At 43.2% G+C, this 72,089-nt stretch overlaps 6 protein-coding genes across 32 annotated transcripts; 5 read left to right on the plus strand and 1 right to left on the minus strand.

The window, feature by feature from the left end:
- LOC8055587 (hepatoma-derived growth factor-related protein 2) lies at positions 13,188–14,212 on the plus strand. The gene has a single exon (XM_002460080.2). The coding sequence runs from the start codon at positions 13,344–13,346 to the stop codon at positions 13,962–13,964; it is 621 nt and encodes a 206-aa protein (XP_002460125.1). The 5' UTR covers positions 13,188–13,343; the 3' UTR covers positions 13,965–14,212.
- LOC8055588 lies at positions 32,340–33,221 on the plus strand (the record flags this gene model as incomplete). Its single annotated transcript, XM_021453523.1, has 1 exon — positions 32,340–33,221. A coding segment is annotated over one exon (783 nt), but the record flags the coding sequence as incomplete, so codon positions are not given.
- LOC8055589 lies at positions 38,182–40,944 on the minus strand. 27 transcript variants are annotated; one of them, XR_002449853.1, is made up of 9 exons: positions 40,377–40,935; positions 39,775–39,850; positions 39,609–39,639; positions 39,412–39,480; positions 39,078–39,281; positions 38,870–38,983; positions 38,673–38,732; positions 38,561–38,593; positions 38,182–38,463 (listed from the first exon to the last, which is right to left on the minus strand). XR_002449853.1 is itself a non-coding variant. In XM_021452747.1 (7 exons), the coding sequence occupies exons 4-7, from the start codon at positions 39,419–39,421 to the stop codon at positions 38,354–38,356; spliced, it is 498 nt and encodes a 165-aa protein (XP_021308422.1). In that variant the 5' UTR covers positions 39,422–39,639; positions 39,782–39,850; positions 40,377–40,419; positions 40,863–40,942; the 3' UTR covers positions 38,237–38,353. The 27 variants fall into 27 exon arrangements, 17 of the variants coding, with proteins under 17 accessions (XP_021308422.1, XP_021308431.1, XP_021308425.1 ...); XR_002449854.1 differs by having other exon boundaries at positions 39,412–39,475; positions 39,782–39,850; positions 40,377–40,934; XR_002449852.1 differs by having other exon boundaries at positions 39,782–39,850; positions 40,377–40,934.
- Positions 46,815–47,779, plus strand: LOC8056169. Its single transcript, XM_002460082.2, has one exon. The coding sequence runs from the start codon at positions 46,942–46,944 to the stop codon at positions 47,527–47,529; it is 588 nt and encodes a 195-aa protein (XP_002460127.1). The 5' UTR covers positions 46,815–46,941; the 3' UTR covers positions 47,530–47,779.
- Positions 50,375–51,457, plus strand: LOC8055590. The gene has a single exon (XM_002460083.2). It carries the CDS (start codon positions 50,525–50,527, stop codon positions 51,179–51,181), a length of 657 nt encoding a protein of 218 aa, XP_002460128.1. The 5' UTR covers positions 50,375–50,524; the 3' UTR covers positions 51,182–51,457.
- Positions 57,977–61,157, plus strand: LOC8055591 (GTP-binding protein BRASSINAZOLE INSENSITIVE PALE GREEN 2, chloroplastic). The gene is made up of 3 exons (XM_002460084.2): positions 57,977–59,544; positions 59,946–60,113; positions 60,202–61,157. Exons 1-3 carry the CDS (start codon positions 58,309–58,311, stop codon positions 60,589–60,591), a joined length of 1,794 nt encoding a protein of 597 aa, XP_002460129.1. The 5' UTR covers positions 57,977–58,308; the 3' UTR covers positions 60,592–61,157.

A 72,089-nucleotide genomic window follows, 5' to 3' on the forward strand; every position in this document is an offset into this window, starting at 1 on the left:
TTGTCCTATTGTTTTTTTATTGCTCTATGCTTGAACTTCAATATGTGTATGTATGTGTGTGCTGTGCGCCTGTGCCTGTGCTGTGCTGTTGGCCTGCTGCCCAGGGACGACAGGGAGTGTTGGAGTTAGTGTTGGCTGTTGCACAGTGGTGAATTGTTGGTGAATTATTGCTTGTTTTCCTTTGAATTTGAGAGAACAATAACATATATGTTGTCATGGGCATAAAGAGGGGCGCCGTAGGGCGCAAGTGTCCTAGTTGGGCCTTAAGCCCATTAGTGTTAATTAGTGTTTCTCTTAGTTATTTGTCTATAGGAATAGTACCATATTGTCTAGACACAAGAGGTGTTAGTCCTATGTACCTTTTATATTCAGCCCATGGGGCACAATGGAAAGCAAGCAATGAATTATGAAGAAACAATTCTAGTCTCCCTCAATCTCTCAAGCTCTTGGCAAAGCACTCAAGCTCTTGGCAAAGCATAAGGCCTAGTTATCCCAAAGCTCTTGGCAAAGCATAAGGCCTAGTTATCTCCCAAAATATCCACGTTCATAATGAAAGAGCATCTAGGCCCCTAGTGATTTCGGTGATTAATGACAAAGTTAATTACTATGACTAACGTGTGTTTTGCAGAGGCAAAGTCATAGGTAAGATCATGGTAATAGGTACTCGATGGACAGGGACGTACATGCCTACTTAATAGTGAAAATTGTTTTCGGTCTACAAAGGATGTTTGGACATCGTCAAGACTAGACTAGGTCTAAGTGTCATATGGTGAAGAAGGGCACTTAGAGTAGTTTAGGACTTTGTTTTCCTTTGGCCGTACTATTAAGAGGGGCTTTGATCTAGTAGCTTGACTTAGGCAAGACTTTAGGTTTAGGTGTGGTGCACACTTGGTAAACCTAGCACTAGGCAGCTCATTGATAGTCCTTAGATCGAGAGGAACCAACTTCGTTTTGGAGCGATCACGCTTCGACGAAGTTAGGGTGCCCAAGGGGGCACCGGACGCTGCACCGGACGCTTTGTGAGTGCGTTCGGTGAGATCCTTAGCCGTTGGAACAGTGTGGTGCTTAGGGTTAAGCACTGAACGCTGGCACCGGTCGCACCGGGCAGCGTCTGGTCCCATACCCAGGGAGGTTGTAAACCTTCCCCGAGCACCGGACGCTAGCACCACACGCACCGGGTAGCGTCCGGTCCCATGCGCAGGGAGCATGTAAAACTCCCCGGAGCACCGGACGGTGCCACCGGACGCTGAGAGTTAGCGTCGGGTGACCTGTTAGACGCAGGTATAGTTAGCCGTTATGGAGCACCTGTCGCTCGGTGCAGAGCGTCCGGTGCAACATTAAGAGCGTCCGGTGACCCCGTTTTCAGTGGAAAACGGTTGGCTGACCTTTGGACTTCGTGGGTAGTATTTATACTCCTCCACCTCGTCCATGAGAGGTCTCTTGCCCATTTGAACATCTGAGAAACTTGTTGTGGAGCAAGAGAGTAGCAAGAGCCTAGAGAGGATTATGAATTGAGTGATTTCTTGAGAGAATCCTTCTCTAGTGAATTCCAAGAGTCAAGTGTGCATCCACCACTCTCTAGAGCCTTGTTTGGGTCAAGTGAGAGTTCTTTGCTTGTTACTCTTAGTGATCGCCATCACCTAGACGGTTCGGTGGTGATTGGAGGCACGAAGACCGCCCGAAGTTCTTGTGGGTGGCTCGTGTCAAGCTTGTGAGCAGTTTTGGGCAATTCACCACGACGGAGTGCCAAAGAATCAGCCCGTAGAGAGCACTTGGTCCTTGCGCGGACCAAGGGGGAGCAAGACCCTTGCGCGGGTGCTCCAACGAGGACTAGTGGAGAGTGGCGACTCTCCGATACCTCGGCAAAACATCACCGAGCACTTTCATCCACTACTCCTTTACATTCTAGCATTTACTTTGTGTTTTTACATTCTTAGAATTGCCTTGCTAGAATAGGATTGGAACTAGGTTGCAAAACTTTTATCCGGTAGCTCTCTAGGACACACTAGGCACAAGGGGTTAAATTGGAGCTTATAGGTTGCTTAAATTTTTAGAGAAGCCCAATTCACCCCCCCCTCTTGGGCATCTTGATCCTTTCAATTGGTATGGGAGCCTAGTGATCATTATTTAGGCTTCACCGCCTAGAGAAAAGATGTCTAACGGGGATGGACCGCCACCCATGTTCGATAGGGATGACTTCCCGTATTGGAAAATACAGATGGAGTCATACCTTGAGGCATGCGATGTAAAGTGCCTAAAAGCCGCGACCGAAGGGTTTACCCCTCTGGCAAGAGACACCGCTCTTACTCCACAAGAGCAAGAAAATGAGAAGTGGAATGCGAAGGCCAAAAACCACATCTTTAGAGGCCTTTGCAAAGAGGTGTTCAACCGCGTTCGGAGCCACAAAACCGCCAATGCCCTTTGGAAGGAACTTTGTGCACTCCATGAGGGATCAAAGAGTGAACGCGAGGAACGCTATCTCTTAGTGATGAACAAGCTTAATACATTTGAGATGCTTCCCAAAGAAAATGCTAATGAAATGTATTCTCGCTTGAATGTCATTGTAGAGGAGCTTAATGGACTTGGGCTCACTCAAATGAGTACGGCGGATGTAGCAAGAAAGATACTATGTGTGCTTCCCATTGAGAAATATAGGCATATAGTAACCGTACTTCACCAAGGTGATCTCTCCACCGCTACACCAACCGCCATATTGGGGAAGATCAATGCTCATGAGATGTACATGCATATGAACCCCCAAGATGGCTCCTCATCGGCCAAGAAAGAGAAGAAGGACTTGGCCCTCAAAGCTTCTCACAAGGGCAAGGCCAAGAAGATTGAAGTTGAGTCATCAACTTCAAGTGATGATGATGCATCTATTGCCCTCATGGTGAGAAGAACCACAAAGATGTTGAAGAAGCTCAACATGAATGGAGTCAACTTTGACTCCAAGAAGAAGAAGTTCTTCACAAGTAGCAAGAGAAAGCCCATCTCCGAGATGGATTGCTACAATTGTGGTGAGCTTGGCCATCTTGCTCATCAATGTCCAAATCCCAAGAAGGACAAATACAAGAAGAAGAACAAGGAGCAAGATGACTCAAGTGATGATGACAAGAATGACAAGAAGCAATACAAGAAGAAAGGTGGCAAGAAGAAGGAGCACTACAAGAAGAAGAATGGCAAGGCCTACATTGTTAGTGATTGGCTCACCGACATTGAGAGCTCAAGTGGTGACTCCTCCGGCAATGAAAGTGATGATGAGAAGGTTGCCGCCATTGCCATTGATGCTTCATCACCATCATCTTCACCACCATCTACATCCTCTACACACCTATGCCTCATGGCTAAGGGTGACCGGAAGGTACATAGTGAGGATGAGAGTAGTGAAAGTGATAGTGAATACGAATCACCCTCTTATGATGAACTTGTGAAATTGCTTAACAAATACACTAAAGTCATAAGAAAGTCTAGAAGTGAAAATGAAAAGCTTGAACTTGAAAATGAAACACTTCTAGCAAAGCTTAAGTCTAGTGATGAGCTTAGAGACCAAAATGAAATCATGACCACTAAGCTCAAGGAGCTCAAACTCTCATTAAAAGAGCTCAAAGAAAAACATCATAAACTTGAGAGTGTTCATGATGAGCTTATCACTAGATATAGATCAATGAAAGAAGAGCTAACAACTCTAAAAGCAAACTATGACAACCTTGAGATTGCTTATGAACTTGCAATTGATGAAACACATGTTGCTACTAACAATGTTGCTAAGCTTGATGTAACCACATCTTGTGATGACTAACTTGTGGAGAGCACAAGCAAATGTGTTGATTGCAAGGGCAAGAAAGTGGTAGTGGCCGAGAGTTATGAGGACACTATCAAGCTCAAGGATGAAATTGTCATGCTCAAGAAAGAGTTGCAAGACCAAGCCAAGCACAAGACCATTGTGATTGAGTCACTTGATCAAGACAAGAAGCTTGCATATGAGAACAAGTTACTCAAGGAAGAAAATCAATATCTCAAGCTTGGTTTGATGTATGACAAGCAAGAAGAAGATGAGACATTCATCTTGGATGAGTTAGCTAGCAACAATGACCCAATCATCAAGAAGCTAACTCAAGAGAACAACAAGCTCAAGAAAGAAAAGGAACATCTAACCATGGGGTTAGCAAAGTTCACAAAAGGAAAGGACCTTCAAAGTGAGCTTTTCATGAACACCGTCATGAAGATGGATAAGAGTGGGATTGGCTACAAGGCTCATCAAACAAAGCTCATCAATTCACTAGCCACTCATGACCAACCAAGCAAGCCTAAGCCAAAGAGATGTTTTGAGTGTGGTCAAGAAGGACACTTTGCTCATGAGTGTAAGGCACCACTACCACCACCCTTGCCCAAGCATGCAAGACCATTTGCCTTCAATGCTCACTACATAGTAAGGAAAGACAAGAGTGGCAAGGTCAAGGTTAGCTTCATGGGGCCGCCTAACAAGCAAAGGCCAAAGAAGATTTGGGTGCCAAAGCAACTAGTAGAGAAGGTCAAGGGTCCTAAGCAAATGTGGGTCCCTAAATCTCAAGCTTGATCTCGTGTGTGTAGGTGAACTACAAGACCGGTGGATCACATTGGGTAATTGATAGTGGTTGCACTCAATATATGACCGGAGATCCCCGGATGTTCACCTCTCTTGATGAAGATGTTGACAACCAAGAGAAGATCACATTGGTGACAATTCAAAAGGCAAGGTCAAGGGACTAGGAAAGGTTGCTATATCAAATGACAACTCCACCAATGTGCTCTATGTGCAATCATTGAGTTTTAACTTGCTCTCGGTTGGACAACTTTGTGATCTTGGATTTGAATGCCTATTCAAGAAGAAGGAAGTAATTATGACCAAGGAAGATGACCATGAAGTGAATTCAAAGGCTTCTGACACAACAACTTATATGTAGTTGATTTCTCATCCGATGAAGTTGATTGTTGACGGTCCTTAAGTACTAAAATTAATAATCAAATAAACATGAAAAAGGATCAATATGAAACAAACATCTAGAATTAGGGTTTTATCTGACAGAATTCCACGAGCTTTGGTGTTTATCTATTTCTGCAGGGGGTTATCAGAGAATATGGAGAGAAGGCCCATATGTCATGTTTACAACGAGATAATTACGTGCCGTGCAATTTTCTTCAATCTAGAAGAGTCCAGAAGCCACGAGAACGAACGAGAAGGGAATCGGGCTCGGGGGCAGGGCGCCCGCCCACCTTCCTTGGGCGCCCGCCCTGGCCAGGAGTTGGATCAGGACTCTGCTTCGGGGCTAAACTCCACCGACCTAAAGGATCAATCTAAACCATACAATCAACGTCGGTTTGATCTGACGGCTCAAATTCACTTGAAGGGACTATAAAACCAAGGCCTCTCCCCCTTGGAGGAGAGAGGAGAAGAGAAGAAATCATTATACAGAGGTAGCCATCAAAGTTAGGGTTTAGAGCTTCTCTCCCACAGAGAATTAGAATTAGCTACTCCCTAATCCTTCAAGTTTAGAGGTTTGATTAGATAGCAATTAGAGAAGTAGAGCACTACGCTCTAGATTCGGATCTTCGGTAATAAAGATTGGTATTATTCATATGTTTCTCTAATTCTTTGTTCTAATTGCATTATGTCTCTAATTATTATGCTCTTAGTTTGCTCTAGTTCTATATTTGATATAGTTCTAATTGATAATGAGTTTATGTATAAGTTTGCAAAGCGCTTAGCTCTTGACGCGAGGGAGTTAGGTGATAGATCACATGTGAGCGTGGTGCTTAGATGTTATTTATCTGCAAATGTATTCTATTAGCCAGGTCATGTGGTAGTTCGCGATAGTGACAGCTTCGTTGATTCTTATATAGTCCACCATCCGTTGATAGGACAGGCAGAACCGGTATTGTGGAGTAAGTCATGCGATGCTCTGATTTACTTTATCAATGTTCCTTATACATGAATGAAGAGTCTTTTATGCTATATATGATCTTGTAGATAACTAGAGTAGATTATGACTTAGTAGTTAGTAGATAACTTAGAATCCATTCTCTAGCTAATCCGACATCACCTACATGTATGAGGAGTAGTCTATTTTCTAATCGCTGTGTTATTTATCCCTTGAACTTATAATTCATTATCATTATCTTTATGGTTTACCCCCTGCTAAAGTAAGTGACTGTGTGACGAGTTTCTCATTAGTAATCATGTTCTTGCAAGTTTATCTCTAGTCTATGCCTTGATAGATTTTGACCTTATTATAATTTTACCCCTTGTCTTCTTAAGCAAAATTATAAATAACGATACCTGGAATACTTATCCTGGTGAAATGCTACAATGAGGTGTTTTATCTGTGCGCTTGCGGATAGAATAGATTATTTTCTAGAGAGCCTTTACATTTATAAATACCTTTGTACACTCTGGCACCATGCTGGGGATGACAACCTAGTATCTAAGTGGTGTTAGCTAGTGTCAACATTGATGTCAAGACTTGCTTATTCACCAAGACTTCACTTGGGTGGTTGTGGCATAGAAGGTTAGCACATGTTGGAATGGGCACACTCAAGAAGTTGATGAAGAAAGAATTGATTAGAGGCTTGAAGGATGTGACATTTGAAAACGACAAGCTTTGTAGTGCATGTCAAGCGGGCAAGCAAGTTGCAAACACTCATCCAACCAAGGCCTATCTCTCTACTTCAAGAGTGCTTGAGTTACTCCACATGGATTTATTTGGACCAACCACATATGCTAGTCTTGGAGGCAACAAATATTGCTTGGTCATAGTTGATGATTTCTCACGATACACTTGGACATTCTTCTTGCAAGACAAGGCCGAAGTTGCATCAATATTCAAGAAGTTTGCAAAGAATGCCCAAAATCAATTTGATGTCAAGATCAAGAAAATTAGAAGTGAAAATGGCAAAGAGTTTGACAACACCAACATTGAAGAGTATTGTGATGAAGTGGGAATCAAGCATGAGTTCTCCTCAACATACACACCACAACAAAATGGGCTTGTAGAAAGAAAGAACTGAACATTGATCACCTTGGCAAGAACAATGCTAGATGAGTACAACACTTCGGAGAAGAAGTGGGCCAAGGCAATCAACACCGCATGCTATGCTTCAAACTGGCTCTTTCCTCACAAGTTCCTAGAGAAGACACCATATGAGTTGCTCAATGGGAAAAAGCCCGATGTCTCATTCTTTAGAGTGTTTGGGTGCAGATGCTACATCTACAAGAAGCGCCAACACTTGGGAAAGTTTCAAAGAAGATGTGACATTGGCTACTTGGTTGGCTATTCATCAAAGTCCAAGGCATATAGGGTCTTTAACCAAGCCACAAACATGGTTGAAGAAACATTTGATGTTGAATTTGATGAAACTAATGGCTCCCAAGGAGCAAGTGATAATCTTGATGATGTAGGTGGTGAACCATTGAGGGATGCCATGAAGAACATGCCGGTGGGAGACATCAAGCCAAAAGAAGATGATGATGATGTGCAAGTTATTGAGCCACCATCCACCTCTCATGTGCCACAAGATGAAGACAAGGATGTGAGAGATGCTCATGAAGACACTCAAGTCACTCATGAGCAAGTGGTGGCACAAGCACAAGATGTTGATGCTCCCCGACCAACCCATCAAGTGGCACCAAGAAGAACATCACATCTCCTCCAAGATCACTCTCAAGATCTCATCATCAGGAGTCCAACACGTGGTGTAACGACTCGTTCTAGACATGCTTTATTTATTGAACATCACGCTTTTGTGTCTCTTGAAGATGAACCAAAGACTATAGAGGAAGCTCTTCGTGATGCGGATTGGATCATGGCTATGCAAGAGGAGTTAAACAACTTCTCTCGCAACCAAGTGTGGACACTTGAAGAGCGACCCAAAGATGCAAGAGTGATTGGAACAAAGTGGGTCTTCCGGAACAAGAAGGATGATCAAGGCAAAGTGGTGCGCAACAAGGCAAGACTTGTGGCAAAAGGCTTTTCACAAAGGGAAGGTCTTGACTTCGGTGAAACCTTTGCACCAGTGGCAAGACTTGAAGCAATCCGTATCCTACTTGCATATGCATCTAGTCATAATATCAAATTATTTCAAATGGATGTGAAAAGTGCTTTTTTGAATGGATATATTAATGAGCTTGTCTATGTTGAGCAAACCCCCGGTTTTGAAGACCCTAGATACCCCAAGCATGTCTACCGGTTGTCCAAGGCTCTCTATGGTCTCAAGCAAGCTCCTAGAGCTTGGTATGAGAGGCTTAGGGACTTCCTCATTGAGAAGGGCTTCAAGATTGGGAAAGTTTACACAACACTCTTCACCAAGAAAATGAATGGGGAAATCTTCATTTGCCAATTTTATGTTGATGATATTATTTTTGGATCTACTAATGACGATTTTTGCAAGGAATTTGGTGATTTGATGTCCAAGGAGTTTGAGATGTCCATGATTGGCGAGCTATCCTTCTTCCTAGGATTTCAAGTCAAGCAAATGAAGGAAGGAGTCTTCATCTCTCAAGAGAAGTACACTCAAGATCTTCTCAAGAGGTTCAAGATGATGGATTGCAAGCCAATCAAGACTCCCATGCCATCAAATGGGCATCTCGACATTAATGAGGGAGGTAACCCAATTGACAAGACTCTCTATCGCTCCATGATAGGAAGTCTACTCTACCTTACCGCATCTAGGCCCGATATAATGTTTAGTGTGTGTATGTGTGCTAGATATCAAGCAATGCCTATGGAATCTCACTTGATTGTCGTCAAGAGAATTCTTAGGTATCTAAAATACACACCTTGCCTAGGTTTGTGGTATCCCAAAGGTGCAAGATTCCAACTTGTAGGATATTTCGATTCGGATTATGCCGGGTGCCGGATTGATAGAAAAAGCACATCCGGAGGGTGCCACTTCCTAGGTAGATCACGTGTCTCTTGGATGTGAAAGAAACAAAATAGTGTTGCCTTGTCAACGGCCGAGGCGGAATACATTGCCGCCGGTGCTTGTTGTGCACAAATTCTCTACATGAAACAAACTTTGCGAGACTATGAAGTAGTACTATACAAAGTACCTTTGTTGTGTGACAACGAAAGTGCCGTAAAACTTGCAAACAACCCGGTTCAACACACCCGCACAAAACATATTGACATCCGCCACCACTTTCTTAGGGATCATGTTGCTAAAGGTGACATATCTCTAGAGAATGTGGGAATGGAAAATCAATTGGCGGATATCTTCACAAAACCCCTAGATGAAGCTAGGTTTTGTATGTTGAGAAATGAACTTAATGTGCTTGATCTCTCTAACTTCACTAAAAGATAAAAGTTGTGTGTTGAAACTTGTAAATAGCTTTTGCCTTGCATATCATGCATACTAAAACTAAAAATGAATAAATCTTGTGTGTAGGGCTTGTCTAACAAGGTTAAGATAACCCCCTTGTGTGTGTGAAAAAGCTTAACCTTGGATCAAACTTGACAAGCATTAGTTTACTTTCAAGTATTGCATTACACCTCATATCATATGCATGCTTGTTAGTTGACCGTTTCTTTTCGGTTATTCCTTGAGCATCCGCTATGTTCGTCCATAGATAGGGGCAGCATTCAAAGCTCATTATATTACGAACCCCTAGCTTTATGGCCATATGATGCTCCTTTGGTGATTTCTCGAATTATTTCTCATAAAAACTACTAAGCCTATGGCTAAATATTTGTTAAAATTTGAGGGTTTGAGAGAGGTCACTCATACCAGTTCCATTTGGTGTTTAATTGTGTGCCTTTGAAGATGGAACTTGGTTGGGTCAATGTTGGACGTAGTGCTAAGTTGAAAAAGGACTCAGAGGTGCACCGGACGATGCACTGGACGCTGTCTCGGTGCGTCCGGTGCGGTGAGTGTGCCAGATTGCACTCACCGGACGCAGAAACAGTGTCCCTGTAGCGTCCGGTGAGGTGCGTCCGGTGCTCACCTGGCATGCCCTAGAGCACCGGACGCTAAAGCCAGCGTCCGGTGATATGCCAAATTTCATACCTCTCTGCGCATGAGTCCGGTGGCCACCGGACGCGTCCGGTGCCACATAATGTGCGTCCGGTGACCCCGCGGCGGGCGCATATAACCCGCGCCCGGAGAGGTATCGCCGGCGGTTTCTCTTTTCTCACCGCGTCTCAGCCCGACCGCCGCCCGAGCCCTAGCGAAACCACCGATCCGCCGTCGTCAGTTCGTCGCCCCCGACGACCTCGGAGCACTTCCCCCGCGCCAGATCCTCTCCGCGAACTCCTCTCTTCCCTCTCCTCGCGCAGGGTCTTCTCTCCTGCGAGGTGGTTAGGGTTTGGGTGAGTTCCTAATCTCCTGCCCTCAAGGTGTTCGATTCAATGTCTGAATGGATCTAATTGTTGTTTTTGACGATGATTCGATTCGTTCTACTCTTGTAGCACCTTGAGGAGTTGGTTCGCGTCCTCCGGCAGGATTTGAACGTGTTTTTTCTTCCGGAACGCGTCCCGTCGCCCGATCGTAAGCCGTTCGCGCCCGTTCCTTATCTATTCTTGCGGTCTATAGGGTTTTCTCATCTCTAGCTATTATATTTGCTTATGTATACCCCATCTTGTCTATCTCTTGTAGCGCGTTGCTCTCCGCTATCAATCGGGTAGTTGTCGGCAGTTCCTTCAGACAGTTGTTCTTGCGATGGCTCGTACCAAGAACGTCAGTGGTCCGGCAGCTGGCTCAGGAGGGTCTCCAGGAGGTGATGGTGGAGGTGATCCTCTCCGTTGCCTATCTGTGGCAGAGAAGGGCAAGGTCAAGAAGCAAGCCACCAAGAAGCACAAGGCTAGTGACAGAGAGGCAGAGGTGGCTGAGGCAGTTGCAGCAGCAGCAGAGGCGGCCGAGAGAGGTGGACGCTCAGGTGCTCTGAGGATAGGAGCCGATCTCACGCCACGTCAGAGGCGTGCTGTTCTTGAGGCAGAGGCTATGCATGGATCACCTCCAGGCACCATGATGATAGGAGGGCAGCGTGTCAGGATCAGTGTCAGATATCAATCCAAGATGCAAAACTGTTAGATACGTGTTTTCAAGATTTATAGTAAAAAACAATAAAAATGCCAAAAGAAGATGCTCTACGATGGCCACACTACTAAAATTGTGGACTTGTCTGAGTATCTTTAATAGTACTCCCTCTATCTCGTTCTAACAATTTTGGAGCTTAACGAGTCACTCGTGAAAAATCTGTAGGTGAATACGCGTACTGAGAGTTGAGAGTTTGCCTACTTCCAGCTGTACTCATATCATACTAATGAGCAGGTGACTTTGACGACGACGGCGAGTCGGCCAGAACGAGAGCCTTCCGGCCGGTCGGCGGCACCGTGCCGGTGCAGGGTAAGCAAGCAATCTCTGTCACTGCTACTGACAACGACCGTGGATTCGTTCGTACGTACGAGGATGAACGTTTCAAGCAAGACCAAAACGCGTTTGTTTTATACACAGTAGTATATGATGCGAGCGACGCGACCGCGCGGCAACCGGGGCAACAAGAGTCGTACTCGTACGTCCGTCGTCCAAACCGACCATCGTCGGCAAAGATGACAAGGTTACAACGGACGAACTGCATGCCTTGTCTGCGTTGCTAGCTAATACCTGATAGATTTCGGTTGGTGAAAAACCTTGTCAAAGGTAGACGTACGAGGATGAACGTTTCAAGCTTGACCAAAACGCGTTTTATTATATACAGTAGTATATTGATGCTAGCGACGCGACCGCGCGGCAACCGGCAACAAGAGTCGTCGTACTCGTACGTCCGTCCAAACCGACCATCGGCGGCAAAGATGACAAGGTTACAACTTACAACGGACGAACTGCATCCATCCTTGTCTGCGTTGCTAATAATACCTGAACCTTCCATGCATCGCCTGCAGATTTGGATTAACAGTACGTATCGATTTGTGTCAGATTTCGGGTTGGTGAAAAAACTTGTCAAAGGTAGACGTATGGCGCCGTGCAATAATTAAGTTCATATGCTGGATCGATCTGGATACACCGATGGCGACCTACGTGGCTACGTGTGCGTGGGCAGTGGTTATCGTCCTAGATATAGCAGCGCTAGCCCTAAAATATCTGGGAAGGCGATAGTGCTGCACTATTGCTAGTCTACTACTTGACGTCCAAGTTTTACCAGTGCGAGGGTAACATGATGACAATGACTTGGCCCCGTGACAGTGAGTGCCATGGTATATATGATGACATTGACACGAGAATGAATGCAATATCTCGGAAAGTGGCTCTAAAATTTTCGACTAATGGAATGAATTGGCAAACTAACCAGTGCAACTCGTTTGACTCTCGACTAGGCCTTAACCAAGAAGCTAGCACGCGGAAGAAGCACGAAGCATCAATAATAATAAAAAGAAGTGAGTACACCTGGTGAGATAGAATAGGCCTTGTTTAGATGCGAAAAGATTTTGGATTTTGCTACTGTAGCATTTTCGTTTGTTTGTGGTAAATATTGTCTAATTATGGACTAACTATGATAAAAAAAATTTGTCTCGTAATTTACAGGTAAACTGTGTAATTAGTTTTTATTTTCGTCTATATTTAATACTTTATGCATGTGCCGAAAGATTCGATGTGAGAGAGAATTTTAAAAACTTTTTTGTTTTCCGAGTGAACTAAACAAGACGATAGTACTATATGGCATGTGATGAGTAGCAAGTGAGAGCGGTCAGTCGGTCACCAACCTCGGTACGTAGGGTCAGCTGATGGTCAGCCTCTGTTGACTAAAGTTAGCCTCAGATTAATCTACTAGAGCAAGCTTGCTACTACAATAGCATGATTAGTACTTTACAATTTTCTCCATATTCTACTAATAAATTATACTAACTTGTTCTTTAACGATAAATCCACCGGCATCATGAATTGAACACAATATCAACCTCAAAAATTCATTAACTACTACACTGATCGAGCCGAAATGGATAAGGTGGAAGGTATAGAAAAGCTAACAGCAGCCTAACACAGGACAGGTCAGTTCGCAAAATTCGGAAGCCAGTCATGTGAAGCTACGTGCATGGCATGCCCGGTCAACGCTTGACCGTACCTCGCGGTGGATGTAGGTATGACCAACTTTTCAACAGGAAAACGAGTTAAACTCTTCCCTACATATACTACTCCTACTACTCGTGCAACGCCGGTCCACCCAACAAGCCTCTTTCTTCTCTACGAGCAGCAGAGCAGGCTACGGCCTGATCGCGAAAAAAAAAAGGAAAGCAGAGCAGAGCAGGGGCCGCCCGAGGCAGAATAATCCTATCTCCTACCGAGCCGGAGCCCGGAGGCTCCTCCCAGTCCCGAGGATGACGACGGCGTGGTGGTGGTTCGTCGCCATGAACGCGGTCGTCGTGGCTATCGCCGTGCTGTCCACCTCCTGCGCACGGCCACGACGCCACCGCTCCTCCGGGGTCACGCGGAGAGCCTCCTCGGCGTCGGCCGTGCTGCAGAGCCTCCTCTCATTCTCCCTCTTCTCCTTCCCGTCGGCATGCCTGTCGTCGTACCTCCAGCCCGACATCGCCGCCGCAACCACTGACCAAGAAACAGAAGCAGAGGAGCTGGTGGCGTGGTCACCACCACCACCCATCAAGCCGTCACCGTCACCGCGCGCGCTCCAGCTCACACCGCCGCCGCCGCCCGCGCCGGCTGCAGATGACGAGGAGGAAGAGGAGGAGGACCCGAACGCGATGAGCATGGACGAGGCGTACGCGCTGGTCCTGGCGTCGCAGCAGCGGCCGGAGCGGGAGAGGGAGGAAGAGGCCAGGAGGTCGGAGGTGGACGCCAAGGCGGAGGAGTTCATCCGCAGGTTCAAGGACCAACTGCGGCAGCAGCGGCTCGACTCCATCTCCAACTACACGCACATGCTCAAACAGCGTGCGCCCGCCGGCGGCGGCCAGATGTTCTCCGGGCAGATCGCTGCTGATTAGCTCTGCCTCTGACTCGTGTGTTCAATTCGTTTAGGTGTTTGTCAGCTTATTGAGGGGAGCCAATAATTATGTTTCGATTTTGGTGTTTTTGTACATAATAATGCTTAGCATATGCATAGAGTAGAGTCTGCAGGTGTATAGTAGTACGTACGTAGTAGCTATAACAGATCATTTGTTAGTCTTCTTTTTCTTTGTAGATATACGTTTTTGCTTCGCGCATACTTGAATTTCATTTGTTCAATATTTAACTTTGTTATGTGAACAAGATACACCGAAACGGGGGATACGAGGCCACGGGGTGACTTCGTGCCTCATAATTCCTCTACATTCCTCTCCTACTCGCCAAATGTTGTACGTGTCAACTCGTAATAGTGGGCTGTGTGGGTATCGTGTGTCATGTACAGGCGCTTAGCAGCTGGGGTACGGGAACATGGGCACGTTTCCCGTTCCGAGAACTTCGTCCGGAAACGTGGAACGGGAACATCATGGAACATCGTTCCCAAATGCGGTGGAACACGAATCATATATAGGAGCAATCATAGGAACGTCAGTTCCAAGCGACTATGGAACTTCGTGGTGTGTGTGCATACTGCGCCGTGCCCGTCCGTGAGCGGTCGGCAAAAAATCTAGATGGTGATTGACTCATTGGCCTAGACCTGCAATGAGCCTTAAGGTTGGAGTTGGACAACCCTAAATGAAACAAAAATACAATAGTAAACTATATCACTCTAGGAATCGAACTCATTTGGTTCAAAACAACACGTAAAACTACCTGAGCCAACCACTACGTCCCAAACACGTTCCTTTAGAAAGTGGAACGCGTTCCGCAACTTAAAGAAACGAGACGAAGCTATATACCCCTACGTTTCATAGTTTATGAGAATGTCGTACCGAGTACCACGTACCCTATGTTCCGGGAACTTGGCTGCTAAGTACAGGCCTAGTCCAAACAAATCAATTACTAGTTTGTATTAAAAAATATCCTATCAGTTGTGCGACATGTGCTCTACCCCTTCCGTCCCATAATAATAGAAGTTGTTATGCGTGTAACATGTATATCTAAATTTGTTATAAAAATATATTCAATTGTCTATCTAATGATATTAATTATGTATTATAAATATAAATATTTTTTAGAAGCGAGAATAATTTCTATTTTGCGACCGAGCCAGTACTTCTAAATCCATGACTCTATTCCCACAGTTGCAAACATGTCGTTTAGGGTAGTCATTTTACCACCCAACGGAGGAGTGAGGCCGTCTGAGGGAGTGTTGGGACTGTTCCGTTTCTATTTTTTCCAACTCTGCTTCTGCCAAACACGTTCAGCTCTAAAAAAACTCCGCTTTCAAAAAAAGTGGAGCTAAAAGCCAACTTTACGTTTTTTTATGAAGTACCTCAATGGATACTCTAGTTTTTGGAGTTTTTGGAGTACCTCAAGTGGAGCTGGAAAAACGGAAGCAGTATAGTGCCAAACACCCCCTCAGCCTCCTTCTCAAACTCTTGCAAAGTGTTGAGACAAGATTTTTTTCTCCAATGAATTTAGTCAAAACTATATTAAAAAATAAAAAAGGTGGTTGTCTTTTAGATGATTGTCTTGTCACATGCGTAACAGAGACATTTTCGAAAAAGTAGGTTTCTCAAATTTATTTTATATCTTGAAACTTAAATTTAAGTTTTCATTATATATATATATATATATATATATATATATTATATATATATATATATATATATATACACACACACACATATACACACACACACAAAAATTCCTTTCTATATATGTATGTGTACTTACTCTCATCTTCGATAAACCATATTATGTATATGTTCATACTTGTTTATCAATTTGATATGTTTATATACTCATATTAAGATACTCTAGATCTTACCACGCAAAAAATTTTCAAAAGAATTTATATTTTTAATATATTACTAAAATACCAGCTATTATATTATATATAATAAGTATAACCACATACTCTATGTATACATGCATACTTAATATATATATCACCCTAGATGATGATCTAGTCGTCTATATCTAAACAGCCCAACAACAAGAGCAGAATAGCTGAGCAGAGTGCCTGACTCGGCAAGTCTTGGTGACTGACGGACTCCTCCAAGGCTTCCACCAATGAAGACATGAAAAATATCTCTACCTTGGTGGACCTATGTCAAGGCTTTGTTCAGATAGGACGACATATAATATTTAACTTAGTTGATAGATTAATCCGTTTGCTTGTTACTCTTCTAGTTTCAACAACTACTGCAGAACGTATTTTCTCTATCATGAAGATTGTCAAGACAAGGCTGTGCAACAAGATAGAAGATCAATACCTTGCCAACAGCTTGCTTGTTCAAGTCGATGGTGAAATTGTAGAACACTACACCTATGATGATATAATCTCAGATTTCAAAGATCTGAGGAACAGAAGAGCGGACTTTTAGGATTTGATAGCCCTATGTCGTTCAACACATATTTTGGCTTGTTTAATTGTTTGTGGTCACTTGTACTTTGTGAAATGTGACCTAGCTATATATATATATATATATATATATATATATATATATATATATATATATATATGATAAATTTTTCCTAATCCCTGGGAGTAGCTACTCCCATCTCCTCACCCAGTCTACTCCACGCATGGATATCATCTTAACGGGCCACCATAGAGCTAACGGGTTTAGAAACTATCCAGCGCAACAAAGGATGCGGACCGTGCATGTATATACATGAATTAAATACTTGAATATTGATTATTGAGCGTATGGCCGGATAATTAACGGGGAATGCGGATTAAAATTTAGGCTGGGCTTGCAGTTTTTTCGGATCTGCATGTCTCACCTAGCATTATTTATTTAGTCAGAGATTTTATTTTTAATGCTATTTGCAGCTGGTTGCCCGTCGAGATAGCCGCCGCTGACCACCAACATAAACGCAAGAATGGAGCTTCTGCCACTGCTCTTTGTTTCCGCCGGCAGTGTGACATGTGCTGGTATGTATCCTCCTCCACAATACATACTTCCTTTTTTGTTCTTGATCTTCTGACCAATCTGGACGCTATAGATTCCGAATTGAACTCGCGTGACTTTTTTCGTGCAACAAGCGTGGCATTTGGCTGGCGGCGATGCGATCGACCGTCATCTAGTTCACCATGGCATGTCACTGTTGGGTTTCTTAAAATACACTTTTCATACCGCCAACATGCATACAAACTCTATAAAATATCACTAAACATTAGAAATAGGGCTTTTTATGCTGACCAAATTCTACAGTTTTGGTGAACACATGTGTATGCAGGACACTAGGGTTTGAGCCGCCAAAATCAAAGAATTGAAGACACATTTAATTCAAATACAGAAGTGCATCGAAATGCAATTGGATTCAAACTCAGAAGGCCGAGGAGCATCGTCTGGGCTTTGGGGCTGGGCCAACGGAGCCAGCCAGGGGGCGGCCGCCCCCTAGGGTCGGCCTACCCCGGCCTGGCCCAGCTCCCCACCGCCTTTTGCAGAGGCGGTGCATGCGAAGCCCTAGCGCGGTTCCCGGGTGCATTTTGCAGTTTACCCCCTCCCAAACCGACCTTCCACACCTATATAAGGAGGGGGAGAGGGCCTCTCATTCATCATCATTCAATCCATTCAAGCTTCAAGTCCACAAGAATAAAGGGAGATACAAGAGTAGTAGTAGAGAGGCGGAGCTTCCACTCATATCCTTAGCCTCTAGTTAGGAATAGAATAGGAGAGTGAGTTAGAGTGTAGAGTAAGAGAAGTAGCAAGCACCCGGTCCGTTCCCCTAGTTGCACTGGGCGGAAGGGCCGAAGTGCTGCCCGCTTCCTGAGCTGTACCTCTACAACCTGGAATACCATATTTGGGTAAGAAAAGGTTGTATTCTTCTTTTGTTCTAAGAAGTTATTGAGTAATCGTTATCGTGTTCTTATAATCTTGTGGGTTCGTTGTCTATCTCTCGGTAGATACTCTGGTAGAGGGACTCTTGCTGGCTGGCGGGAGGACCTGCGCAACGCTAGAGTAGTAGCTAATAACGTAGACGTGGTGTCTAGGTTAGAGGTTACCCTCGTTTGCCTCGTATCCCACGGTTGAGGGGTCGGCAGCAGGTGGTGACAGCCCTGTTTGTCCTTAGTTTCCCCCACGTCCGGATACGGCGTAGAGCTACACGCCGGTATTACCTGGCAGACCAGGTACGCTCCGGTGCCCGAAGTAAGATTAGAAAAGCACGTTGCCTTGCACAAAACTTCTACCATTAGGAGAACCTCACTACCTAAGTAATCCCTCTCACTTTACTCTAGGGTACACTTAGTTTAAGTCTCAAAACACCTCTGTTCCCTGTGAAATCTCGATACCCTGAATACCACCGGGTGAAGTGCTACAACGGTACTTCCGTGCGCTTGCAGATAATTGGCTGCATCGCTAAGAAATACCAACAAGCATTTCTGGCGCCGTTGCCGGGGAACGGTTGTCGTTTTTGAGTCGAACCTAGTTGCCCGTGTATCATCTCCCATTTTTATCTAAAAAATATATACATAAAAAAATTATAAAAAATACTATGGAGCCAAACACACTTTACCAACTCTCTGCTCCTAAGGGCGAGCTCGTAGAACCACCACAATCGTCAAAGCCAATCACAGCTTCAAGTTATGAGCTCCGTCCTGGCTTTATAGCCATGGTTCGGGAACAAACCTTCTCAGACCTAGATTATGAAAATCCATATCATCATTTAAGGGAGTTTGAGCAACTCTGTGCATGCCTGACAATTTCGGGTATGTCGCAAGAAACCCTTAGGTGGAAATTGTTTCCCTTTTCTCTTGAAGAGAAGGCGAAACAATGGTACGCCCATAACGTAGGAAAGGTGAAAGGAGATTGGGAAGAATTGAGGAACAGATTCTGTCTCACGTTCTTCCCTATATCTCGTGTCGCTGCCCTACGACAAGAGATTCTCAGCTTCCAACAACAAGAGAAGGAAACCATAGGTGCAGCCTGGGATAGATTTTTAATTCTTACCCATTCTGGCCCAAACTTGTCAATCCCTAGCCACGTGTTGTTACAACATTTCTGGCTAGGGCTACACAAGGAGTCTGCCCTACAATTAGACATAGCTGTCGGAGGGTCGTTTAACCACAAGACCACAGCAGAAGGAGAAATCTTACTAGATCTCATTCTAGAGAACACTCCTCCGCTAGAACCCCTCCGCTTAGAGCCCGAACCTGAAATAGAGGAAGTCTCAATAGCCTCCACTGACAATACACCTATAGAGACATCTCCTACCATATCGGGACCCCCGAAGGAAGATTTTCAACCTTCAGATCTCCCGTTCTTCGAGGATGATCTTTTTAAAGATTTCGGAAACACCTCGAAGTACTCATGTCAAAGAAAGCCGCAAGTTGCCACTGCTAATGATCAGCTAGATGAGGATTTTATAAAATATTCAATTAATGAACTCTCAGCTATCTTGAGTCAGGAATGGACTAAAGAAACGGAGTTATCTTCTGATCCACTTCAGATTAATACTCCATATTCGTCCATTCAGTGTAAAATTCGGCGTAGCTGGCAAGAAGCATTGTATAATCCACTTGTCGGGGCTAATTTAATGTCGAAATATTTTATGCTCACCCATCTAGGGTCTGAACCACTGGCCCCGACAGAGAAAACTCTCAGGGTAGCCCCGCGTACGGGATTGAAAAGTTGTGGGATTCTCCACCAAACCCATGTACGACTTGATAACATCAGAACGAGTCTTGACTTTTATGTCTTTGACATTAAAAGTTTTGACATCCTTATAGGCCACCCTATAGAGCTTTTAACCCATGAACTGCCAGCTACAGGGGCAATGAACGTAAAATTGGGAAGAGACACTTTTTCTATTCCAATCACTCGAGCTAAAAACTCAGTGACCGACTCTCGACCCGACCTACCTTTGCCCAAGGAGGTGATGGCCGTTTCACCTTTTGAAACACCCGAATTGTCCTTAGATAAAGATGCCGAAAGCTTCATTCGAGAAGAGGACGAGCTAGGAGAAACCATAGAACTCCCCAAGGATGAAACGCCACCAAAACCTCCAGTTGAGCTTAAACCCTTGCCCGCTGGGCTGCGTTATGTCTTTCTAAACGGCAACAAAGAAACTCCCGTAATTATTAGTGATAAGCTATCTGATGAGGAGTCGAACAAACTCATTGTCGTCTTAGAAACATAGCACAGCCTTTGGGTATTCCCTGCAAGACCTCAAGGGAATAAGCCCAACACTCTGCACACATCGCATACCTACGGACTCCGAGCTTACTGGGCGATCAAGAACTCGAATATGGACTTCAAGCTAGCTGGCAGGAACTGACAGAAACAGATAGCTGAACTTGAAGAATGGCGAGAAAAAGCTTACCACAGTGCCAAGATATACAAGAAAAGAACAAAGAAATGGCACGATCACCGAATCAAACCCAAGGAGTTTAGAAAAGGCGACCGCGTTCTACTCTTCAACTCCAAGGTACGACTTTTCGGTGCAGGAAAACTTCGGAGTAAGTGGAAAGGACCATACACCGTCATCGAGACCTCCGAGCTTGGCGCGATCACCATAGCAGATGACAAAGGTAATATCACTAAGGTAAATGGTCAATGCTTAAAAGTTTTCCTGGAACCCAATTTTGAAAAGGAAATTGAAACAGTACATTTGATTAATTGGGTTTAAGTTGTAAAAAAATATATATATAATAATAATAATAATATAAATAAAATATTTCAGTTAATTCTGCTTAGTTTTGAATTACCAAAAATAAAAATATGATTTCTAAAAAAAGATCTTTAGTTTTTAGCTTGTACCTTTCAATAAAACCCTTGTTTCTCTAAAAAATGTCTAGGAAGCGTAGCAAAACGTAGGCAGATTCAAAATTTGAAAAGTGGGACGAGCGCGCACGCCAAAATTCAGGGCCAACGGACGTGCCCTATGGGTCGGCCGCCCCTGGCCTGACACGTCTGCGGCCCGATCTTTTCCAGCGTCTATCTCTTCGTCATCCCTATCCTTATCTACATGCAAATTCAAATTTGCCGCTCGTGATCTCGCCAGGGAGGGACTTCTTCCTATTTAAACACCCCCTAACCCCTCTCTAAGCCATAGCCATTAGTGCTTCTAAGTTTACATCTTCACAAACCACCTCTATCAAGAGTAGCGCTTAGGGACTGGGCAGCCACGCGCTAGCGCTGTTCGTGGAGTCGGGAGGATCCTTCGACGCCGAAGGAGAATTCTCTGAGGCAAATATGAGGGAGGCGTTCGGTGTGGAAAAAGAAGAGATGCTGACGTACCCTCTTGCCATCATGCCCCCGTCAAGCATCACGAGCGAAGGAACGAGCCTGTGTTCCACGGCTCGCACGAAGGTGGCGGCGCACAAGACGGCGGCACCGAGGAAGACGGCGCGCGACGATGCGCCGCCGAAGACGGCGAACAAGAAGACGCCTGTAGATCGATATGTTTAACGCCTTCGGGCAATTTAGACTCTAGGTTCTTGTCTTCGGGATCCACTGCGCGCTCCAACCCGTCCTACACCGTGGTGGGAATTAGAAAACCCGGTGGAGGATGTGGGAAGGGCCTCATGCGTAAGTTGCCGCTCGCGCCACCCGCACCTATGCCCGCGCCTAAGACAGCCGCGACCACCTCGTCCACCCCCTTGCGTATCAAACGCGCAAACCCCGCCACAGGGGGCCATCAAACCGGCTGCCAAGTGACTCTAATCTGCCTTCTGCTGCCCCTCGCGTCCAAAAACGCAAGCGCAAAAATCTCATCCTTAGGGGGCAGCCACACGGATTTCTTAGCGATTCAGATAATGAGTCGAAGCGGGAAAGCGCGCGCACTATCGCCGCGCTTAGGACTTCTGTGCGGTCACTACGTGGTGCAGTGGAAGAGCTTAAAGGCGAACTAGCTAACACCCGTCTGAAATATATAGAGCTTAAGGACGACTTAGCTGCTGTACAATTCGGTCTAACCAACCGGCTTGTCAAGGTGGCTCGGGCTGCGGGTGTAGAGCATGTTCTAGACACAAACCGCATCTAGTTTAATTTTGCTTAGCCGAGTAATTTATTTTTCCTTTTATTCGGATTTCCTTCATTTACTTTGTAATCAATGTCTCGGCTTATATTGAATAATAAAGAAGTCCTTTGTTCGAATTATTTTGTCTCCACTTGTTTTTGTATTATTTTTGTCTACTTGAGAAAAATCAAAGAACAGGTACAAAAACAAGTGTGGGGGAGGAATCGCCATCAAGGTAATCTTACATAGAAAAAATTTCAGAATTATTTTTATTCCTCCTATGACAATTTAAATCTGATTTATATGATAAAAATATTGCTAATAAAATAACAAGATAAAATAAATAAAATAAATGAATACTCCATTTCCTTTCTGCCTTCGAAATTAAACATGCATACTCTTTATTCCTCGCCAAAAGCCTACCATTTATGAGCAACTTTTTATAAGGACCCCATTGCTTCTAAGTAATTGAGATTTGCGATATAGTAGGATGATTTGAAACTTGCTCACTTATGCAATGAACTTGGGGATTTATTTGATAAAATTAAAATTGCAAAAAGTCTGCTCTTCAATGATAGATAATTACCTACCAAGGCCAAATATATTACTCTTGATAAAAATTCTACAAATAGCTACTTATTTGTTTTGAGTTGTGTCAAGTCTTGTTGACCCTTGTTAAGAGATTTATCATGCTCTCAAGATCAAGATCACGTACACTTCAGATACATATATATGCCGCTTCTACACTGGGAGTGCGCAAAAACGTGCCTTACATGTCCACCATACAAACACTCCATGTTTTAAAGAATGATCTCTCTAGTGCATCTTAGATAAAGACATGGGCTATGCAAATATATATATATATATATATATATATATATATATATATATAAAGAGAAGAAAAAAATGGGCAAGTGCCCGCCGTAGAATTAGGGGTATAAAAATACCCACCTGAAAAAAAATATAGGACACATGAAGGTCCTAAGTATATAAAAAAAAGATGAGCACATGAAGGCTCACAAGAAAATAAAAGAGTTATGATAGCCATGTCTAGAAATACTTGATGAGATCATATCAACCAACGGAGTTGTTTATACCATATACCACACACTTGCACATCTTGATCTAAGGGTATGACACTTCTCTTCTTGGATCCGAGATTTGACTCGACAATACATACAAGGTAAGTATGCATTCTCCTTGGTCCATACCCAAAACTCCAAATACAGCTTATAGAGGTAGGACAAATCAAGAGGTACTTTTACCTTGGTAAGGAACTAGAAACATTCTCGAGTGATTTGAGAGTATCATCTGAAGAGCAAGACTATTTTTAAAGGTAAAAACCCAAGTTTTGAGCAAAGTTGAGTAAGAAGATTTGAATCCTAACTGTTCCATTTTTCAATTACTCAAGATGTTTTGGTAGACACTATGAATGCTCATAAGTTCAGGTGAGGCTTGGAACAGTTTGTATGCAGGTTCATTATCAGGAGAAGTGGAACCATCTCAGCCCAAAAACATAAGCTTTACTCGAGGACGAGCAAAGGGCTAAGTGTGGGGGAGTTTGTTGGCGTTTCTTAAAATACACTTTTCATATCGCCAACATGCATACAAACTCTATAAAATATCACCAAACATTAGAAATAGGGCTTTTTATGCTGACCAAATTCTACAGTTTTGGTGAACACATGTGTATGCAGGACACTAGGGTTTGAGCCGCCAAAATCAAAGAATTGAAGACACATTTAATTCAAATACAGAAGTGCATCGAAATGCAATTGGATTCAAACTCAGAAGGCCGAGGAGCATCGTCTGGGCTTTGGGCCTGGGCCAACGGAGCCAGCCAGGGGGCGGCCGCCCCCTAGGGTCGGCCTACCCCGGCCTGGCCCAGCTCCCCACCGCCTTTTGCAGAGGCGGTGCATGCGAAGCCCTAGCGCGGTTCCCGGGTGCATTTTGCAGTTTACCCCCTCCCAAACCGACCTTCCACACCTATATAAGGAGGGGGAGAGGGCCTCTCATTCATCATCATTCAATCCATTCAAGCTTCAAGTCCACAAGAATAAAGGGAGATACAAGAGTAGTAGTAGAGAGGCGGAGCTTCCACTCATATCCTTAGCCTCTAGTTAGGAATAGAATAGGAGAGTGAGTTAGAGTGTAGAGTAAGAGAAGTAGCAAGCACCCGGTCCGTTCCCCTAGTTGCACTGGGCGGAAGGGCCGAAGTGCTGCCCGCTTCCTGAGCTGTACCTCTACAACCTGGAATACCATATTTGGGTAAGAAAAGGTTGTATTCTTCTTTTGTTCTAAGAAGTTATTGAGTAATCGTTATCGTGTTCTTATAATCTTGTGGGTTCGTTGTCTATCTCTCGGTAGATACTCTGGTAGAGGGACTCTTGCTGGCTGGCGGGAGGACCTGCGCAACGCTAGAGTAGTAGCTAATAACGTAGACGTGGTGTCTAGGTTAGAGGTTACCCTCGTTTGCCTCGTATCCCACGGTTGAGGGGTCGGCAGCAGGTGGTGACAGCCCTGTTTGTCCTTAGTTTCCCCCACGTCCGGATACGGCGTAGAGCTACACGCCGGTATTACCTGGCAGACCAGGTACGCTCCGGTGCCCGAAGTAAGATTAGAAAAGCACGTTGCCTTGCACAAAACTTCTACCATTAGGAGAACCTCACTACCGAAGTCATCCCTCTCACTTTACTCTAGGGTACACTTAGTTTAAGTCTCAAAACACCTCCGTTCCCTGTGAAATCTCGATACCCTGAATACCACCGGGTGAAGTGCTACAACGGTACTTCCGTGCGCTTGCGGATAATTGGCTGCATCGCTAAGAAATACCAACAGTCACCTTACCAGCGCTGTTATAGCCACTCGGAGGCCTGAGCAAGCACAGAGGCGCACGGCATGGAGCAGAAGATCCTAATGCATCGCCCATTTCTTAGTGCATGCAAAGGTACATGTGTAGGGTAGAGATCTCCCGATCCTTTTGTTAGATTGATTTGTTTGTCCCTAATCCTAGTTAATCTCCCTGTAGCATGCAGATCCAGAGTTGATTGATCTATCTTGAGGAGACCTCTGCATCAAGTCTCATCTCGATCTGTCTTTTTTTTGTCATCGGTGAGTGCCAAAGATGGATCCATGTCCCTTTCTGTCACCGATCAGTGCCACAGATTGGATACAACTCAGAAGTCAGAAGTGTAATGAGATCGAACATGGTGTGGTGCCTAGAAGCATCCATTAAATTGAGAGGCATAGTGGTCTAATCTTTCTTGTTGTATGTACATCGATTTATGTAATAGTATGTACTCAAACTAGCTCGTGCCAAAAAGTATGTATGCATACTACATACATTTTTTTCTCCTCAAATTTCTTTTAAAATGATGTACACACTTTATTTTAATATATATGTATTGATACTCGTGTCAAAAAATATATCCACATGCTAGTATACTATTTTTTTTCTCCTAAACAAACGGTACATACTCTATAATTAAATTGTCTGAGTACATACTCTATTATATATTGTACGTGTATGTGCACATATACTCATTCTAAAAAGTATGAACACATACTATATATATATATATATATATATATATATATATATATATATATATATATATATATATATGGAAATACTATCTAGCACGTATCCACACATACAATACTTGTCTTAGGGTATATAGACATACTCTTCTAAAAAAAGTATGAGCGCATACTACCGTATATACAGCTGATTTTAATTTTGATGTTGATTTATGGGAAAGAGTATATTACAAATTTCATTTTTTATAAAAGTATGAATATGTACTTCCAAGGAGAAGGTATGAATATGTACTTTCATGAAAAAAGTATGCATAAAGTATGAATACATACTCCTTATATAAAAATAAAGTACGAATACATACTTGAAAATAAAGTATAAATATATTATACTGCGCAACCCCTGCACATAACCAGATATATATGTACTCAACTGGCCCAACGTATGCCAAAAGCAAAGAATTAAACAAGATCCGTTTTTTATGGAAACTATCAGCATGCATGCATCCGCTGATTTTTTCCTCCGCGTACATACATACATGCGCAACCGCACTCTAAACCCGTTAGCTAGAAGTCTAGAACCCGTTAGCTCCTCCTCCTAATCTGGCCACAGTGTGCCATACTGTGTACATATAGTAGGGAGTAACTACTCCCGGAAGTATATAAAATGCACCATATATATATATATATATATATATATATACATTCTAGGTGTAGAATATTATTCTACACCGCAAGTCAAAACTGAGTAGAAAAAATACTGAGCAATACTGGAGAACCTTCAGTATCATCCCGTCCAACACCCAGGACCATGAAATACTGAACAGTACTGAAATATGAATACGGAACGATACTGAATTTTACTCAGTATAATAGTTCGATGTAGAATAGTATTCTACACCTAGGGTGTAGAATAACATTTGTGTGTGTAACTATATATACACATATTAAGTGACTACAACTGTCAGACTACCCTTAACCAAGTTATGGACTAAAATTAGCTAATTATATATATATATATATATAGGTTAAGGGTAGTCTGACAGTTGTAGTCACTTAATATGTGTATATATAGTTTTATTTCTGATGTCAACATATTCCCCTTGTGTTTTTGTGAAGTTGTCCCCCCCTTCGATTTTGTGCCGTGTATATATATATATATATATAATAGTGTTTCTTTATAGCTAGCTATAGAATAAAATATTTTGTAGTCGGTTGGTCCGCTCCGACCAAATGTTATCTTCAATCATCATTAAAGAATCCTCGTTAACCGCCCTAGCATGCCCTGATTTTACGTTCCTTTCGCCGGGCAAAAAAACAACGGACACCTCTTTGTTTGCCTCTATATTTCTCTCTCATCGAGTTGTCGTATTTAGCCAGATCCGTATGCATGGTGCGGCGCCCCTTCCGCCGGCGGCCGCCTGGCTCCCCGGCGACTGGCAGCGGACCTGCCACTCCGCAATGCCACTAGACGCCACTCCCCCGCGACGCGACCAGCGGCAGCCCTGGTCCTCCACGACATGACCGGTTGTGCGGCCCTGCTCCCCCGTGCTGCGACTGGCGGTGGCCCTGCTCCCCTGTGAAGCCGACGCCGGGCGCGGACAGCCCCTCCTTGTCTTCTCTTCGGCGTGGTGCCCTCCCCGCTAGCCTCGCGTGCAGCACAACCTGCTCCCACGAAAGCGGCATCCCCGGCGGCGGCGTGTTGAGTCCTGCATCTCTCGTACGCCATGCTGTCAGTGAAGGGGCCGGGTCAGTGAAGCAGCGGCGCGTTTCAGGTCAGGCTGGTCGCGGTGATGGAGGCGGAGGCTGGGGCTGTGAGCGTACGGGGCAGGATTCCAGTGCTCGGTACGACATACGACTCTCGAATACGTGGATTTAGGTCCATGGATTTGTTGGATTGGGATCAGAGTTTTGCAGTTTTGTTTCAGTTTGTGTTAACTCTCTTTTTCTTTCTTTCTTTTCCATATCCCTCTTATCGTAAAATGTTTTAATTATTAGAGTAAAATACACTTGCGGTCCTTTAACTTGTCAGCCTGTGCCAATTTAGTCCATGAACTTGCAAACCCGAAAAAGTGACCCCTGAACTTGTCCGCCTGTGCCACTTTGGTCCATGAACTTGCAAACGCAAAACAGTGGCCCCTAAACTTGTCGACCTGTGCCACTTTAGTCCATAAACGTGTAAAGGCTCTTTCAACGCGTCAACAAATATTTATTTATTTCATAACTAATTATTAATGAAATGCTAAATTCATGAAATGTTTTGTGTAGCCTCTTCATGTGTACTCTGTCTAGGAAAAATATGAAACCTAGAAAACGAATAATTTTTGCTTGTTTTAAAATGATCTCTTTTAATTAATAAATGCAACGAATTGATATATTATTTGATATATTTGACGCTACGAATAAAAATATATCAATTTCGTAAATTAAAAAAGAAGTGATGACATCATCGCTGACGTCAGCACCATAAACGGTGCCATGCATGGCCTACCTTTGCAAGTTCATGGACCAAAGTGGCACATGCTGACAAGTTTAGAGGCCTCTTTTTCGTGTTTGCAAGTTCATGGACCAAAGTGGCACACGGCGACAAATTAAAGGGCCGCCGGTATATTTTACTCTAATTATTAATTAACAGAGTAAAAGACAGATGTTTAGATGAGTGACATTTGTCGATAGGAATTGGGCATCACGGAAATTATTTTGACATCTTCTGAACAAAAAACTACACCTTTGTATTCAGAAAGATTCCATACCAAGCATTACAGATCGCAGGCGACGTGAGTAACGAGCTCGCAATGCATTTTGTCATTTCTGCTGTGGGATTCAATGTTTGTCGAAATTGTAATCTTAAAAAAAAATGTAAATTTGCTCATCGATTTGTACAGATAGTTGAATGTCTCTGCAATTCGAGCCAATATGATCAGAGTTAAATTCGCTTCGATTTGAACTTTGACAAGGTGATGCTATTAGATTTTCTCGTAACTATTTGGTGATAATTCATCTAGTCATTATTATTGTAAAAATAGTTCCTCAGAACGCTGTGATTCCAAATTATAGTAACTCTATCCTAGTTACCATCTCAAGCAATTAACTTTCCAGTAACTATTGTTCCCTCAAAAAAGGTTCCAGTAACTATTATATCGTAACTCTATCCTAGTTACCATCCAAATTCTCGTAAATATATCATGGTAATTTAGTCTCCTCATTTCAGTAATTTGGAATACTTTGACACTAAATTACGGTAAATTAATCGTATATAGTAGTTCCTGCATTCTCGTAACTGCAATGATCCTTTCTTGTTATAGTGGCGTTGGATCCGGTAATCCTTGTATGCATGCACATGTACACAGTAATCCATTCTCGTATAGCAACACATTTACAGAATCAACGTGACCAAATTAATGCCAACCATTACGGTTATGTTAGTTTTGGTGATTTGACGTGACCTGCATAAATATAGCTATTTTTAATCACCGAAATTACCGCTAATTATCTCTTGAATGCCGTGGCCTACTCATTAATTTGCATGAACGCATGCATCACCGCAATTACCGCTAATTATCTCTTGAATGCCGTGGCCTACTCATTAATTTGCATGAACGCATGCAGCTCGGCCAGCTTGAAAACCAGAGGTATGGCTGGGTGCGTGGACCGGCCCGGCTACAAAATAAGGTATTCTGTAGCTAGCTATATATATATATATATATATATATATATATATATATATATATATATATATATACACGGTAGCGTTATTCTACACTTTAGGTGTAGAATATTATTCTACATCGTAAGTCAAAACTGAGTAGAAAAAATATTGAGCAGTACTGGAGAGTGTTCAGTATCAACTTGTCCAACACTGAGGACCATAAAATACTGAACAATACTGAAACACGAATACCGAGCGATACTGAATTTTGCTCAGTATAATAGTTCGGTGTAGAATAGTATTTTACACCTAAGGTGTAGAATATCACTTATATATATCTTCTTCTTTTGGTCTAGCTTTTTGTTATTATAAAGAAAAAAGAAATACGTAAATAACCTAAGTCATATTATATATCTAAACGTACCTACGCACAAATTAACATTTCATATATGCATAGAAAGCGACAATGCCTCGCGCAACCGCGTATGGCAGTCATGCACTCTACTACACACACATATAGCTTGCTTAATTGCAAAACAACACCACGAAAGTAATAATCGTTCTTGATGGAGACCGTGTCCAGAGGGAGCTAAAGGGATGTTGACCTGATGGAAAATCTGCAGGTGAATACGCGTACTGGGAGTTGAGAGTTGCCATAATTTGTTTCTTGATTATTTCTGGACACTCTGAAATTAAAGTGCCAGCTTCCTAGCTACTTCCAGGCTTCCAGCTAGTACTCATCGTCATACTAATAAGCAGGTGACGACGACGGCGAGTCTGCGAGAACGAGAGCCTTCCGGCCGCCCGTCGGCTGCAGACTGCAGAGGTGACGACGACGACCGTACCGTGGATTCGTTCGTACGTACGAGGATGAACGTTTCCACGCGGAGCCGCAATCGCCACGTCGTCCGGTAGCACACCGCGGCTGGAGACCCGGCCGGATGCGAGCGACACGACCGCGCGGCAACCGGCACGAGTCGTACGTCCGTCCAAACCGACCATCGGCAAAAATACACGAAATTAATTAAGAGCGCTAAGAAACACAGACCACACAGCTGCACTATTGCTAGTCTGCTAGTTGACGGCCAGTTTACCAGTGCAAGAGTAACATGATGACAATGACTTTGCCAGTTTTGGCCCGTGGCAGTGAGCGCCAATGTTACGCTGAAACGAGAATGCAATATCTCGGAAAGTGGCTCTAAATTTTTCAACTAACCAATGCTACTGCCTTGACTCTTGACTCTAATAATCTTAGGCTCTGTTTAGTTTCCTACCCAAAATTTTTTTATCCATCCCATCGAATCTTTGGACACATGCATAGAACATTAAATATACATAAAAAAAATAAACTAATTACACAATTTGGTTGAAAATCGTGAGACGAATCTTTTAAGCCTAGTTACTCCATGATTAGCTTTAAGTACTACAGTAACCCACATGTGCTAATGATAGATTAATTATGCTTAATAGATTTGTCTTGCAGTTTCCTGACGAGCTATGTAATTTGTTTTTTTATTAGTATCTAAAAACCTCTCCCGACATCCTTCCGACATATCCGATGTGACACCCAAAAAATTTTCATCTCCAGTCTAAACAGGGCCAGCATGCATGCAAAATTCCAGAGAAACAATAATGATAAAGAAGTGATGAAGTACATCTGGTGAGACAGATGTGACATGCATGTGAGGAGCAAGTGAGAACGGTGAGTCGGTTACCAACGTCGGTAGGTGTCAGGTGATCGAATGAAATAGAAGAGCGTGAACATGAATTGGTTTGGTCCACAAAACAAATTAATTAATGCTTACGCAATTGTTTAGCGATTCATTCATCTACCGGCATCTTAGATTGAACACGATATCAACCTCAAAAATTAATTTATTACTAGTACACTGACTGAGGAACCGAAATGGATAAGGCGAGTAGACTTAGATGAATGAAAAGCATCTCCAACAACTTGGTATTTCAACATACTATCCTACCAAATTTGCTAAAAGCATAAAAATCCTCCTCCAACAACTCCTTATCTCAACTTGCTAAATTTACCAAGTTGCTATCCAGAGGTTTCTACTGCCGAGATTTATCAAGTTGCTATCCCAAGTTGCTATCCCGAGCGCAACTTATTGGAGACACATATTCTTTTACCAAGTGAGCGGGTCCTATCTGTCATCCTCTATTTTTACCAAGTGAGAATAGCAACTTATTGGAGACACATCCTTTTTTCTTTTGTTAAACAAATTAGCAACTTGCTATAACTCAAGATTTGACAAGTGAATTTTACCAAGTTGTTGGAGATGCTCAAGGTAATAGCCTAAGGCCTCTTGTTTGGTTCTTTTTGATTTTTTAACTCTCGTTATGTTAAATATTTGAACATATATATAAAGTACTAAATATATACTAATAAGAAAACAAAAAAATATAACTAGAGAATAATTTACTTGATGAATCTTTTAAACTTAAGTCCAGTCTCACTGAGGAGTTTCATAGCGTTGTTTTCAAAACTGCCATATCATATGAAATAAAATGAAACTTAGATAAAACACCCATTATCAATGGAGAGTTTCATTACATGATTTCATAGGCATTTAGTTTCAAGACTCATAGAGAGTTGGTAATCGTGTCAGGAGAGTTTCATCTTCTTTCTTTCTTTTTAAATACCCTGTCATATCATAAAAATGTCTATATATAGCAACCTATTTAGGACTTGTTTGGATGTAGTCGGATTCACATCAATCCACATGTGTTGAGATAGATTGGAGTGGAATTTGAACTAAATTCTACCCTAACCCACACCAACACACATAGACTAAAGTGAATCCGACAACATCCAAACATGGCCTTAATGTGAATCAAACTTACCTGAAACTTCCACTGCTAATTGGTCCAAATTTTAACACCCCAATCTCGCCACACACCTCCTAACACATGTCAATTCGCATATGGGAAGCCAATCATGCGAAGCTACGTGCATGGCATGCCTAGTCAACGATTGACCGACCGCTTTGCTCTACCTCGCGGTGCATCTCTGACCAAACTTTTCAACAGGAAAACGAGTTATTTCTTCGCTACATTTACTACTTTATACTACTCGTCCTTTGTTCGTCCACCAAAAGGCCACACCGTACGTTGTCCAAGGTCCAAGCACCATTCATAACCTCTTGTTCTCTACGGGCAGCAGAGGCAGAGCACAGCCGGCCGCGCGAGGCAGCAGAATAATCGTATCCTACCGGCTGAGGCTCCTGAGCATGACGACGGCGTGGTGGTGGTTCGTCGCGATGAACGCGGTCATCGTGGCTATCGCCGTGCTGTCCTCCTCCAGTGGACGGCCGTCTCTTGTACCGACGCCACGACGCCACCGCTCCTCCGGGATCACGCGCAGGGCCTCCTCGGCGTCGGCGGTGCTGCAGAGCCTCCTCTCTTTCTCCCTCTTCTCCTTCCCGTCGGCTTGCCTGTCGTCGTCGTCGTACCACCTCCAGCCGGACGCCCCCGCCGCCGCTGCGACCACCGACCAAGAAACGACAGAAACAGAGGAGGAGCTGGTGGAGCGGTCATCACCACCCATCAAGCCGTCACCGCCACCGCCACCGTCACCGCGCGCGCTCCAGCTCACACCGCCGCCGCCGCCCGCGCCGGCCGGCTACAGATGAGGCAGCTGACGAGTGACGAGGAGGAAGAGGAGGAGGAGGACCCGAACGCGATGAGCATGGACGAGGCTTACGCGCTGGTCCTGGCGTCGCAGGAGCGGCCGGAGCGGGAGAAGGAAGAGGAGGCCAGGAGGTCGGAGGTGGATGCCAAAGCCGAGGAGTTCATCCGCTGCTTCAAGGAGGACCTGCGGCACCAGCAGCGGCTCAACTCCATCGCCAACTACACGCAGATGCTCAGACGGCGTGCGCCCGCCTGCGGCCGCCGGCGACCATGCATATGCCCCCAAGATCGCTGATTAGCTTTGACTCATGTTTCAATTTCAACTCGTTTATTAGGTGTGTTGGTCAGCTTTTTTAGTCGGGCCAATAATTATGTTTTGATTTTGGTGTTTTGTACATCACTAGCAAAATATGCCCGTGCGTTGCAACGGAAGAAAAATATCAAATAGATGTTACATATCTATTTATATTTATTTTTTTTATAAAATTTAAAGTCTATAATTTATTTTATTAATAACCATGACATCTATGGTATTAGATAGTTAATATTCATAATAATATGTAAGTCGGAGACATATTTATTTAATAATAAAAAAGGAATTAATCAAATCTTATTTTACTCTAATATTACCTCTTAATATATCTTAGTATTATATTAAAATATGAGAGGTTTGTTGCTAGCTTTATTTTTATTTAGATTAGGATTTCTATGAAATATGATATATCAGTTAAATGTATGTAGATTATGAACACATAGGCTTATGAAGTGTTCATATGACATAATAACACATCGTGCAAAGGTAGTAGAAGCATCCTCAAGCATAAATTTAGGTAAATTAGTAAATCGGTGAGATATGTAGGAATGATGCTAAAATTTTTACCACAAATCAAACATCACAATAAATAGACTACCATAAAATTTTGATAATAATCGGAGCAGATAACTACAATTTTAATTTTACACTAAAAAGCATAGACAAGCATCTCCAGTAAAAAAATATACTAAAATCTATGATATTTTTTGTTTACTCCATGGATCTACATATGTGGAGCTGAACAAAATTTGATTTGTAATTTTTACATTTTTCTATGAATTAATACACATTTATCAATTTACAACCGATCAATTTTACACTAAAAAGCACAAGCAAACATCTACAGTAAAAAATGTACTAAAATTTATAATATTTTTTGTTTACTGCATGGATCTACATATGTAGAGCTGAACAAAATTTGTTTTATGATTTTTAGATTTTTCTATGAATTACTACGTATTTATCAACTTTTAACCGTAAAGAATAAAAGAAAAGTAAACTAATAGAGCAAACACTTTCTTATTTGATGTGTACAAAAAATTTTGCATTAAAAACTCTAGAAAGTTTTTTATTTTGTTTTTTCTCTTCCACGTTGCGGAAGGAGGGGAACGGTTCCACCACTTTCTTATTTGATGTGTACAAAAAATTTTGCATTAAAAACTCTAGAAAGTTTTTTATTTTGTTTTTTCTCTTCCACGTTGCGGAAGGAGGGGAACGGTTCCACCGGTTCGCATGCCGCTCAGGACGGAAGTAGAGGAGGTTTTGCACTTAGGCCCTTATAGTCTTTTTATTTGATGTGTATTTAAGATTTTGTATTGTGAACCTAAAAAATTTTTTTTTTCTTCACGGAACAGAAGCGGACGAGGAGGCAGAAGATTCTTGCGGCAGACTGAAACTTTGGTGATTTAGTAGTAGGGATAGATATAAGGTTAGCATATGCATAGAGTAGAGTCTGCACGTAAGAAGTACTTGGCCTTATGTTAATTAATGAAATGATCATTATATATGTTACAGGTTGATCATGTTCCTTTTTTTTATTCCTGTTTCTTGCCAAAGCTTTTTTTTACATACACGAGCGCACAAAGAAACAGATAATCCAAATCCATGTGAAATAAGTATGGATGAAATGAGCAAAAGAGAATCGTAGCTCAGTCTTAAATAATGATACTGATTCTACTAGTCATGGATGGAGGTAACCTCCGTTGGATATTAACTAGAATTAATCAATACTTGATTATAACAAATAAAAATACTCTCCGATCCCCATACCAGTTCATTATTGCTATTAAAAATTAACTTGAGTTTATCATTGATATATATGAAGCAAGTTGATTCATATAGTCTTTTGCTAGGTTATGATCAGCAATGCAAATAAAAATAATAATCGACATACAGTTGTAGTAAAAGTATGATGTGTCTCTATGCCCAAGAATCGATAGTATAGTGCCTGGCAGCTACATTTATTATTGTGCTAGGTAGGGTGATTATTATTCCATTATCTGTCTAAGTGTCATTTTTAAGTTTTGCTATTATAACTAAACAGGTTCTGAATACAGATAAGTCATCAGCAAGAAGTATAACTTGTACAACGCAATATCCGCAACTGAGAAAGCAATAAAGATGTTTGGAAAAGATTAGAGACTAACTATGATTATTTTATGAGTACTAGACAAGGTATGCACATTAAGAACATCTCTAATAGACTCTCTATATACTTCCTAAATGCTAGGAATATAAATTTTGGTAAAAAAAAACTATCCTTCAATAGATTATCCAAATGGTCATTCAAATATAGTCATCTTCTATTTTGGATTTTTTGCTAACCAAATATAGAAGATGAGAATGACTCTATAGAGTGCGTATGAGATATAGAAAAACCATTGGAGAATAAGAAGATATACAAAGTGATTTTTATATAAATGACTTTCTAAATAATAATTTAGAAAGTGAGATTTAGAAAGGTTTTTGGAGATACTCTTAGAATATACTCCCTACATTCTAAATTATAAAATGTTTTGGTTTTTTGAGATACATTATTTTTATTGTGTATGTACATATAGTGTATATCTAAGTGCAGCACATAACTACAATATCAGTAGCATATACAAATTATAAACGGTTGGCATTTAGTAGCACTAAAGTATGTAAAACTTGTAGCCATGCGAGAAAGACCTGCAAAACGGTTGGCATTTAGTAGCACTAAAGTATGTAAAATAAATCAAATAAAGGAAAGAAAACATACAAATGTACAATGTGAGCCATCATAGTTCATATTGGTCCAACGTGAACATATTTCGCTGTGCTATTTTTTTCTTTTCCTCAGCCAATAGAGCATCCCGCGAGCTCCACAAAGTCTACAGAAAAAATAAAAGATCAACAAGACAAATAACATGCACTATTCATTAAAATATATTAGTAAAACATACTTAGAATTGCAGTCATGTAATGATTTGTCATGATCTTACTATGTCTATTATGAAGCCTTTCTGCTTCATTATATGCATGTACCCTAACACCCATGTTGGAGCACTATGTCGACATGCTCGTACCCATCTGTATAAGGTCTTGTTTAATTTGAAAAAAATTTTGGCTTTGGCTATTGTAGTACTTTCATTTATATTTAACAATTATTGTCCAATCATGGACTAACTAAGCTCAAGAGATTCATCTCATAAATTACAGATAAATTGAACAATTAGTTTTTTATCTATATTTAATGATTCATGCATGTGCCGTAAGATTTGATGTGACAGAAAATCGTGTTGAAAGTTTTTGGATTTTAGGGTGAACTAAACAAGACCTAAGTCTAATGGAGATCCTCCACACGTAAATTTATTTGGTATAACTGGAAGCTTCTTACCCACATGTCTTTTAAAATATATGTTATTCTAAATTATAAGACATTATAACTGGAAGCTGCTGGCTGTATTATAATACTTACTCTAAAATATACTGAAATTTCAGCAGATATGGAACAGTCACACACGGACTATGGGTGACATATATAATACTAGATTATCAGCACTGATAGTACTCTTTGCTGTCGTAGGAATGGCACTAAAATAATATTAAAAGCTAGCTAGTAGCCCAGACGTTGCCTGGTGGCCAAGTCTCTCAGGTCACGTGAAGCTGCCTTGCAGTTGGTTGTTTACTTGTTTATATGGACATCCATCCACGCACGCACGTACGTATCTTGTACACGCACAGAGAATGTTAAAAAGCGGAAACCTCGGTTCAGGAGCCCGTGACACGATGTCCACCATGACATAGTCGCATGATGGCGACGACGATCGACACACAAGAGCAATATCCTCGAAAGCGACTGTTCGTTAATACTTACTTTTAGCAATGGGATGAGATAAGATCGATACGTGAGGGACCGGGCTAGCAAGGACGCAATTTACAGTTTGCGTCGTGGACTAGTGTTGCAAAGGCTTGGTGAACATCGGTCATCAGGGCAGACACCATTGCATTGCATATTTGCATTGCATACTCGGAACTCGGAAGGTTCATGGGAGCTATTGCTATCAGGCTGCAGCTACGTGCTGTCATTCAAATTGGTTGGCTCCTTTTTTTTTTCTTTATGACATGACAATTGCAATAAGCGAACATGTTTTTGGCCTCGCACCTTGACGAAAGCCAGTGCGAAAGAAAAAGGGGAACAAAAAACAAAGATGTGACTCGTCCGTTGAAGATTGAACAGGCTGCTGATGCGAGGATATGCATGGCAAGGCGGAGCCATCAGCTAGTTTACTGCTAACCTCCGTGGGGTCACCTTCTTAATTGTAGGCAAGTTTGGTGCTGCAGCACGTACTAGTGTTGTATCTGGCTACTACTAGTAGTTTATTAGGATATATGATTATGATCAAGTGACAAGTCTAGGCTTTGTTTACTTCCACTCCAAAATCTAAAATTTTTCAAGATTTTCCGTCACATGCATGGAGTATTAAATATAGACGAAAATAAAAACTAATTGCACAGTTTGGTCGAAATTAACGAGACGAATCTTTTGAGCCTAGTTAGTTCATGGTTGGACAATAATTACCACAAACAAACTAAAGTGCTACAGTGTCGCGAAATCGACACTGTAGCATTTCGTTTGTATTTGACAAATATTGTCTAATCATGGACTAACTAGGTTCAAAAGATTCGTCTCGTTAATTCCGACCAAACTCTGCAATTAGTTTTTATTTTTATCTATTTTTAATACTCCATGTATGTGTTTAAAGATTTGATGTCACGGAGAATCTGAAAAAATTTACAAAATTTTTTGGGAACTAAACAAGGCCCTAATACATGTGTGCGCATGCGTCAAACTCACAGGCGGTGGTGTCAGATCGTTCGCTAAGGACGAAATGGGTGAACGTCCGCTCAAATGGATTTGGGTCCATCGACACACCACGGTGCTACCGTGTGGATGCTCGGTGGACAGCGGTTCTTGGGTCACTAGTGGACGACGCGCGCATTTGCGCGCGAGCACAAGCAACCGTGGAGCGAAGCATGGTGGTACTTAAAAGACAATATAGACAACATGGCTATATATATATAAATGACCACATATTATAGTAGTCCTTAAGTTTAGTACACATTGACTATGGCTGAACATATGAAAGCATTATAAGATGTTGGGTCCTTACATTACATGACATGGTTGTACATAAATATTTCACATGGAAAGAGGGCTATGAGTCTGAGAGTTTGGTTGCTTCTGCCTAAGCATCAGTATCAGGTATGTTCATGCTTCGGTCTGATTCCCATCCTTGTTCGTCGTCGCTTGAAATGCTGATGGATGATTCTGTATCCGGATGATGTGGCGTCCTGTCTGTAGTGGATTATAAACATGTTATTATTGCTATAAGTTAGTGTGGAATGTGTCAGCAGTGTGAGGTGTATGTCAAATGTAATGTAACTCTGGCTACCTCATGGCTGCAAGGTAACTTCGTTCTGGTCACCTGGTACATGAGCACAGTTGTTTAGTTTCTGTTACTATATTGTTTGGCAATATGTTGTTTTCATAGTGTGTTTGGGTACCTGAGGATGTATATGCCTCATGTCTGAAATCAGACAACTTTGTTGTATCTTGGATAGGTTCTGCAATTTGTATGTGTTTTGGTGGCCATGGATTACAAAAATATATTTTATATATATTAGGGTATGAAATTAATGACAGTGTATATAGCTTTATTTGTAAGACAATGTATGATTAAGGAATCAAATATTTTGTTTACCTTGTTGGGTGCTGCCTATATGGTGACCTGAAGCTAGAGCTGAAACATGTCGTAATGGTTCTGATTGGGTCGCTAAAATCTGTAGGTAGTGTCTTTTTGGTGTCATCTGAGTGTCTGCATTTGTGCAAATATAATTAAAGGGTTTATATGAAGAAAAAAATGTTAGTGTATTGCGTTGAGTACTTGTGAGTAGTAATTGTTGGATTACCTTGATCCGAGGACTTGATGATCCATGGCAAATCGAATGAACCATGTTCAAGACACCAAGGTAGTATGTCGAGAAGGAAATCTGGTCCACTGAATGTCTTGCAGGAGAGAATTTGCAGCTGGAGTTCAAGTGTTGTCAAGTGGATAATGAAATTTGGAGGAGACAAGGCGACGTTGAAAATGGCTCCATGCTGTTTCAGTCGCTCTGTGATTTCCATAACAATTCCATTCGTGCTTAGCAAGCAAGGGAGATCTCCATGGTTTACTGTACATTAATGTTGGTAACTAAGAATACCTATGTAAATAATGAGCTCACTTTATTGCATCTATCTCACCTGAATTCATAATGGTTGCTGTGTCGTAGATCCGAGGGACCTAGTTTTATACCGTTGTCACTATCTATACTGAAACAACTGGGTTGGTTAGCACAGGTTATATATGAATTTGGGTTGTTACTTTGGACAAACAACAAGGACTGACTATGTATTCAGAGTTTTTTTGTCTATGAAACTGGAGGGGCTTGAGTGCTTACAGGGAATCTATTTGAAACGAAGAAAACACAGCTGAAATACACATGGAAAGCAAAGGGACAGAAATTAAGAAATCAAGAAACAAAGAGAGAAATAAAGAAAAGAAAACTAAGAAGGTGAATGACAAAACATTTTCTATTCATAAATCAGATGTATGAGATAACCTACTATTAACCTTTAGGGAAAGAATCCTTAATTTTTTTTCTGAATATGATTTTGGTAGATTGGACGCTTGATTCAATACCTGTAAAGATGTAATTATTTGTAACTATCCATATAGACCAGCAGACGAAAATTGCAGGCAATAGAAAAAAGGATTGATGAACCTGACCTCTGATCTGTACAGTAGTTTTTAGAGTGCTTGAGCCTAGCTAAATGGTCATACCAATCAGGTCGTAACAGGTTTAGAGATTTATTATTGGATTAAATAGTCTATAGTTGAACATGCGACATATGCATCACTCAAGTTCTGTTGCAAGTTGAGGCAAGCAACTTTGTATCAGTCAAGTGTATGTGACTGGTATTTTTGGATCTAAAATTAGATTTCCTATATGCACTAATTCCTTCTGTATATTTCAGGTATGGACCCTATAGGGATTTTAGTTCCTTTGTTTTTTGAGCAGCAGCAATATCTGAAAAGGCTAGAATCACTTAGGTGATGAAGTTTGTTCAAAGTCTATTCAAGAAGATATGATGCATGCCTCCTAAGTAGCTGTATTTACACCAATAGCTGACGTTAATTTGAACAAAAGAGGATCGATAGTTAGTACCTTAGTTAGAGCACTGATGATCTTGGGAATAAGCACACCGAACCTGTGAAATGTAAAGAGAGAGGAATCACCTGACGAACGAACGCAAACAGGTGAATCTAACAACTGAGCAGCAACAACAGACACCGATGCACAGACGCCCGAAGCCATGTGGATCCCTCGGACGGACAGAAACCCAGCCTCAAACAAAAAGGACCCATTGTATGAGCACAACAACCCCAAAAACAGAGCAAACAGAGCAATAGAACCCGAGGTACAAGGTAATTTATGGCCGCCGGATAGCCCACCATGGCAAGGGCAAAGCCCCCACCGTGGTAAGCCGAGGTCAGCGATGGCGAATCCGCGCTACCGCCCTACGATAGGTACGGCGAGCACGCAGAGGCAACACGGAACGGCAGGCAGAAGAAGGTAACGCAAAGCGCGACAGGAAAACCAGAGAGGACAGCAACAACACAGACCCAGCGGATGAAGGCGAAAGGAACGAACGTTAGAAGCGACGGCGCCGAGGAAGCGAGCACACAAACCAAAGACGACGAAGACGAAAGGAAAAAAAATAAACCCAGCAGCAGCTGGATGGCGTGCCCCCTTTTTGCCTGTGACTGTGGACCCGGTTTAGTCGGTGGAACAGAGACCACAATAAATAAAATGAGGCAAAAGCAGCTGTAAAATCAGAATCAGCAGGGCACGAATGCAAAGAAACATCAGAGAACAAATCACCGCAAATAGCAGATTCAACTGAATCAGCTCTAATATTTATTTATGGACCACACGATGCCAAATCAAACGGGCAGCATCATTTTGAAAGACGTGGCCACCGATTCCTTGGAGGAGCCCCACGGGTATTCTAGGGGTTAACATGTTGCCAAGGCCTTGCAATTGCAACAGCAGGTGGAGGCTGAAGGCGAGGTAGACCTCGGTGCCATGATCAGGTGCGCGGTAGACAAGTAGTTTTGTTAAACCATCCGCTATAACTATGTCTTGATAGTACATTTATTTAAATACTAGGTTAATGTCCGTACGTTGTTACGGGTTTTAAAATCCACATACTCTATGTTTCTTCATTGTTATTTTATTTTTTCTTTCTATATTCTTCCTTTTTCATTTCTTTTCAGTTTTTGTTTTTCGATTTTATTTTATTTTCTGTCCTTTCCTTATTCTTTTCTTGTTTTAATTTTACCTTTTATTTTTTTTCTTTTGGTTTTATTTTTATTGTTCTTCCTTGCTTCTATTTGTTTTTCTTTTTTTCAGATTTTCTATGTTTCTTCATTCTTATTTTATATTTTATTTCCTTTTAATCTTATTTCTATCCTTATTTAAATTATTCATTAATTTTATTTTCTCTATGCACTTTTTATCATTTGTTAATTATGTCTGTTTTTATATTTTTTTCTTAGTAATTTTATTTTTTATTTTTATTTTCTATATATATGTGATATATATGTAGTATATATTTAGTGTTCTATATTGTGTTATGTCATGTTTACGTAATATATATGTGATGTTCTATGATGTTTCTTACGGTGTTCACTTAGTATACATGAAATCTATAATAGATACCATGGGTGTGGTAGATGGGTCCTTTCCATAATTTTTAGTTGTAGAGATATAGATGATGCTAATATACTAAAAAAAAGTTTTTAAAAAATAAGGAAGTTAAAAGTTAGAGGCAAAGTAAATTATAATTTGTTAAGCTCCCGCACAATACCGGTATAAAAGCACAACTAAAATATTTGCTGCTGGCTGTGTAGTGTAGCAAACGCTTCAGAGTTCAGACGTCATTTCTGGTTTAAGGCCCTGTTTAGATTGCAAAAATTTTGGCCAAAGTGGTAGATTTTTTTGTTGTCAGAACTTGAGCAGAGAAATCTGACACACACAAAAAATTTTCAGGTGTTTAGTTGAACAAATTTTTTCCTGACAAAATCTAGACTGCAGACACAGGTAGAAGGGCATTAAATGCTGTGTTTGGGACTGCATGCACATGCAAACGTTGCTTTGCATGCCGCATGCAGCACTTTCCACATCGGTGTCACTCATGCAAAGTTGCTTTGTCTTTAATCACAATGATATATATAAACAATAATAATTTGTATTTGTTCACAAACACTCAACCCTATTATTCACCACTGTCCCTATCACTATTATATGCCGAATACAGAGATTATTCGCACATCCACACTCAGTCCTCAACCCAGTACAAAAAATACAAGCACAGGAAGATCAAAATTGTTCATCACAAAAAGATCTTTCAAACACCAGTGCACAACGCAGTGGCGATTGAATCACGAAACTGATTCATCACATTCCACTCATCCTCCACGACCTCAGGATCCGGCTGGAACTCAAATGCCTCTGGTGGCACATAGTTAGCATCCCTATTGAGCTGCTCAAAGTGCCTGTCATGCACTCCACTAGTCCTCATGAAATTGTGTAGTGCCATACAAGAGCATATTATCATGCTTTGCTTTACGGTGGAGTATGGGGGAACATCACGTAACATACGCCACTTCATTTTCATAACGCCAAATGCCCTCTCTACGACATTCCTAAGAGATGAATGCGTATAGTTGAAGATTTCTTCTTTACCTTGAGGGCCGACGTTTCTGTACTCTTGCATATGGTACTTGGTTCCCTTGTATGGGGCTAGATAACCAAGCCGGTTTGGGTACCCGGAATCAACAAGGTAATATTTCCCTGTAGTTACAGTACCATATCTATGAGCAAAAACATGCCAATTTAGATAACAGGCACAACATGTAACCATACGACAATATACCTGGAGGTGGATGGGGGAACTGATCACCAAAAGTTGATGTTGCATCATTGAAGACTCTCATATCATGAGCAGATCCAGGCCATCCAGCAAGGACAAAACTGAACCTCATGTCGAAGTCACAGACAGCCAAGACATTCTGTGTGGTTCTACCCTTGCGGTTCAAGTACTGGACAAATAAATTACTAGGCACAGTTAATGGTATATGGGTTCCATCTATTGCGCCTATGCAGTCCTTGAAGTAGGGATAGAACCTAGGGCTTCTAAGTCTGTCATGCATTGTACTAAATGTAGGGTCAACAGGTTTTAGGATGTCGGCAGCTAATCTGTCCATACATACCAGCACTTTGTTGAAAAGCCTAGAGATAGTACCCAGTGACCTCTCAAATCTTTCCTTAGCTTGCCTAACACTTTAACAGTCTCCAAGCATCCATAAGAAGATACCTAGTGCTTCTAAAGAGGTTGATTTCCTACTGGATTTGAGGCCATATGTTTCTGTCAGGACATCATGAAGTTTGTGAAACATTTCAGGGTTCATCCTAAACATGGTGTAACACCTATCAGGGTCATGTAGATTATCCATGACCCACTCTATTCCAGGCAATTTAGGGGTCCTATAAGGGCGCCTACTCAAGTACTTATCAATATGTATGGCTTGCTTTAACATACCACTGGTTCTTAATGCATGACTTGACATCAACTCGATCATAATCATGGTCTGAACGGCCTCGTCCCAATCATCTCCCATTGATACATCCTCACTGTGTTCAGCTGGTTGGGACTCGTCATCACTGCTGACATGTAGGTCTTCTCCATCCTGTCATCATCAGCATAGGTATGTCAGCCCCCCTTCCAATTTCAAATGCTGTCCAAAACCCTAGCACAGCTCGATGGCCATGCAACAGAACAATGATTATCCATAGTATAAAGCAAAAAATAGAGAAAGTAATCCACACAACTGCAATGAAGAAAGCAAAAAATAGAGAAACTAATCCACACAACTGCAATGAAGAAAGTTCATATGACAAAGCACAAATCCTAGATGAACCCCACATTTGGGGCACTAAATTAGAGTTCAAATTGTTCACCGAAGACTAAACGGATTACGACTAACTGCATTAGGACTTACTCTAACTGCATTACAACTAAGGCTAACTGCATGCACTTCAATTAAGCAGGGGAACTAGTTCTCCACCGGGAGGTTTTCTTGAATGATGATCCACCTAGCAGCATCGTCAGTGCAAGAAAGGAAGATGGCCAGATCAACTTCATCTCGGCAGATCTTCCTAACAGCCAGGAAGGAACTCCTGGTAGCTGCAGTAATTCCCATCCCCAATGCAATGTTATATGCCTGCTCGACCATCTGTTTCTTTGTCTGATGCTGATTAGGGGACTGCTGTGCCTGATGCTGATTCTTCTTTTGCTGCAACTCCAATATAGTACCAAACAAGTTTACCTTTTGCCTTTCAATGTCATTGGCCTCACGTTGGTTGCTATCCCAAGACTTAGCATTAGAGCTCCTAGTTTTCTTGCTAGGGCTGGAGGCTGTGGAATTAGTGCTAGAAGGCCTTTTGTGTACTTGGCTACCAGGGGTTGGAAATCCATGACTTGCAGGGGTTGCAAATCCCTGACTACCAGGGGTTGCAAATTCCTGACTTGCAGGGGTTGCACCATATGCCTGTCCCTCATGCTGAGCATCCTCGTCATCGGAGTTCTCGACTCCAATGACATTGGTTGCCGCACCAGTTCCAGGCCTGTATGCAGTTCCTCCACTCGGCCTTGAGTTCTTGCACTTTACTGTTGAACGTTCCCTCTCATGCACTAAACCAGTAGCCAAGAAGTACTTGTGCTTGATGTCCTTCCAGCCAGCGCTGCTCATGACGCCGTTGTTGTAGTTGCCGTTTTTAATTTGGGAGTGGTAAATGTCAATGAAGACACGCAGTCTCTTTGGATCCCAACTACCCTTGTGTTTTAGTACCTAGACCAGAGAACTACTTAAATACCAGAGAACAACTATATTACTAATTACTCTAGTGCGTAAACTAATTACCAGATAAGTACCAGAGAACTACTTAAATACTAGAGAACAACTAAAACTAAATACAGAGAACTACTAAAACTACTTAAACAACTAAATACCAGAGAACTACTTAAATACCAGAGAACAACTAAAACTAAATACCAGAGAACTGCTAAAGTAATCAATCTAGTACGTAAACTAAATACTATATTACTAATTACTCTAGTGCGTAAACTAATTACCAGATAAGTACTTAAATACCAGAGAAGTCCTAACTAATTACTCTAGTGCGTAAACTAAATGTCATTGTAAGTAAACTCACCGGGTAGCGAAAGCCGTCCATGCCGGGGAAGAACTGCTGCTGGTCCGGGTTGTCTTCACGGCCGGCCCTTGCAGCGCGGGGACGGGCCTTGCGAGCGTTCGCACCTCCGCCTGTGGATCCGCGGCCACCAGATCCGCTCGGGACGAAGGGAGCGCCGGATCCGCGGCCACCAGATCCGTCCTAGCCGAAGGGGATGCCGGAGTACCCATACCCTCCCGGAGAGGATATGGCCCCCCCAGATCCTCCAGGCATCCAATGCATCCGGGAGGACGACGGGGGTTGAAGGAAAACCCCGTCTGTGGGGGAGTCCTCAACGCGGCGCGGCGGATTGAAACTCAGTGAACGTGAAGCAGAACGGGGGGGGGACGGCCTGACCTAGACTGATCTGAGTCAAATCTGACTCGTAGTTGATGTCCAGCGACGCCAGCCTTGGGTTGATGCCGCTGCTGCTGCCGGCACCGTTGAAGCTCGGACGGGGCGCCTCGACGGTGGCATCGTTGCTGGCAGGCTCCTGGACTCCGAATACCGCCTCGTCGGAGAAGTGGCCGCCGCTGAAACAATCACCGTGCGCGCCGTCCATGAGAAGGGATACGGTTTAGGGTTTGCGGCGGCGGCGGAGGAGGAACGGCTAGGATTTGCGGCGGCCGGGGAGGGGAAGGAGGGCTGCGGTGCTGCGGCGGCGGGAGGGGAGGGGGAAGGGATACGGTTTGCGGCGGCGGGGGAGGAATGAGCTATGGTTTGCGGCGGCGTGGGGGGGGAGGGATGCGGTGCCGCGGCGGCGGGGGGGAGAAGGGCTGCTGCGGCTGCGCGCTAGGGTTTGCGGGAGGCGGGGGGGGTTGGATGAGGGAGAAGATAAAGGCCTGAGAGTTTGCGGGGGGGAGTTGAGGGTGGGATTCGGATACGGTTGCGATTGGTGGGCTGGCATGGGTGTTAGTGTCACAGTTGCAGGCCCTGCAGGCCAAATTTTTTTGCCACAAAATTTTTAGCCCCTGTTTAGTTGGCAGGCCAAAAAATTTGCTCTTTGGGCCAAAATTTTTGCAATCTAAACAGGGCCTAAGAGGAAAAAAAAAATCTGCAAGAAAGAGCAAATGTGCATTTGGCCGGGAGAAAGAATCCAGTCATGCGAAGCTACGTGCATGGCATGCCCGGTCTGCGCTTGACCAATTTCTCCGCTTCTGAAAACGCGCCAAAGCGACTAGTATAACGGTAGTATTATCCTTTGATGAGTTAAACCCTGCTACTTTTCCACAGCGAAACCGAGTGAGCCACGCGTTATATATATATACTCCTACACACAGTACCTGGCAACACCGATACCATTGTCCAAGCAGCAGCACTGCACCTTTGCCACCTTCTGATCCTGTCCATCTCCTCCAGCCTTTCCTTTCGGGGAACCAGAGCAGGGCAAGAACAGCAGAGTCCTCACGGGGTACGGTTGGGCCGGAGCCGGACCATGGCCGCGGAGTGGTGGTGGCCGTCGCTGGCGGCGGCGTGGCTGGGCTCCGAGGCCGCGTGGTTCCTTGTCCTGAACGTGGTCATCGCCGCGATCGCCGTGCTGTCCTCGCGGGCGCGTCCATCCGCGTCGCCACGCAGCGGCGGCGTCACGCGCAGGGCCTCGTCGGCGCTGCTGCAGCGCCTCCGCTCCTTCTCCATCTTCTCCTACCCTTCCGCATGCTTCGACACCCCGACCTCGCTGCAGCCCGCCGCCGCCCACGCCGCCGCCCAAGAAACAGAGGAGCCGGCGACCATGCCGGTGCCGTCGCCGCACGCCCTTGTGGTCACATCACAGCCAGCGCCGGCAGCAGACGAGGAGGAGGAGGATCCGAGCGCGATGAGCATGGAGGATGCCTACGCTCTGGTCCTGGCCTCACGGTCACGGCGGCCGCCAGAGCCGGCGAGGCGGTCCGACGTGGATGCCGAGGCGGAGGACCTGCGGCAGCAGCGGCTCAACTCCATCTTCAACTATACCCAGATGCTCAAGCAGCGCGCCGCGCTCCGTGCCGGCCGCCGCCAGACGGATGCCCGGCGAGATCAGCTTTGACTCACCTGTTCTGTTCGTTCAGATCGATGTTGGTCAGCATTTTCATGCATGGAGACGAAATCATTTTTTACGTTTTTGTACATAGGCTACTTGCGTTCGTCAGTCTGCACAGTTTTTGGTCTTTTTCCTTTTGCTATGCACATTTGTGCCATTTTATCCTAGTCCGTTTCATTTGTTCTTTGATGGAGACTCTGATCGATACCGTGTATCTTGAATGTGAAACTAAGATACATTAAAAAGTATTTGACTACGGGCAGGATTACAAACTATTTAGACCTTTGGATATAGTCGGATTTACATCAATCCACATGCGTTGCGGTGGATTGGAGTCCAACTTGAACTAAATTCCACCCCAATCCACACCAAAACACATGGATTGAAGTGAATCCGACAACATCCAAACGAGGCCTTAAGCTATTCTCATCATCTCACTGTTTCCAATCTATTAAGCTATTCCTCGTGTATTGCATCATCTCACCCAATAAGCCCTGTTTGGGAGGTTTGGGCTTCTCAAGAAATAATGAAACTAGGAAGAACCGTGTTATGGTTTTGACTTCACTGTTTTTGCTTCAAAAGCCATACATGTCTGGCATGATTGAAAGGATTGAGATGTCGTGTAGAAGGGTAAATAGGGTTCCTAAAAATATAGAACTTGTAGCGGGTAATAGGACTAGAATTTTGTTCAAGCTTGAAATTTATCAACTTCCCAGGACCGGAATTTTGGTCTGAGATCAGAAACTCTGGTCAGGGTAATTTGAAATCACAAATCAATAAAGATTACACCTATTAAATCAATTCTACCTGTTACCAAGTGTTGTTAGACAAGTAGTGGGTTGATTCCTCCCAAAATCTCCAAACCAAGAAGACAAGAACAAGTAGATTAGGGTGAATCGCCCCCAAAGTGAATCTTGGACAATAAGAACACAAGTGTAGTAGGAATAAAATTGGTGAATTGGTTGATTTGTTGTATTGTTGAGCCTCTTGACCAGATTATACAGGAGTACATTGCTTAGGGGCCAAGAAGCCTCCTTCATAGACAAGGCAATCCGGGATTATATATATGATCCTACTAATCTACCATATTTGAAGATATCCTAATATACTTTAACATCCCCGGCAGTTACACCGGGAGCAGCACGGAAGATGAGACTATAGAGAAGAAGCTGAAGGTTTTAAGCCAACGACGTCCCTCCATAGTCATAATGGTTGCAGATATTGTGGCTGTGTGGCTAGAGTGCTCAAGTAAGGCAGTAGTCATTTGTGCCGATGTTGAGATGGCCAAGCGTGGGGTAAAATAGCCATGGCTCAAGTTGTTTGGGGATCGTCCGAGTCGACGTAATAGCTGAGGTAGCCGATATTAAGCTGGTCCTAGTTGTAGTTCATTTTTCATCTCCCAAAAAATTACATGAATGCCATTCTAGTTCATTTGTTTAAGTTTTTGGATTGATCCAATGACCCAAAATATTTTCATATTCCAATTAATCAAAGCCGGTTGGTTCAAATCATCGTTGTTTGACTTCGAGAATCGGAGGAAAAAGCGCGTTTCGTTCATTCCATGTTTGTTGTCCGGCAGCGCGCGCCAAGAGTCGACGGCGAGATGGCCGGGGGCCGGCCGCCACAGAAGTCTCAAGAATATAATTGTACATGTACAATTGAAGCAAGGCGTATGAGAGCAGACAATATTCAAGCAGGACAACGACTCCGACACTGGTCAATGGTCTTCTGTCCAAGGTTAGTGTATATATTAGTATTAGCTGAAATTTCAGCAGATGGACACACAGTCACACATGGTGACAGAATACTACGTAGATTATTATTGATACTAGCTAAACAGACGTGCAGTAGTGCTGCTTGATGGCCAAGTCTCAGGTGACGTGAAGCTGCCTTGTAGTTGGTTGTTTACTTGTTTATATGGACATATCCACCCACGCACGCACGTATCTCTACAGTCTACAGCACACCCAATCAGCACAGAAAATGTGCAAGCGGAAACGTCGGTTCAGGAGACGGAGCTCGTGACGATGTCCGTGACATTGTCCATGACGGCGACGACACACACAAGAGCAATATCCTCGAAAGCGACTCTACTGTCTGTGTAGCAATATATAATGGGATGAGATCGATGAGAGACGTGAGGGCTATAGCATGCACGCAAAATTTACAGTTTGCAAGGTCCTGGTCATCGCTCATCACTCTTCAGACACGTACCATTGGCCATTGCATATTTGCATACTCGGAAGGTTCATGGGACTTGGGAGCTAGTACTGACGTTGCTCAAATCAGGCTGCTAATGGCATCCATTCAAATTGGTTGCCTCCTCTTTTTTTTTTTCTTCTTATGACATGACAATATAATAGCAAGGCGAACAAGCTGCGGTTTGGCACCTTGCACTGAGTAGTCTTCTTCAGTAGCAAAGTGCAACTAACCTAGAAGGTAGCATACGAAAACGAAATGAAGCCACGTTGTTGCTCATGTGAAGATTGCACAAGTTGCTGATGCATTGGCAAAAAAAAAAAAAAAAAAAAAGGCGGAGCCGTCAGCTAGTTACTAACCTCCGTGGGGTCACTAGGACCGCTTCTTAATTGTTGGCCAAGTTTGGTGCTGCAGTGCTTGTACTAGTGCTGTATCTAGCTACTTAGCTAGTTTAGGTCTTGAGGATATAATAACACATGATCAAACCTACGTACTACGTCGCATTCCATGCTGATCGCGTTGCTTTGCTCATGGCTCATCCATCCTTGTCCTTGGTGACTGGATCAGCGACGCGCGGACAGCCTTCCTCTAGTCTCGTGTTGATCCATCCATCCGTCCGCCAAGCAGAAACGATACATATACATATCCCCCACCCACCCGTGCGTCCACCCACCACCATTGTCCAAAGAACCAGACTACCAGAGCACGTTCATATCCCAATCCCATCCATCGTCTAGCTCGGACCAAGCTTTGGCTTTGGGACCAAAGTTTTGGTGGCCAACCGGCCAACCAGCCGCTGACGATGGCGGCGATGTGGTGGTGGGCGCCGCTGCCGGCGTGGCTGAGCTCCAGCGCGCTATGGTTCCTCGTCGTCAACGCGGTTGTCGCCGCCGTCGCCGTCCTCTCCAGGGCACGGCCGCCGCTGCCGTCCCCACGACGACGCGGGTCAGGGGTCACGGTCACGCGGAGGGCGTCCTCCGCGGTGATGCAGCGCCTCCGCTCCTTGTCCATCTTCTCCTTCCCCTCCGCCTGCTTCAACACCACCACGCCGCTCCCGCACCCTGACCCTGACGCCGCCCAAGAAACAGAGGAGCCGGCGGCGGCGACGACGACGCCCAAGACAACCAAGCCGTCCCCGTCCCCACGCGCGCTCCCACTCCCGCCGTCGCCGCTGTCGTCGTCAGGGCGCGTACCGCCGGCAGACGACGACGAGACCACCGGGATGAGCATGGACGAGGCCTACGCGCTGGCGCTGCAGGCGCGCCGGCGGCCGGAGCGGGAGAGGGAGGAGGAGGCCAGGAGGTCCGAGGTGGACGCCAAGGCCGATGAGTTCATCCGCGGCTTCAAGGAGGACCTGCGCCAGCAGCGCCTCAACTCCATCTTCAACTACACCCAGATGCTCAAGCAGCGGGCACTCGGCGGCGCCGCCGCCGCCCGCAGGCAGCCAGATCAGCTTTGAGTCACGTGATCGATTTGTTCATTTATTTAAGATATATTGGTCTGCGTTTTCAGGGAGACCAAATCAGTTTTGAGTTGCTGTTCTAGTGTTCTGTACATAGACATAGGGCTGCTTTCAACAGATTGTTTGTATAGTTTGAACATATTGTTTGCATGGTTTTATTTCTTCTTCTTTCGCATTTGCACACATGCTAATATTTTATTGTAATCACATTTTCCATTTGTTCTTTGAAAGAGGTGAGTAATAATACATGTGCCAATCCAATATTTTGGTTTATTTTTTATTTATTATGTGCAATGAGTTTCGACAATACTAAAATATGATCGTCACAACACGAGATTCATGGTGACTTCGTACAAATAATACCCACCTATGCAAAACACTATCAAATATACCAAGTTGAAAGGTCCAAATGGCTAGAGGGGGGGTGTGAATAGCCTATTTAAATTTTCTACAAACTTCAACTAGACAAGTTGATTAGTAAAACAAAAGGCGAAGCTATTCTAGCACTAGCACAACTAAGCTATGCAAGCCACCTATACAAGTCTAACAAGAAGGCTAAACACTAAAACACAACAACTAGAGAAGGCTAGTTAAACTCGTAAACAAGAAGACTAAACTAAACAAGCTAAACAACTAGCAAGGAATACAAGAAAGTAAGGAGTGGAGAGTGATTGTTATACCAACGTTGTAGAGTAGAGATATATCCAATCAATCACGTGTACAATCACAAGAGAAACCTCGGCAAGAGATGACACAAGATTTTTTACCGAGGTTCACTTGCTTCCCGGCAAGCTACTCCTCGTTGTGGCGATACACCCACTTGATGGATCACGAGCTAATTGGCAATCCAAAGCCAAATCCTCAGCGGGTGCCGCACATCCACTCACAAGATGGGGATCCTCCAAGCCACGAGCAATCCACTAGAGTAGCCAATTGCGATCTCCCGCGGGGAAGGCTCAAAAACCCCTCACAAGTCACTTGGTGAGGCTCGAAACAATCTCCAATCACGAGCTCAACACCACCGCTGCTCCAAGCCGTCTAGGGCGTCGGGAAACACCCAAGAGTAACAAGAAATCCGCAGCAAACTCAAGAATCAAGTGCCACTAAATGCAACTCTCAAAGCAATGCACTTGAATCTCACTCAATCTCACTAGGATGAGCAATCAAGCAAGGAGATGAGTGGAGGGAGTGTTCTCTAGCTCAATGTATGTCTCAAGTACTCAAATGTGCAAGAGAGAACCTCCCAAAGCCGGCCACCCTCAATTTATAAGCCCCTCAAAGAAACTAGCCGTTGGCTGTTTTCACTGGGCTAAAAACGGGGGCACCGGACGCTACTAAGTGAGCACCGGACGCTCGACTCCCTGCGTCCGGTGCACTGGAGTTGGCCACGTGTCCTCTTTGAAACTCGCGTGTCAGATCCTAACGGCTACCTGCAACACACCGGACGCTCTGCAAGTCCACACCGGACGGTCCGGTGCTCACCGGACTCGTGCGTAGAGAGGGTGTCAAATTCGCGACCTCACCGGACGTTGGGCACCGGACGGTCCGGTGCTCACCGGACTCGTGCGCAGAGAGGGTTACAAAAACCCCTCACACCGGACGCTAACCACCGGACGCTACCAGAGTGTGTCCGGTGCTCAACCCTAGCAGGGTCAAGCGCACCGGACTCTGAGGCCAGCGTCCGGTGCCTTCGCACTCAGCGTCCGGTGAGTGTTTTTCACTGAGAAAACACTCCCGCGACTTCTCCAAATTTCCCACCGGCGCAATAGAAAAAATATACACTTATTTTTCTCAAAAGCGCCGAATCCCGCCTCGCAAGCTCGGCGGGAGGGAGAGAGCAACCCACACCCCTCTCAACCCTAGGAAAACCACCTCCTTTGCAAATCCAACAAGTGTCCACCACTAAAGTGCATGTGTGTTAGCTTTTCAAACATTTTCACCAAAGGAGTTAAGTTAGCACTTTACTAGATCCTAATGCATATGCTCAAGATATGGACCTAGTAGCACTTGATTCGAGAGATGACCGTGATTTCCCCTCTTGATAATCGGCTATCTATCCTAAACCCGGTCAATCACTTCTCTACTCATCTTAGACCGGCAAAAGTAAAACCCTATGTTTATACCTTTGCCTTGATAACTTTGCTCCTCGTCTATCACCATGATCTTCACTTCATGCTTCATCCCTTTGTGATGATGTGGCCACCTTTCCAAGCCACCATGCACCTTCATCACATGTGTTGCTATGCCTAACTCAAATCACTTAAACAAAAGGCATTAGCAACTTGGTGTCATTAATTACCAAAACCAAACTTGGCCTTTCACAAGTGCTCTGCAATGGAAAATGCTTACTTCATTATTGCCGTGCCGAAAAGAAAAAAAAATCATGAGTTTCTTTTCTTCTTTATTAAAGAAAGAATTGTTCTTTTCTTTCTATGGAAGGCTGTGACCTTTTTTCATCACCCATATTGATGTTCGGAACATCCAACATTGGATGATGAGGAATTGGCCACGCATGACGGCTAGTTTGGAAGCATACGCCGCAAAAAGGTTAAGCCATCCTACTGGATGCTCAGCTTTGTGCATAAATTGTTATAGGATTTATAAAAAAAATTGATGTCTCCTTTTTATGAAAATATGATTTCACGCGTATTTCATTAAAAAGAAGGCATGCCAAAAGAACAGCTTACACAACGCATCAACGGGAGAACACATAGTGCAGGTTGGAGCAACTCTAAGAGCTTGGCTAAAATTAATAACTAAATTCTATTGTTCAATCATTTGTAAAATAGAAATCTTCTTAGAAAAGAAGAGATCCATAACAATCTTGCTATTTTACAATATCAGATAGCTAGTGTTAGTGGTTGGCTATATATGGCCACCAAAAATCAAAGTATAGCCAACTTCTATTTTACAAAAACTAGATAGCACATCTATTGGAACCTATCTTTTGTTATGCAAATTTAAAATAACCTATACAACAAGAATAACCAAGCCGTTGAAGTTGCTCTTACAGAACCAAAGAGTAAATGATTAAGAACCCAAATGACAATATAATAGAAAGAAGACGGTGAGGAAGGGCCCTCCACCGTAAACCTAACATACTAAACCAGCAAAGGGAAACTACATCAACGTAAGGCTACCAGCAAAGGAGATGAAAACGTGGTACGGTGAAAAAGCATCCACCGGGAAGAGACAAGACTATAGCGGCAAGCATCCGCTAGTGAAAACATGACAAAGTATCCACAAAAGTGTAGGCCCATCACGTCTTTAAACCATCACACACGAACATGTCTATGCTAATAGAATACAACACTCACGATGATTTTGTTGGGTTCTTATGAAACAAAGTTGTAATTGATCTACTACTCCCCCCAATTCAAAACATGTCATTAAGATCATTCACAAATTTATTCAAAGTCAGACATTGACAAACAAATTTGTGATTAATATGGCATTTCAAATAGAGACAATTAAATATTTTTGAAGAAATGTTTATGATGTACTCCCTCTGTCCCTGAAAGCTGCAATTTCTAGAGTTGTCCTAAGTCAAACTTTTAAAACTTTGACAAAATTTATAGAAAGAAACGCTAAGATTTATAGTAATACTGTTAGATTTATCATAGAATATATTTTCATAAGATACTCATTTTATGTCATAGATGTTGATACTCTTTTCTATAAAATTGGTCAAAGTTAAAAAAGTTTGACTGACACGGATTTTAGGAGTTGAAATTTTCAGGGACGGAGGGAGTAACATAAGTCCTATATTATTAATCTTACACACTTGATCCGAGGAGATATGTCGGGCTTGTAGATCCATGTTGAAGCTTGGATCAGAAAAAGGGAGGGTACTAAGTGATGTGCTAGGCAAGCTTATGTGCTAGCTAAGTACATGTTCAATCTTGTTTGGTGCACTGTGCTAGTAGGTGTTGCTCGGAACTTCATGGGCTGGATCAGTGCTACAACACTCTTAGCTCCACCCTTGTTAGCGAAGAATAAAGTTCATTCTTTTTTTCTAGAATTAAACAGTATAACGGGATATCATAACACATACATACTCATCTTTATGAACACACATATACAAATCCTACTCCTATGAGCATCTCTAAAGGACTGAGCTGGGACATCACGAGATTCGTGAAGTCACCACAAACACCTCGTTGTCGACGAGGACGTCGCTTACCACTAAAAGCTTAGCGCCATTAAATCCTAGAATTCTAACTCCTTAGATATCAATGTTGTCTGATTTATCATCTCATACTACAAAATTAGATATTTAAAACACCGGCCCCCAAACTCTTAAAACCATCTAAAATGTCTCTCTGTCGTGGTTTGAAGTAGTTTTAAAGAAGGTTTTGCCTTTTTTTAGTTAAAAACAATTAAGTAAATACTACTTGGTAAGTTTTTTAAACCATACAAGAATCTACTAAGTTTCTAAAATTCTAAATAAATCATAGAAATAGATTGAGGTATGACCAAATAAAAAAAAACTTAGAGCTCATGAAAATATCTCTACATACTTACAAAAATATTTAGCTATAGAGAAATGTAAAAATACCATAAAATCTAGAAAAATCCCAAAACATTCTTGTTGATGTCTAAGAACATTTTGAAAGCAACAAAAATATAAGACACAACCAACATGAATGCATCCAACATTCATGTATGTAGCATCAATACTAGTTACATCTCATATTATTGTTGCGCAAAGTTTTTAAATCATGTTTATCTACTAGAATGTTGGGGAATTTTCTATTTTTTAGATACTTTCCCATTTTCCTAGAGCTAAATCTAGTTTTAAGCTTCTAGAGAGATTTTCACGACCTTTAAATATTATATTTGAATTTTTAAACCAAATAACATCGAGGTTTTTTTCCCAGAACTTTTATAAGCTTAGAGACATTTTTTGTGGTTATAAAACCTTATCAAATATTTATCATGGTTAGGGCACTCACAATGCAGACTCAAGAGTCTAAAGTTATTTATTACCTCGAACAATGTAGACTTAGGGTCTAAATAAGACTTGGAGTCTTATTTTTTCTATCTTTTCTTCAATAAATATGTTGCCACATCAGCAAAATACTATAAATAATATGTAATTAATGGTCTTGGACTCTGTGATAGAGTCTTGCATTATGAGTGACCTTATAAAACCTTATCAAATATTTATCATACTTAAAGTGAAAAAGACAAAATCGTCTTCCAAATCACTTCAAACCAAAGCAGAAGGTAATTTTCGATTTTATTTTTGAAATGGGAAGCATAGTTCAATTAGCATGTTCCTGGAGGGTCGCCAGACACCAACGGAAGCTACAAACTCTGATGCATGGTCTTGCCACACTAGAGAACCATAGTATAATTCAGACCTATAGCGGTCAGACTTTCTGCTACAGCACTACACTCGGAGAAATGGTACACTCATAGAACTCCAAATACATGAGAAATTTCAATATTTAGGACTCAATTTGCATGCCTCTCAACATTTAGGACTCAATCGTCTGCCCTTCAAAAAATGGGACTGAGCATGCGAATTGCTTCAAGATTTAGAATTTTGGCCTTTTTCCCATTTTTTTCATTTTCATGAAATGTTTGCACGTCTCTTTGCTCCCCTAAATTGACCAAAGTACCCCTGCCTCATTTAGATCAGTTGTGTGCGCCGAATAATGGGCTCCTGATCGCTACATCATTAAAAAAAACTGAATCCTTGGCACCATGAACCCCAGCCGCATAGAGACAGGTGATTTAGTTTCCTAGGAACTAAACTGAAAAAATATACATTTTAACACAAAGCCAAAAGAAGCATCCTAGTGCATACAAGTTTTTCTGGGCAACACAAAAGAACCATTGTTTTCTCGAAACTTACAACCATAGAACCATACAGTCAACAGAGCCAAAAGAACCTTTAGGTGAATAAAGTTTTTCTAGGAACTAAGAACACAAAAGAGAACATATAATTATTCTTCAATTGTTTAGGTAGCACCGTTTCTTCCCTTCCTTGGAGTGAGCTTTTTGCCTTTTTCTTTAGTCCTAACCGACACCTTGCTGGAGACTTGGTGGGAGTGGTAACAATATTTAGTGCCTCTTCTCTGGTTTGGCTGAATACATGAAAACATTAGAGAGGGTGCTTCAGTACATGAATAGAGTTGAGTATATGCATCTTCCTTTCATTCTTTCTTGTGCCCCCAAAATCTACGAACCATGAAATAGAGTGCGAACTGAAAGAGGGATCAAGAATTGTGCCTTACCCTGGAGGGATCTCAGAGGGGATCATATGGCCTCATCCACTGGAGAGCGGCGCCGAGCCTTCTCTTAGGGTCCAGCCGAAACCCTAGCCTGCTACAGCTTGAGTGTAGGGAAGGCCGCCGGATGGGGAGGACGGCGGATTGGAGGACAGAGGAGAGGGGGAGGGCAGCGGAGAGGGCGGTGGAGGGTTGGGGGCCGCTGGCCGGCGGTGGAGCACCGGCGAACGTTCGGCGGACAGGAGCGTCGCGCTCGCGCGACTAAGAGTCGCGGCCGCGACGGAGTGTCGTACGAACGAACAGGGAGAGAGATCGTTATGTTTTAGATGTAAGGGGCACTTTGGTCATTTTAGGTTCCAGGGAGAGGTGAAAATATTTCAGAAAAAATAGAAATAACTTAAAATGCCTGAAATCCTAAATCTTGAAGCAATTCGCATGTTCAGTCCTATTTTTTGAAAGGCATACGAATTGAGTCCTAAATGTTGAGAGGCATGCGAATTGAGTCCTAAATATTGAAATTTCTCCAGATACATAAAGCTTTAAATCTCACTCCAACAGATTTGCATGCACAGATCTTCCAAAAAGCAATTATCTTTAAGGCCCTAATTTTAGAGTTCAAGAAGATAAAATCAGCTACGACGGTAGTGCAGAGCCAGAATGGGTTTACCGCTTGTGAATTGTGATGGCAGTACTGAATGAAAGCCCAGTGTAAACGGCCCACATCAACTTCATCACAAGGCCCAAGCCAAAACCGCTGGCTCCATTTCGAACTTACGTCGAACACCTTGTAGGTTTGGAAGCAGCAAGCCTGTCCTCTCGAGTCGAACACCTGAAACCCACCGCCCGCCGATCACCAAGCGGCGGCGGCGGCGGCGGCACAGCAAGATGCTATCCCGCGCGCGGCGCCTCCATCCCGCCGTCCGCCGATTCCTCCTCCCAAACACGCCTGCACCCTCCCGTCCTGCTCCGCTCCCACCTCAACACAGCGCTTCCGCCCAAACCTCTAAAACCTTCTCGATCCTCTTCCGCCGCCACCTCTGCTCCTCACCACCCGCGCCGCCGCCGTCGACATCACCGCCTCCAGCGGTGGTATCTTCTGACCTCCCGGCCGTTCGCGTCAATGAAGTCTGCCCGGGATGCGGAATCTCCATGCAATCCTCCGACCCCGCGCTCCCGGGCTTCTTCTTGCTCCCCTCCGCAAAATCCCCCGACTACCGCGCGCGCCTCGCGCCCGTCACCACCGACGACACTCGAATCTCCGCCTCCCTCAAGTCCGGTCACCTTAGGGAGGACTTAGAGCCGTCGGGAAGCGACAAGCCGGCCGCGGCGGCGGCTGAGATGGCTGATTCCAAGGGAGAGGGAAAGGTGTTGGTATGCGCGCGATGCCACTCCCTGCGCCACTACGGCCGCGTCAAGCATCCGGACGCCGAGCGCCTCCTCCCGGACTTCGACTTCGTCGCCGCCGTCGGCCCGCGCCTCGCGTCGCCTTCCGGGGCCAGGTCGCTCGTGCTGCTCCTGGCGGACGCCTCTGACTTCGACGGCTCGTTCCCGCGCGCCGTCGCGCGGTTGGTGGCCGCAGCCGGCGAGGCCCACAGCGCGGACTGGAAGCACGGGGCCCCGGCCAACCTCCCACGCGCGCTGCTCGTGGTCACCAAGCTCGACCTGCTCCCCACGCCGTCGCTGTCCCCCGACGATGTGCACGCGTGGGCGCACTCCCGCGCTCGTGCCGGTGCAGGTTCAGACCTTCGGCTCGCTGGGGTGCACTTGGTTAGCGCCGCGCGCGGATGGGGCGTCCGCGACCTGCTCGAACATGTGCGCGAGCTCGCCGGGACGCGCGGCAATGTCTGGGCCGTGGGTGCGCGAAACGTTGGTAAGTCGACGCTGCTCAATGCGATCGCCAGATGCTCTGGCATAGCCGGGCGACCCACCTTGACGGAGGCGCCAGTTCCGGGAACGACCCTTGATGTGATTAAGCTAGATGGCGTTCTTGGTGCTCAAGCAAAGCTGTTTGACACTCCTGGACTTCTCCATGGGCATCAGTTGACATCTAGACTGACGAGCGAGGAGATGAAGTTGGTTCAAGTGAGAAAGGAGATGAGTCCCAGAACTTACAGAATAAAGGTCACATTTATTTTCCTATGTGTCAATATGTCGAATGGTCTTGCTGCTTCCCATGTTCTCAAGTTCATCAAAAGTATGTTGTGAAAACTACAGCATTTTGTTAGTTCGCTGCAACTGGTTTTAATTTGTAAAATGTCTACTCAAATATAGTACTGCAGTTGTTGCGAAACTGAACTTAGCAATTCATTAGTTTTGAATCGGACCTAGGTAATGGACAAACAATTAAGTTTATGAAGTTTCAGTTAGTATGTTGTGATGTGCTTTGCTGACATTGTTGATTTGATCTTAAATTGTTTGGAGCATCATTAGATAAAATATTTGTGACACAGGATTATTCACTAAACAGCAGTTGTCAAATGATCATTTATTTGAAGTGTACTTTGTTCTTGCATCGTTTGCAGACAGGACAGTCCATACATATCGGTGGACTGGTGCGCCTGGACGTTGAAGAGTTAACTGTAGGATCGATCTATGTTACAGTTTGGGCAGCACCACTTGTCCCACTTCACATGGGAAAGACAGAAAACGCAGCAGCATTGATGAAAGAACACTTTGGCTTACAACTACAGGTAGCACAGCATTACATGCCTTTCCCTAGATATTGTTCTAGTACTTTGCATAAACTACATTTCCACTGTTGTTCTGGTAATTTTGCAGCCTCCCATAGGCCAGGAGCAGGTAAAGGAGCTTGGTAAATGGGTGAGGAAACAATTCAAAGTTTCCGGGAACAGTTGGGATATGAACTCTAAGGATATAGCCATTGCTGGTATTGGCTGGTTTGGAATTGGGCTGAAAGGAGAGGCGGTGTTAGGATTATGGACATATGATGGTGTTGATGTCATCTCCAGGAGCTCCTTAGTCCATGAGAGGGCTTCAATTTTTGAGGAAGCTGGTTTCACAGTTTCACAGATTGTTTCTAAGGCAGATAGCATGACCAATAAGCTGAAGAGCACCAAGAAGCCGAACAAGAAGAAAGAGAGAACGAAAAGTGCTTCTCCCCTCACAAAGCCGGAAGCTTCAGAACCTGCTTCCAACATAGATGCTTGAGTGTTTTCATTCAGTCCTGTGACTGGAGCATCACTTTGGTGGTCATGTTCGAGCCCACAATGTTCTGCATTGACCCTAGAAACTGTTAATTGAATTCAGAAACAGAAGCTGAATGTACAATGTATTTTCTCCAGAAGAAGGAACCTGCACTCATCGAAGGATTTTCTATTTTTCATAGAGCTCCAGAGTTTGAACCTTTGCTAATTTGCTGAGCTGGAGAGTCAGTTAGGAAATACTCTGAGATGTCAGTCAGTCAGTTATGGAAGACCTATCTGGAGAGTTAGTTAATTAGGAAATACTCTGTAAGATGTTTTGATGTTAACTTATAAAATCTAACATGAGTACTTGTGTTCCAGCATTAAAAGGGAGGTGTAGAGATATTCTAGTTTACATTTGATCTTATCATTCAGTTATAATTGTCTCTTGTAAAGTTGTAGCTCTGAACTTTGATACAGGTTCCACAGATGTTTGTTCTGTTTCCTTCAATTGCCTGCATTATAGATTCCGTGGGCAACTGGGCATCTTTCTCAGACCACAGCTTGTCTAGTGATGAAAATTTTTCCCAATTTCTTGGACTCTACGGTGCATCATTGCAAAATGTCTGTCTATCCCGTTTGCATTTTGTATTTAATCCAACCATTGTTTCTAAACCGTTTTTCATTCCCTTGATTTTGCATGTACGATTTTGCACTGTTTCAATAAAATAATGAGTTATGTTTAGTGAAGACTGAAGAGGCTTGAAGCTTCTGACAGCAAAAAACATATACTCTGCCTGTACCGTAAGGCAACTTTGCCTGGCTAGGCAGCAATCTAGGCTCTTGATTTCCTGGTGACCTGGATTTTTATTGCCTGGCAATATATTTCTTTGTGGTTGATGGATGTATAGCAGCAGAATGGACAGATGTTTGAAAGACTGAAACTCTGAAGACATTGAAGATCCATGTGTACTGCGTCCTGAGCTCTCATCACGCTGCAATATGAGGTAGAGGTACTCCTGTGTGTTGCCATATGATCTGTGTACTCTGCAGTATTGGCACATGTATCTGTTTTTGATTTCCATGTGCAACAGCAATATATTATAATTCATCTGGCAGAACATATAGTTCAAGCAATGTAAACCAAGCCTTGTCCTATTTTTTTATATGGTAATACTAGTCCCTTAACCTGATTCGTCTCTCAAGTTGTCAAACACTTATTTAATACATTATACATTGCATACAAAAGAGAAAAAAAGGATGATCTGTATGAAAGATTTGGTGGGGGGATGAGGACTCTTTCCAACCAAAATCTTGAGATGCCACCTTTGAGCTAAAGTACAGGCTTTTGGATTAATCTAAGGAACGCGCCAAATCACTTTATATGAAGGCCGGTTGTTGACGGCTATGCTTTGTGGAATTTTTATCTTTTGATTCTGAGGGGGATTTCGACACACTGTGTTGTTCCATCACTGATATCAAGAGTTCAATTCAATCCATCAGAAATTCAGATTTTTGGAAAACCGTGGACTATGCACATCCTAACAGGACAGAGTTGACAGTAATTTATCTCGAGGACGAGGTTTGTGGCCAGTTTGAAAATTTTCTTGGCTATTGTTTCGAGCAGATTGATTGTTGAAGCAGAGCTTTTTTTTTTTAAAAAAAAAATCTCGTCTCACTTGGATCATCAAACCTGATGGTGAATTGCAGGGTTCAGAAGTCAGGGGAGTGTGTGTTAACTGATAACTGATAACGTTTGGGAAAGGAGAAACAAGCTAGACATGAGTTGGCAGCAGAACAATTCCCATTAGTTAATGGCGATCACCAACTTTTGAGACTGTGACTATAATCTTTACGTTAATTAGTGGTCTATTTGTGGACAAGTTTATGTGCAGTGGCTATATTCTGTATAAGTGATTGTTCATCTCACTCAAGTTAGAGTTTGTTTGTGACGAGCTTCGTGTTGCAGGCAGCCGACAGCCGAGAGGGGAGCCGAGCCAGACCTGCAGCTCTAACTTGCAAACCAGAACCATCCAGCTGGCCTGATGGGAAATGTCACCTTTTTTTTTTTTCCTTTTTTGAGATGAGAAAAGGTGTCACTCGAGTACCAATTGTTGGTGAACATGTCTGACATGCATGTATTCCTCCTGTTCCATCGGTGGCGCTCACAGTCAGGTCACACCCGATCGACGTGCCAGACCACGTCTCTTGTTTCCAATTCCAAGAGAGGAGATCAGTGCTTTGGCATGTAAATGTCGTCGGTACTGGTGCTAATGCGTACACGTACATTGTCTGCCACACTTCATCTTCATTGTCTCCCACACTTCATCTTCATCTTGTGGGCACCCCTATTTGAAATCGTACTAAAGGTCGGTTCTGCTTCTTGAAATGTGGGAATTTTGGTGAATACTCCTAGCTATTGTACTTACAACACAACAGATCAATGAGTGTCTGAACAAAAGGTTCCTTTAATTTGGATTCTTTTTTCTTCAGAGTTTAACAAAGAACTAAATTAAACAAATGTTTCGTTCAGCTGATCGATTAAAGCCCTGTAAGGCTGCTTTGCATCATAAAATAAAAACCAACCCATGAGATCAACACCTATATATACGTGTCCCATTTCTTACTTGCTAAGTCTCCAACGGCGGCATGCATGCACCAAGCAAGGAAGGAGGAGAACAAAGCAAAGTACGTACTAGCTTCAGAAAATATATGGAGGCAAGGCCAATTCATTAAGTAAGGTCGTCAAATGAGTCAAAGATATACGTACCAGTTATGCAATTAATAATTGCGCCTAACTTTACTACCAGTAGAAAGATAACGGCCGGCGGGGGAGACATGATGATATATTCCTCATGCCAATTTGTGATGCCGCTGTCACGTTGATTTGCCCAGCCTTGCCGGTACAGCTTTCGTGCCAAGGCTCCTGAAGAATCCCGTGATGTTGAGTGGTGGTAGCACACCATGCATGCACACGCTCCTGTCAGTGGACAAAGCTGCAGGGCTCACTTCAACTAACACTCCCCTTCATTTGCATCTTTATTTGGGGCCTCTTTTTATCAATAATGGAAAAAAATAATAGTTAATTTATGGCCACTGCAACGTGTTGCGATTATTCACACAACCTAATCATAATCAATTCATAGTGCTTACAGGATGTGAATCTGAAAAGTCAAGAGATTATCGAATAACATGCGCACCAACCTTACCACACGATGTTGGGAGAAAAACTTCAACCAGCACACCTAGCTTTTATTACTAAATTTCTCCTGATGCTTGGCGAAGAATTTCAGTAAGCATGCATATTGAGCTCAGGTGTTTTTTTTTTCAGTTTCATTTTTGCTTTACTAGTATAATGCCCGTGCTAACGCTACGGCTATCTCTGGAGAATGTTATTAAACACAATCAATTCCAATCAGGAATGTTTGTTTCTAACTATTCTATAGTCATCTCAGCTCTTCTCTTCGTTCATGCATGTTCATTTTCTCCAACGAGTGTTAGAATATCTGTGTAGAGTACCATTTTTTATGAGGTCAGTCATAGTAGTAGAGATATTAACAAAAAAGGAAACTTGGTGACATAAGAAACATGAAGTTCTATATTTGACATTTACTGCTGCACAAAGGTAGTCTACTTCCCGTCGTGGTTTCTATGACAAGGCCACCATGGCTATGATCTCTACACTGCAATTGCTTCGGTATTATCATCGTTCAATATAATTTGTGATTTTTTGTCCATTTGCATTATCTTTTTCGTTACAGTAAAGATTAAGATAAATTGGCTCTTTCACATAAATAAAAAGCAGATTATGTAGCTGATATTTACCGCTAGCCATAGATATTCTACTTCCTATCATGGTTGTCGTGGTACTGCCACCAATGGCGGAACTAGAAATGGACCAAGAGGGGGGCTAAATAATATATGCTAATTTTTTTGCTAGCTCGCTCAATCCAGTAACACTAAAGCCTTGTTTAGTTTTAAAGTTTTTTTTTGCAAAATAGGAATAGTAGCATTTTTGTTTGTATTTGACAAATATTGTCTAATCATAGACTAAGTAGGCTCAAAAAATTCGTCTCGCAAATTACAGGTAGACTGTGTAATTAGTTATTTCTTTTATATATATTTAGTGCTTCATGCATGTGCCGCAAGATTCGATGTGATGGGGAATCTGAGAAATTTTGCAAAATATTTTGGGAACTAAACAAGGCCTAATAGATATAGCTAAGATTGATAATTCAATATTGATTCAAAGTGTTCAAAGGCAAAGATTCATAAAATAAGCATAGAAAAATATCAAATATATGGAGTCTTTTGCTAAAAAAACGTGTTAAAAAAAATTTGAGCCCAAGAGGGGGGCTGCAGCCACCCCAGCCCCCTCGTGCATCCGCCAATGACTGCCACCATGGCTATGATCCCCATCTGCAGCTGGTTGGATATTTTTCTTGTTTAAAAAAAATAGAGAGTTTTGGTCCATAGCACTATGATTAGTACCTGCAAAATTTGTGATTAGTTCTAGCAACAATGGTTTGACTATGTCAATCTCTAATATAAAAAAATAAATTGTACCAGGTGTAGTCAAAGAATAGGTAGCGCCAATGTTATGCGATTCTGCCTTCTTCTGTTCTCGGTACTAACAATGGTACTCACGGTTGTTTCCTCCTCATTTCTTCCCTTTATTTTTCGGACATCTCTGCTCGCTGCACCTGTTGCCGTAAGTCTCGTTCGTCCCTCACCTGTCAGACATCATCTATATAGAAAATGAATAATACACCTCCAAAATACTCCATACTATATAAATCCAAATTGAAATCATACCTGCGACGTTAGTGACGTCGTCACTCAATACATTAGGCGTATCTCTTGGCGTAGACATTGAGTAGGTGCTCACGTTGGAACTTTGAGTTTTTACTGGTTCCTTTAGTTAAAAATGCTAAACTGTGGTAAGCATAAACAGTCTAGAAAACCGTAGCAATATTGTACTGACATTTCTTGGGTTCATTTGGTTAAAAATGCTAACTATGGTAAGTATAAACAATTTTTACTGAATCTAAAATTTAATGTGAGTTCGGCTGCATATAAGCAGCTATAAATCAAGATTTTTTTTTAGCCACGAACATTCTTCGGCCGTGGATCACTCTTAATCAAAGAAAAAAAAAGTGCATCAATTAAACGGAAAAGCTACAAATAGACACTGCAAATAGGATCAAAGTGAGAATTCAGTTTATTTAATTAGAAAATTTCTGACAACTATAATTTAGATCTCTGAAGGTTACCTTGGGTTCAGCGGCTTTTATTTCATACCATGGTTGTGCCTGATCCTCTCTATAGTCTACCTATATGATCAGCACAAGAAACAAAAATGACGTCACAAAAGGTCCTCTTTGAAGTTCCAGGGCAATCTCATGTTGTTAAAACTGTAATGAGAAATTAGATGATGCTGCATTGGGGGCTTAAATTGATTCATGCAGAAAGGTTCTTTTTTGTTTAGGAGCAGCGACAGAACGCACACATGGATCACCTGTTGAGCTACTGCTTCCTTTCACCAGCTTTTTTATTTCCTCCTTCTCATAATCTGCAGTACAACATCAGAGCTAGAGGAAGCAAGTTAATCGATGATGTTCCTTAGTTATTTTTAATTCACTCTCTTCATTAGTAGAATGACAATCAGATACCTTATGTTTAAACTCAGTCTTCTTGTAATTCTTCTCATTCAGCTAGGATAGTGTCGTAGTAAAAAGGAAATCAAGTACCGTAGCGAGCAGCAGTGCAGCATTAGATTAAATTCGTTTCCTGAATGAATTGCTCACTTGTATTTTTGGCTTTGCTCTGGTCAGGAACTGCCCTCATCCCCCGCGATCCATCCTGGCAAGTCTTGTGCAGGGCATGTACGAAAATGGATCGCGATCGGCAGTGCAACCGTTAGGGTTCCCGAAGACTGCGCGCCGGCGTGGTGGATGTTCTTCCACTTCGATCCGCGGAAGTTGCTCCCCGACGCCGACAACAGCTCCAACCTTCATATCAGTCTACTCGTTCCAGCCGCCGCTGAACCCCCGCGCGTTTGGGGTGGATGTTGAGGACGAACCTGACCACGCGTTTGAGGCGACATACCTCTGCCCTTGACCTCCGTCTGCGGCGCGATCACGGCGTGCTGGTCCAGCCAGGATCTACGCGCGGCCGGGTGGCGGAGCAGCATGCCCGCCTCGAGGACGAGCAGCCTGAGGTACCAGATCAAGAGGAAGTCGAGCGCCGTGACCACGGCCAGGTGCAAAACCGCATCGACCACCGCCCGTGGCAGAGGAGGCCTGCGTGGATTGGTAGCACGCGGAGGTGCCGGCCGCCCGACGATCACCGCGATCTCCCTAGCTGGGCCAGCATGCCATGATCGTGCCGCAGACGACGTGAGGTCAAGAGCGTAGATCCTGGCGCGCCGGTGTGTGCATAGCGCTGATCCTATGTCAACACCGACCAGGTCGATCGTGGCCTCAGGAGGAGACGCCGGATCCTGGAGGAGGCCGGCAGGATGACGGACGTGCTTGTGTTGCGGCCTTTTTGCGATTGACGGAGGTGTGCGTGTGTAAGGTCGTGATCATACTTTTAATCTGGACCATCAAATCTGTAGGACATGTGCTGTGAGTCGTTGATCTTGCAGTTGAGATTTACCTGGAGAAGATTTAAATTATAGTAGAGATATTTTAGACCCCTACACTACTACAGAATGAGGCATTGGTTGATGCCTAAAATGGCCAAAAACCTCGGCCATTTTGCGGCCCGGGGTTAAAGACCCCTTTAACACCGGTTCGTAACACGAACCGGTGCTAAAGGGTCCTGCCCAACGGCTACTGACAGGTGCTGTCGGGGCAGAGACCCTTTAGCACCGGTTCGTATTACAAACCGGTGCTAAAGGGGTCCCTTTAGCACCGGCCAGAGCCCCGGGCCGAGGCAAACCCTTTAGCACCGGTTTGTGTTACAAACCGGTGCTAAAAGGTAACCCTTTAGCACCGGTTGTTGCTCTGAACCGGTGCTAAAGGTCCGGTTTATAGGCCGGCTCCCTCCTCCCCTCTGCCCATTTGAAACCGAGAGCACCATTGTTGTTCTTGGAGCTTCTTCTTGCTTGTTCTTCATTTGTTCTTCATCTCCAACGCCCATCGTTGATCTTCTTCGACTCCGTCATCGTCTCTTCGCGCTTAGAGGTGACTAACTTCAGCCTTTCTTATCTTTTTCATGTTGTTTTTGGCTTGTGATGTTCCCATCATTTTTTAGCTCAAATCCACTTTGTTATTTTGAATCATTCACATGAATTAGTATCCATATATATATATCATATTTCATGGTTGACCTAGTTTTAATATATTTTGCAAGAATGAATTATAGTATATTTTTATGATCATAGAAAGTAGGATAGTTCAAATTAATTGGTTTGTTAATATCACTTGATTTATTTTTATTACTACATATAATGTCCATTGTATCATACATGTTTACTAGTAAATGTGGAATTTATAATTGTTTTAAAATTGAGTATGGATAGTAGATGGCAACCGTGACCGGGTCTTCCGTCTCTCAACGGGTTCAAAAGCGATACCGTCCGGAACTCCCTCTCATTACTTGTGGCAAGTGTGGGCAGAAGATTTTGATGGAGTACAAAGTGTCGAAAGAGGGAGTAAACAAGGGTCGTATATTCTACAAGTGTCCAGATCGTAATGTGAGTTATTTCCAGACATTTGCTTATATATGTGCATATTTTTTTAAATGATATTAATTAAACTTTTGATTCTCTCTTTTAATTTCAGTGGGACGGTACCGGCGGATGTACAGGTTGGTACTGGGAGGAAGAATACATTGAACACATTAAGAAATCTTTTGCACAGGTGGTTGAGACTGAAGGTGGTGAGGCAGTGAGCCGACGAAAGAAGTTCAATGAAGTTGATCAAGCGAATGATCTATCTATTATAGTTGGGATCGGACGCGAACTAATTATGTTGCTTAAGTGCATTTTAGTTTTATTTTTTTTAATGCTAGTTGCGATTGTATTTGTTGTAGCCAAGCTTTTCTAAATTAATCAACTATGTATCTTAGACATGTTGTGCAATAAGATGAGAAACTATATGTGTGCATGGTTTTCATAATATATATGTTATCTTTAATGCAGATGGTAACACGTAATTGGATGTATAATGCCGATCGGCGCTCCGAAGAGTTCATTAATGGCGTGCACTATTTCTTAAGTGTGGCCGAGTCAAATAAGAGGGACGGTTTCATGTGCTGTCCATGTGCCGTGTGCAAGAATTTGACGGAATATTCTAACTCAAGAACTCTTCATTCACACTTATTAAAGTCTGGTTTCGTACCAAACTATATTTGTTGGACCAAACATGGAGAAAGCGGGATTATAATGGATGAAGGTGAAGAAGAAGAAGAATTGGACCATGCCAATATTATTGCTCAGTACGGTGGCTTCAATGATGTTGCAATGGGGGGAGATAATGAAGAAGAGGTGGCGGCAGAAGATGATCGGGGCGATGATGCTTTTGGTGATGCCATCCGTGATGCACAAAGAGAATGTGAAAGTGATAAAGAGAAAGCCAAGTTCGAGCGCATGCTAGAGGACCACAGGAAATCGCTATATCCCACCGCTGAAGAGGGGCAAAAAAAGCTGGGTACCACACTAGAATTGCTGCAATGGAAGGCAAAGAATGGTACATCTGACAAGGCATTTGGGCAGTTATTGAAGATCATAAAAAAGATGCTTCCGAAAGGCAACGAATTGCCCACCACTACGTATGAAGCAAAACAGGTTGTCTGCCCTTTGGGATTAGAAATCCAGAAGATACACGCATGTCCTAATGACTGCATCCTCTACCGTGGGGAGGAATACGAGAATTTGGATGCATGTCCAGTATGTAAGGCATCACGGTATAAGATTAGACGAGATGATCCTGGCGATGTTGAGGGTGAAGAACGTCATAGGAAGAAAATTCCAGCCAAGGTTATGTGGTATGCTCCTATAATACCACGATTAAAACGTCTGTTCAGAAATAAGGACAATGCAAAGTTGTTGCGGTGGCATAAAGAAGACCGTAAGATAGACAATATACTGAGACACCCTGCCGATGGATCCCAGTGGAGAGCGATAGACAGAGAATTCTCAGATTTTGCAAATGATGCTAGAAACTTGCGGTTCGCCTTAAGTACAGATGGTATGAATCCTTTCGGTGAGCAGAGCAGTAGTCACAGCACTTGGCCAGTTACTCTATGTATCTACAACCTTCCTCCATGGCTATGCATGAAGCGGAAGTTTATTATGATGCCGGTGCTTATCCAAGGACCGAAGCAACCTGGCAATGACATAGATGTCTACCTTAGGCCATTAGTTGAGGAACTTCAACTTTTATGGAGCAAACCAGGAGTTCGCGTGTGGGATGAGTACAAACAAGAGCACTTTGACCTACGAGCATTGCTGTTTGTAACAATCAATGATTGGCCAGCTCTGAGTAATCTTTCAGGCCAGTCAAACAAGGGATATAATGCATGCACACATTGTTATGAAGACCTTGACTGTGTATTTTTGAAAAAATGTCGAAAGGTCGTGTACCTTGGCCACCGTCGGTTTCTTCCTGTGAACCACCCAGTACGAAAGAAAGGCAAGCATTTTAAAGGCAAGGCAGACCACCGGACCAAACCTCTCAATCGAACCGGGGATGATGTACTCGAAATGGTCAAGGATATAAAAGTGGTATTTGGAAAGGGACGAGGCAGCGAACATATTCCCAAGGATGCTAAGGGACACGTACCCATGTGGAAGAAGAAATGCATATTTTGGGAGCTACCTTACTGGAATGTCCTAGAGGTCCGCAACGCGATCGACGTGATGCACCTGACAAAGAATCTTTGTGTGAACTTGCTCGGATTCATGGGTGTCTATGGGAAGTCTAAGGATTCACTTGAAGCACGACAAGACTTGCAGCGCATGAAAGAACGAGACAACCTGCATCCAGAAAAGACAGATGATGGACGTCATTACTTAAGCCCTGCTAGCTACACTCTGAGCAAAGAAGAGAAGGAAAGCATGTTTGAATGTCTTAGCAGCATCAATGTCCCATCTGGATTCTCCTCCAATATCAAGGGAATAATTAATGTGTCAGAAAAGAAATTCCTGAACTTGAAGTCCCATGACTGTCACGTTCTAATGACGCAATTGCTGCCGGTCGTTTTAAGAGGAATTCTACCTCCACACGTACGTCTAGCCACCGTAAAGCTATGTGCATTCCTCAATGCAATTTCTCAGAAGGCAATCAATCCAGAGCAACTAGCTACTCTGCAGAATGATGTCGTTCAATGTCTCGTCAGCTTTGAGTTGGTGTTCCCTCCATCCTTCTTCGATATCATGACACACCTCCTAGTTCATCTGGTCAAAGAGATTCGTATTCTCGGTCCTGTGTTCCTACACAACATGTTCCCCTTCGAGAGATTCATGGGTGTCCTAAAGAAATATGTCCATAGTCGTTCCCGGCCAGAAGGAAGCATTGCCAAGGGCTACGGAACAGAGGAGGTCATAGAGTTCTGTGTTGACTTTATTCCAGACCTTGACCCAATTGGCATTCCTGAATCTCGACACGAGGGCAGACTCAGCGGAAAGGGAACACTTGGGAAGAAAACATATATTGGTACGGGAAACGATTACTTCAATAAAGCACACTACACAGTTCTCCAGAACTCCTCATTGGTAGAACCATATGTTGAGGTACACAAAGATTACCTACGGTCCGAGTGGCCCGGGAAGAATGAAGCTTGGATAATGCGTCAGCACATGGAAACTTTTGGCGATTGGTTGCGCAAAAAATGTCAAGGTGATGAAAACATTGATGAGCAGCTTTATTTGTTGGCCAGGCAACCATCATGGCATGTCCTCACATACAAAGGGTACGAGATAAATGGTAACACATTTTACACAGTTGGCCAAGATAAAAGGAGCACCAACCAAAATAGTGGTGTACGCGTGGATGCCACGGATCCAAATGGGAACAGGCAAACATATTATGGACGCATAGAAGACATATGGGAACTAGTCTATGCAGCTAATTTTAAAGTTCCTTTGTTCCGGTGCCAATGGGTGAAGATGACCGGAGGTGGGGTAACAGTCGACAAGGAGTATGGGATGACAACCGTGGACCTTAACAATAGTGGGTTCAAAGACGAACCATTCGTCCTTGCTGCAGACGTGAGTCAGGTGTTCTATGTCAAAGATATGTCTACGAAACCAAAGAGAGGAAAAAATGATGACCACTCAATCATCAATGAGCCAAAGCGCCACATTGTCCTTTCTGGGAAAAGAAACATTGTCGGAATTGAGGACAAGTCAGACATGTCAGGCGATTACGAAAGGGATGATCGAATTCCGCCCTTCATAGTCAACAAAGACCCAAGCATTCTGTTAAACAATGAGGATACTCCATGGTTACGGCAGGATCATAACCAAGGGTCATACGTCAAGAAGAAGTTCACTGTTGTGTCGGCTTGACTGTT

This window comes from Sorghum bicolor, chromosome 2 (assembly GCF_000003195.3).
Source record: "Sorghum bicolor cultivar BTx623 chromosome 2, Sorghum_bicolor_NCBIv3, whole genome shotgun sequence".
Taxonomy (NCBI): Eukaryota; Viridiplantae; Streptophyta; class Magnoliopsida; order Poales; family Poaceae; genus Sorghum; species Sorghum bicolor.

Coding starts and splice junctions, on each gene's coding strand:
- LOC8055587 (XM_002460080.2), top strand. CDS start 13,344: ATGACGACGGCGTGGTGGTGGTTCGTCGCCATGAACGCGGTCGTCGTG.
- LOC8055589 (XM_021452754.1), bottom strand. Junction 38,984..39,077: donor CATCAAGTCCTCGGATCAAG/GTAATCCAACAA, acceptor GCACAAATGCAG/ACACTCAGATGACACCAAAA. Junction 38,464..38,869: donor TATAGGCAGCACCCAACAAG/GTAAACAAAATA, acceptor AATCCACTACAG/ACAGGACGCCACATCATCCG.
- LOC8056169 (XM_002460082.2), top strand. CDS start 46,942: ATGGCCGCGGAGTGGTGGTGGCCGTCGCTGGCGGCGGCGTGGCTGGGC.
- LOC8055590 (XM_002460083.2), top strand. CDS start 50,525: ATGGCGGCGATGTGGTGGTGGGCGCCGCTGCCGGCGTGGCTGAGCTCC.
- LOC8055591 (XM_002460084.2), top strand. CDS start 58,309: ATGCTATCCCGCGCGCGGCGCCTCCATCCCGCCGTCCGCCGATTCCTC. Junction 59,545..59,945: donor CCAGAACTTACAGAATAAAG/GTCACATTTATT, acceptor CATCGTTTGCAG/ACAGGACAGTCCATACATAT. Junction 60,114..60,201: donor ACTTTGGCTTACAACTACAG/GTAGCACAGCAT, acceptor GTAATTTTGCAG/CCTCCCATAGGCCAGGAGCA.